The sequence below is a fragment of the Pogoniulus pusillus genome, chromosome 4 (assembly GCF_015220805.1).
Source record: "Pogoniulus pusillus isolate bPogPus1 chromosome 4, bPogPus1.pri, whole genome shotgun sequence".
In the NCBI taxonomy this organism is placed as follows: domain Eukaryota; kingdom Metazoa; phylum Chordata; class Aves; order Piciformes; family Lybiidae; genus Pogoniulus; species Pogoniulus pusillus.
The window spans coordinates 688,172-744,598 of record NC_087267.1 but is presented as its reverse complement, the minus strand read 5'-3'; the positions used below and the strand labels follow the sequence as shown (position 1 = coordinate 744,598).

General features: G+C 47.4%; 1 long non-coding RNA gene across 1 annotated transcript; it reads left to right on the top strand.

The window, feature by feature from the left end:
* The first annotated feature begins 4,609 nt into the window (after positions 1-4,609).
* LOC135175050 (uncharacterized) lies at positions 4,610-32,721 on the top strand. Its single transcript, XR_010302189.1, has 3 exons — positions 4,610-4,638; positions 28,742-28,850; positions 31,878-32,721. It is a non-coding gene; the product is annotated as an uncharacterized LOC135175050 (long non-coding RNA).
* Positions 32,722-56,427: the final 23,706 nt, after the last annotated feature.

Genomic DNA, 56,427 nt, shown 5'->3' with positions numbered 1-56,427 from the left:
TAACCCATTAACATTGTAAACCAATGCTTGGTGAGAAGAATATTTTTACCCTGGAGTAAAATCCTATCAGGACTTCCACTGCTGTAAGCTGCATAGATGTCATTTGTGTTTTCAAGATGGTCGCTCTAAAGACTACTGAATAAAGAACTCAGAATGGTTTTCATTAGTGAAAAAACCAACAAATCCTTCTCTTAGAGATTAAAAATGGTTGGGTTATTTGTTTTCCATTCTTTATTGATACCTTCATAGAAGCATAGAATGGTCTGGGCTGAAAGGGACCTCTGAAGATCATTCAGGCCACCTGCACTGCAGTCAGCAGGGACATCCTCAACTAGTTCAGGTTACCCAGAGCCCTGTCCAGCCTCACCTTGAGGAAAGGGGCCTCAACCATCTCCCTGGGCAACTTGTTGAAGTGTTCTGCCACCCTCATAGTAAAGAACTTGTTTCTAACATACAGTCTAAATCTGCTCTTCTCTAGTTTGAAGCCATTGCCCTCATCTTGCCACTGCACTTCTCTCTCCCTAACCTGCTGTCTGTGTGACTAATCCATCTGCTTCCTAACCCCCCTGGCTGTCCCTCCAAACTCACCTTGAACGTAAGGCAAAGTCTGGGCTAAGGTAGAGGGATGGGGAGAAGGTGTTAGGGTGGTTGGGAGCCCCTCCTGTGGACTCAGGTGTCTGGGAGGGCTGCTGTGTTTCTGTATTCCTCTTTAACTTGTCTGTTTCTGTCTAGCTGTAGAGATTGTCAATACCTGCTTGTGTCTTGTGCTGAGCTGTAAATACAAAGCTTCATTCAATTCCCAGCTCAGCTGGGTCAAGCCTGGGTGATTTTCTGAAGTGTGGGGGAGCAGGGAACACCCAGACCATCCCACTGATCTATGTTTAACTTACATAAGCAGTGAAGAAAAGCCTCGGAAGGATTCTGTTCAGGAAAGGAACACATTCTACTACAGCTTGTGAGACTCTTTCTAGGTATTCCAGACCAGGGAGTGAGCTCATGGGAAGCAAAACCTTCTGTTTGAAACACAAGTCCGAGGCCATTTGAAATGCAAGGCTGAGGAATGTCAGCTCAGAGTAATAAAATAGGCTTAACGGCAGATTTTTAAGGTGACATTGATAAAGATTGGCATAGAAACCTTTTAGTAAACCTGTCTGTGTGAGCACATGAAGTCTCAGACAACTGCTCATTGTGTTACATGGTGCTGAGTGGCAGATAGTAGAACCATAGAAGCAATCAGGTGGGAAGAGACCTCCAAGCTCGTCCAGTCCAACCTAGCACCCAGCCCTGGCCAATCAACCAGACCATGGCACTAAGTGCCCCAGCCAGGCTTTGCTTCAACACCTCCAGGGACAGCATCTCCACCACCTCCCTGGGCAGCCCATTCCAATGCCAATCACTCTCTCTGACAACAACTTCCTCCTAACATCCAGCCTAGACCTGTCCTGGCACAGCTTGAGATTGTGTCCCCTTGTTCTGTTGCTGGGTGCCTGGCAGCAGAGCCCAACCCCACCTGGCTACAGCCTCCCTTCAGGTAGTTGTAGCCTGCAAACAGGTCTGCCCTGAGCCTCCTCTGCTGCAGGCTGCACACCCCCAGCTCCCTCAGCCTCTCCTCATAGGACTGTGCTCCAGGCCCCTCCCCAGCCTTGCTGCCCTTCTCTGGACACCTTCCAGCACCTCAGCATCTCTCCTGAATTGAGTGGCCCAGAACTGGACACAGCACTCCAGGTGTGGCCTGAGCAGTGCTGAGCACAGGGGCAGAAGAACCTCCCTTGTCCTGCTGCCCACACTGCTCCTGAGCCAGCCCAGGATGCCATTGGCTCTGCTGCCCACCTGGGCACTGCTGCCTCATCTTCAGCTACTCTCTACCAGCACCCTCAGGGCTCTCTCTGCCTGGCTGCTCTCAGCCACTCTGGCCCCAGCCTGTAGTGCTGCTTGGGGTTGTTGTGGCCAAAGTGTAGAACCCTGCACTTGGCCTTGTTCAATCTCATCCCATTGGCCTCTGCCCACCCATCCAGCCTGGACAGGTCCCTCTGCAGGGCTCTCCTACCCTCCAGCAGCTCCACAGCTGCTCCTAGCTTGGTGTCATGAACAGCTCATGGATGTCATACAACTCATGAATCTGAGCCAGATTACCTTCTGTGGAGGTTTATTTAAAGCTAAATATTTGTGCTGAAAGACTTCTGGCTTGCTGAAAATCAGCTCCATGCAAAGTTCTCTGAGTGAGCTTTTTGCAGTTATTCAGCTTCTCATGAATATTTGAAACTGAAGCTGTTCATTTTTATATTTGGGGGGGTGTTAAAAATGTGAAAGTTATCAAGAAGCTGTGCACTTAGAGGACAAATGTCTTAGAGAAGCAGAAGGGGCAAAGTGTCAGAGAAAAAGCTTTCAAGCCTTTGTAGTTTTTGCTTGTTTATTTCTAATAAGGTGTGAAGAAGTTTTACAGGTGGCCTGGGCACAGATTTCCTGGGCATATGTAAAATAATGCTTTTATTAAGGTAATGGAAATGCAGCACGCTGCCAGAAGAAATTTCTAATGACCCTTTAATAAGCAGGTCCTTACTTCTGAGTAAGCCACAAGAAAAAGAGACAGATGGTGAGAAGTAGTTTTAAAGCTCATTAGTGAGGTTTTTCTCTCTATATTTGAATGTGGGTTTCTCTTGAGTTGTCAGGTTCTTTGATTTAAACAATGACCTAGGAAAAGGAGCCAGGCAGTGTGAGTGCTGCATTTCCAGTGGGGGAGCATTAGGGTCTGAATGAAATGAAGGCTCAGCCCTAACTATGTCCAAAGCAGTCAGAAGTTTTTCTTCTGTAGAAAAGGAGGTACATCTGGTCAGAGCAGTGGTCAGTGAGAGGCTGAGGGTGTGCAGCCTGCAGAAGAGGAGGCTCAGGGCAGAGCTCATTGCTGGCTACAACTGCCTGAAGGGAGGCTGTAGCCAGGTGGGGTTGGTCTCTTCTGCCAGACACCCAGCAACAGAACAAGGGGACACAGTCTCAAGCTGTGCCAGGGCAGGTCTAGGCTGGATGTTAGGAGGAAGTTGTTGTCAGAGAGAGTGATTGGCATTGGAATGGGCTGCCCAGGGAGGTGGTGGAGTGGCTGTGCCTGGAGGTGTTGAAGCAAAGCCTGGATGGGGCACTTAGTGCCATGGTCTGTTTGATTGGCAGGGCTGGGTGCTAGGTTGTCCTGGCTGAGCTTGGAGGTCCCTTCCAACCTGGTTGATTCTATGATTCTGTGATTACAAGATCCCTGGAACACCCAGGCTGGGAAAGACCTCTGAGATCATCAACTCCAGCCTATAACCTAACTGCACCACAGCAGCTAAATAATACCACCAAGTGCCACATCCAATCTTTTCTAAAGACCTCCAGGGGTGGTGACTCCACCACCTCCCTAAGCAATCCAATCCAGTGTCTAATCAACCTTTCCATGAGGAAGTGCTTCCTAACATCCAACCTAACCCTCCCCTGCCCTCTTCTCTTGCCACAATTGCCTGGAAGAAAAGCCTGAACACCACCTGCCTACAGCTTCCCTTCAGGTAGTTGTAGAGAGTAATAAGGTCTCTAAGTCTCCCCTTCTCCAGGCTGAACACCCCCACTCCCTCAGCCTCTCCCCATGAGACTTTCCCTCCAGCCCCCTCCCTGTCTCCTCACTTTCCTCAGGCCCCACTCCAGCCCATCAATCTCTCTCTCTTGCAGTGAAGGGTCCAGATTTGCACACAGTGCTCAAGGTAGGGCCTCACCAGTGCCAATACAGAGCACTCCCTCAGTCTGTATAATACTAGAGTAAGAATAATAGTCTGAAGTGCAAGTTAAAAAGTAGAGCTAACAATAATGCCCTTCTCACAGGCCAGTAGTGATAGAACAGGAGGGGGTGGACACAAGCTGCAACTGGGTGGGTTTAGACTGCACATTAGGAACCTTTTTTTCACAGGAGTGGTCAGGCATTGGAGTGAGCTGCCCAGGGAGACACCTTTCTTCCAGATCAGAGACTCTTCTGTCTAGCCATTGCTTTTGGGGGGCTGTGGTAGGCTGTGTGGCAGCTTTCAATTGGAGCAACAGAAGTGATGCATAGCCTGTAATTGCAGTTAACATCTGCCCAGATTGCAGAGGTCATGTCAGACAAACCTTTGTGTGTCTGCCTACCTGTATCACACAGAGGCACAGGACGTTAGGGGCTGGTAGGGACCTCCAAAGGTCATCTGGTCCCACCTCCTGCCACAGCAGGGTCACCTTTTGCTCTTAACACACTACCTTTCTTATTATTTTATCTCACCTCTCCCCCATCTCCCTTCTTTCCTTTCCATCTCCTACTGCCCCCATCTTCTTCCTTTTTTTTCATCTCCTTCCTTTCCATCTCCTTCCTTTCCTCTCCATCCTCCTCTTTCCCCCCATCTTCCTCCTTTCATCTCTATCCTTTTTCTCTTCATCTCTCTCCTTTCAGCACCACCTCCCCCTTTCCCCCACACCTGCTCCTTTCCCCTTTTTCCCCCAAACCCAGAGCACCTGAGTGCTGTTGCAGTCTCCTCCCCACCCCAGGTGTGACCAATTTGACCTCCTTGACTACTCCCCTTTATAATGGGGCCCAGGAAGGGCAGTAGCCCTAAGCTTGTCCAACTGGGCAGAGGGATCCTCTTCTCACTGGTGAGTCCCCATGGTGCATGCTGGGTGACTGGGAGGGGGATCAAAGGCCAGGGGGCCTGGTGGCCCCCCGGTCAGGCAGGCTAGAGAGTTGCTGCTCACTCTGACATTGCCCACGGGTGCTGGTTGGGTGTCCTTGCTTAGGCTGAGCTCCTCTGTGTTTAGCTGCTTCTTTCTGCTCGCTCCTTGAATCAGTCAGGGTTGGAAGGGAGCACAAGGATCATCATGTGACAGGGTAAGATAGAACAGGGCAGGATAGGACAGGATAGAACCATAGAATCAACAGCTTGGAAGAGACCAACCCAGCCCTGGCCAAGCAACCAGACCATGGCACTAAGTGCCCCAGCCAGGCTTTGCTTCAACACCTCCAGGGATGGTGATTCCACCACCTCCCTGGGCAGCCCATTCCAATGCCAACCACTCTCTCTGGCAACAACTTCCTCCTAACACCCAGCCTAGACCTGCCCTGGCACAGCTTGAGACTCTGTCCCCTTGTTCTGTTGCTGGGTGCCTGGCGGAAGTGACTGACCCCCAGCTGGCTACAGCCTCCCTTCAGGGAGTTGTAGCCTGCAAACAGGTCTGCCCTGAGCCTCTTCTTCTGCGGGCTGCACACCCCCAGCTCCCTCAGCCTCTCCCCACAGGGCTTGTGTTGATATGGGTTTATCGTAGATGTGGCTGTAACATGTCAGTCAGGCTTAATTTAGAAGTCTGTCAGGTGTAATTAATGTAGAAGTAGATGAAGGCACTCAGGAGTTAGCCTTTCTTGTTCTACTTGCAAATCTGCATGCCCAAAGACAGCAGGAGGTGATCAAGCTGTGGGTGACTGTTTGTCACAATGTGCCCTTTCCCCAGGTACTGCTCAAATACCAGTTCTCCTCTTGGCTGCTTAGCAAGGTGTGGGTAGCTGGGTTCTGATGAACTGTCTCTTTCATCTGACTTGTTTTTTGGCTGCTTCATGCTGGAGTGAGATGCGTGACTGAATGAGCAACTCCAGGGGTTGGCATCAGGACTAAGAAGGCCTCCCCATGCAGTAGATTAAGATGCATGAAGCACAGATAACATCACTCTTGAACTGACATCCAGCTGCCTGATAAATCTTGTGGAACATATCCAGGAAATGAGTGCCTATGATCAACTAGATAGTCTTGCTTCCCAGTGCTTGCTCTCTGACTGTAAAACTGGCAGAGGATCAGGAGGTCTTAATGCAGGTTTCAGGTCTGGTGCTGAGGAGTAAACGAACTGTTTTGAGTGTCTGAGTCCAAGGGTGGTATAATGGCATTTCAACAGACCTTCAGCTTCCTCCAGTCCACCCTCTGACCCAACACTGCAAGGTCACTGTGTCCCTAAGCTTCAGGTCCATACGTCTCTGAAAGGTCTCCAGGGATGGTGCCTCCACCACTGAATTGCGAGCTCAACCATGGTCACTCTGCTCAAGGTGGCCACCAGCCTTTACATCTCCCTCTAGTCCTGTTCTGTTTGCAAGCAGCAGGTCTAGTAGAGAGTCTTCCATAGCTGGCTGAACTTTACCATTTTGCTCCAGTTAGTGAAATGTTATCTTCTATCTTGAAAAGGTACAAACCAGTTTGTAGGACATTAGAGGCACAGATGTATGTATACAAGCTATTTGGGGAGTCCAGCTTGAGAGACTCAGGCACCTGAGGCTTCTGGGTCTGCTGCAAAGGAGGGGATCTAACTGATGCTCATAAATATCTGAGGGATGGAGGTCAGGAGGGAGGGGACAGCTCTTCTCAGGTGTGCCCCATGGTGGGATAAGGGGTAATGGGTGTAAACTACAGCACAGGAACATGAGCATGGGTCACAGAGCACTGAAACAGGCTGCCCAGAGAGGTTGTGGAGGCTGTTTCTGGAGGCTTCCAAGCCCTGTCTGGATGCCTCCCTGTGTGACCTGCACTAGATTAAGGTCCTGCTTTGGCAGCTGGGTTGGACTCAAGGGTCTCCAGATGTCCCTTCCAACCCCTGTCATCCTCCTAAACACAAGCACAGGTATGAGGGATTCCTCTCCACTGGTAAATTAGAGTCCAACTCCTCCGTGAAGGTCAGTCATAGCCAGCTGATAGACCTTTGAGAGCAAAAGAACTGTGGTAGTTCAACATGAAGAATGAAGAGAGTGGAGTTTGGGTGATGTTCTAAGCTGCCATCAAACTTAGCTGCTGTTAACAGTGGTGGTTCCTCTCTTCTTCCCTTATTTGCATCCTTTCCTCAGGGTATTCTGATTCTTTTCACTAGATCAGGGGTAATGTTGAAGCAGGGAGCTGAATCAGTTTGATGTTGAAGAGTCCATATTGGCTGTGTTCTGCTGTCCCTACTTCATTATGGCTTGCTTTATTGCACATTGTTTAATAACCTATTCCAAAACCAGCACAGGAGACCAACTTACTCCTAAGGACCTGTTACTTCCAGTGCTCTCACTGCACAGAGTCATAGAATCAGTCAGGGTTGGAAGGGACCACAAGGAGCAGCCAGTTCCAACCCCCCTGCCATGCCCAGGGACACCCTACCCTATAGCAGGCTGCCCACAGCCTCAGCCAGCCTGGCCTGAAACACCTCCAGCCATGGGGCCTCAACCACCTCCCTGGGCAACCCATTCCAGCCTCTCACCACTCTCCTGCTCAACAACTTCCTCCTCACCTCCAGCCTCACTCTCCTCACCTCCAGCTTTGCTCCATTACCCCCAGCTTTTTTGCAGCCCCCTTCAGATCCTGAAAGGCCACAAGAAGGTCACCTGGGAGCCTCCTCTGCTCCAGCCTGCACAGCCCCAACTCTTTCAGTCTGTGCTCACAGCAGAGCTGCTGCAGCCCTCTCAGCATCCTCCTGGCCCTGCTCTGGACACACTCCAGCATCTCCACATCCTTCTTGTACTGGGGGCTCCAGAACTGGCTGCAGCACTGCAGGTGGGGTCCCAGCAGAGCAGAGTGCCTCCAGAAAGCAGTGACTCAGGCGTTGTGCAGATAGTTAACAAAGACAGAATGTGGCAAAATTTGGAGACCATTTTCTTCCTTCCCTTTCCCCACCAAGAGTTACAGAACTGCTAGAGAAGGAGAATCCTTTCCTAACATAACAGATCAGTGCTTTTAGCATGCTACTGACCTACATTGCACTTCTTTATGTCTCCTCTGCTTGCAAAAGGACCACTCCAGGCAGGTTGCTGTCTGTTCCCAAATCCATGTGTTTCACCCTCTGATCTCAGTACTGAGTTTACCCACATGAATAAATAGCAGTTCATAGAGACATGGATTAAAACCAGATGATTCAGCTCTTTGATGCTCATCCCAACTACCAGAGCAGGCTCTTTCTCACATACTTGCTTCTTGGCACAAAGAGCATTGAAATGCTTGTGTGAGCTGGGTGGAGTTATGCTAGCATTAGGACTGGGGTAGTCAGTGTGTCAGCACTGAGACACATGTGGTCTGATCATTCTCACATACCAAGTTGAGACCAGCTACCCTCTGGGTTATGAAAGTGGTGTTCCACTGGTTAATTGCTGTAGTGGGAAATGGAGGATGTGCACACTGCTCAGGGCTGTGTGGCCCCTGGAGCTACGTTTCTAGCTCACACACAGGGGAGAGGTGAACACCCTAGGGATAGGCCATAGAATGGCAACAGTGGGTAAGTTAATACCATTTCATTGGAGCACAGGAGCTTTCTGTATGGAAGCACAGCTTGGACCTTCCCCTGCCTGCTTCTGCTGCTTCAGCTGTGCCCACTGCTGTCTTCCCCTGCTGCTATTTCGGTGGCTGCTGCTGCTTTGCTGCTTCGCCACCATTTGACCCCTTCCCCATCTTTGCTAAGGTTGTTCTAGTTCTCCAGTAGTTTCTTTCTCTTTGTGTGTTGTATTTAAACTATAAGAAATACAATTTCACTTCTCCCTCTTTCCAAAAACAAATCCCTGTTGTGGTGAGTTTATTCTACTGGGGGAGGGATCCACCCTAACCTGGGACAGGGCTGTGTAACTCAGCTCCATCCAGTAAGACAAGCAAGCCACAGCACTTCAAGTGGGAGATGAAATCTTGTTCTTACATGTACCCTCTTTGTGATCCTAACCACCAACATAGAATAGAATCATAGAATGGTCTAAGTTGGAAGGGACTTCAAGGATCAGCCAGCTCTAACCCCCCACTGCAGTCAGGGACACCTCCACTAGAGCAGGTTGCTGAAGACCTCATCCAGCCTGGCCTTGAACATCTCCAGGGAGGAGGCAGCCACAACCTCCCTGGGCAACCTGTGCCAGTGTCTCACCACCCTCACTGCAAACAACTTCTTCCTAACATCCAGTCTAAATCTCCCCTCTGCCAGTTCAAACCCAGTACTCCTCCTCCTGTCATTACCAGACCTTGTCAATAATCCCTCCCCAGCCTTCCTGTAGCCCCCTTCAGACACTGGAAGGCCACTATAAGGTCTCCTCGAATCCTTCTCTTCTCCAGGCTGCAGAGCCCCAACTCTCTCAGCCTGTCCTCACAGCAGAGCTGCTGCAGCCCTCTGAGCATCCTCGTGGCCCTCCTCTGGACTCACTACAACAGTTCCATGTCCCTCTTGTGCTGGGGGCTCCAGAACTGCCCCCAGGACTGCAGGTGGGGTCTGAGGAGAGCAGACCCAAGGGACAGAATCCCCTCCCTTGCCCTGTGCCCACACTGTTCTTGCTGCAGCTAGCACAGGGTTGTGTCTGGGCTGCACTCACACTGCAGGCTCATGTTGAGCTTTTCATCACCCCAGACCCCCAGGTCCTGTTCCGTAGAGCTGCTCTCAGCCATTCCCCACCCAGCCTGGAGCTATGCCTGGGATTGTGCTGAGCCAGGTGCAGGACCTCACACTTGGCCTCATTGAATGTGATGAGGTTGGCCTGGGCACACCTCTGCAGCCTGCCCAGGTCCCTCTGGATGCATCCCTGCCCTCCAGCAAGTCAACTGTGCCACACAGTCCCCCCCTCCCATCTTCAGCTGATGGTAATATAATCCCTGCTCTTTTCCTTCCCTGTTTCTTCTCTTTTTCCTCTATTTTTCCCTCTTCCTCTTACTTTCTGTTGCTGGGTGCCTGGCAGAAGAGCCCAATCCCACCTGGCTACAGCCTCCCTTCAGGTAACTGCAGACAGCAGTGAGCTCTGCCCTGAGCCTCCTCTGCTGCAGGCTGCACACCCCCAGCTCCCTCAGCCTCTCCTCGCAGGGCTGTGCTCCAGGCCCCTCCTCAGCCTTGCTGCCCTTCTCTGGACACCTTTCAGCACCTCAACATCTCTCTTGAACTGGGGAGCCCAGCACTGGCATGTGTGTCATATACTCCTTGCACATTAAGTGAAATACTGTGGAGTGTCAAACTTGCAGCTCTCTTGTTTGCCCCTCCTGAACTACACATGACCTGCTCACTGTTTCTGCCTTCCCATTCAGAAAATAGAAATATTGGTGATTTACAGCATCTACTTATTTATGGTCAAGGTGACACATCATAAATTATATTACATGCTGCTAAAATTCATAGAGTGCTGAAAAAATATTTTTTAGCAGAAAAAAAATTGTTTTAGTAAGAAGTGGTTCAAACTAAGGTTTATGTCAGCCACTGAGTCTGGCACCAAGCTTCACAGACTACTGCAACACCTAAGCAGCCTTACTGGTTTGACATAGTTTGACAGGTCTTGAATCCAAAAAGAATTTACTGAAAGAAACTCTTTCATGTATGCTGTAATGCCCCACACCAAAACCTCACCCATCCAATGCATTTAAACCTTCTAATGCATCCTGTTCTGGAGCCCCTGGGACAAGAGGGCTGTGGAGATGCTGGAGAGTGTCCAGAGCAGGGCCAGGAGGATGCTCAGAGGCTGCAGCAGCTCTGCTGTGAGCACAGACTGAAAGAGTTGGGGCTGTGCAGGCTGGAGCAGAGGAGGCTCCCAGGTGACCTTCTTGTGGCCTTCCAGGATCTGAAGGGGGCTGCAAAAAAGCTGGGGAGGGACTTTTCAGGCTGTCAGGGAGTGGCAGGACTGGAGGGAATGGAGCAAAGCTGGAGGTCGGGAGAGTCAGAGTGGAGGTGAGGAGGAAGTTGTTGAGCAGGAGAGTGGTGAGAGGCTGGAATGGGTTGCCCAGGGAGGTGGTTGAGGCCCCATGGCTGGAGGTGTTTGAGGCCAGGCTGGCTGAGGCTGTGTGCAGCCTGCTCTAGGGTAGGGTGTCCCTGGGCATGGCAGGGGGGTTGGAACTGGCTGATCCTTGTGGTCCCTTCCAGCCCTGACTAATTCTACGAATCAACCCTCACGTGTTTTGACTGCAGCTCAGTGTTTTAAGCACATGCTTCCACAAGCTAGGTTTGGCAGAAGTGGCTGTGGCTGTTAATGACCTGGATTTTCCCCACAGTAAATAAATAAGAAGTTGTTTTGCACAGATGGGCTTTTTCTCTATGATTATATAGACACAGGGGAAAATCTATGCTATTGAATAAATCTCCAGCTCACACTTTGACCTGTGTGCAGTGGCCTGATGGTAACACACCTGCAGGGAATGTAAAATGAAATGAGTCTGAATGGCTCTCACTGTTCTCTGTGCTAATAGATTATTTTGCTTTCTGATTAATAAATAGAACTTTAGGAAATAAATGCCAAGAACAGAACTAGTCAAGACAGACAGGGACCTGCTGAAGAGAGCCCAGTGGAGAGCCAGGAGGATGATCGAGCATCTCCCTATGGAGAGAGACTGAGAGCCCTGGGGCTGTTCAGTCTGGAGAAGAGAAGGCTGAGAGGGGATCTGGTTAGTGTTTATAAATGTCTCAGGGGTGGGTGTCAAGTAGAGGAGGTCAATCTCTTTTCAGTGGTGTAAAGTAAAAAGCCAAGGAGCAATGGATACAAATTTGAACATAGAAAGTTCCACCTCAACATGAGGAGAAACTTCTTTACCGTGAGGGAGGCAGAGCACTGGATGAGGCTGCTCAGAGAGGTTGTGTTTCAAAACCCACCTGGATGTGTTCCTGTGTGGAGTATCCCTGGGGATCCTGCCCTGGCAGGGTGGTTGGACTGGATGATCTCTGGAGCTTCCCTCCAATGATCTGTGATTCTGTAACTAGTATCAAGTAGCTTCAGTGGTCTTTGTCTTATGATATAAATGCAAGAAGAGATAGTGAACTATTATATAACAGATTTGAAAAGTCCTTGTCCAAAGCCTTCCACCAGATCTGTCCTCTATCAGTGTTGGAGTCTTTCTGTTCTTTGTAGTCGGCTTTTGTTTTGTTTAATTTTGTGTTCTGGGGAGGAGAGTGGGTGAGATGGGGAAAGGGCTAGAGAAGGTAGAGTGTAGAGCCTCGTTAAGTCATCAACTGTGTGAGCTCTGATAGAAAGCATCATCCAGCAGACAAACACAAAGCAGGAGGGCTAAGCTGGAGAGGGTCTTGAAAGACTCTCACAGAGAAGAAGAATACTGTATGCAAAGATGAGAACATTGGAGACTCCAGCAAGAATGTGACCCACAGCTGACACCAGTTGAACAAAAGGTAGAGAGGTCAGCCTGAGGGAGATGTTGGCCTTCCTCCCACAGACCCCAAAGGGCAACCACCAGGTGGCAATGAGTGTGTGTGAAGAGGTGGGACAGTGTGGAAATGAGTTCCAGGAACTGATTGCAATAACTCCACCTGTTCCCAGAACCAACTGTACTAACCCTGCCCCTGTACTGACTGTGTGATTTTGTGGCATAAACATTTCACCTGAGCCAGGTGAGGCTGTGCCAGGGCTTTGGAGGAGGACCTGCCCGTGCCACCCAGCGCTGACTAGACATGCCTCACCTGGTAACACTCTACCTGTTGTGAGGTTTTCTTCCAGAAGTTATGGCAGCTTGGTTTTGCTGCCATTTATTAGAGTGCAGCACTGCCTTTAAATATTGAGTTAGAATAAAAAATTGTACCACAGGTAACAGATTGAAAACTATGAAGTTCAGGTCCTGCAGAGGAATAAAAAAGGTCATCTTGGGTGCCATCACAAAGCACCTACAGGATAGCCAAGGGATCAGGCCCAGCCAGCATGGGTTTAGGAAGGGCAGGTCCTGCCTCACCAACCTGATCTCCTTTTATGATCAGGTTACCCGCCTGGTGAATGTGGGGCAGGCTGTGGATGTAGTCTACTTGGACTTCAGCAAAGCCTTTGACACTGTCTGCCACAAGAAGCTCCTGGCCAAGCTGGCAGATCATGGTTTGGACAGACTCACTCTGTGCTGGATCAAGAACTGGCTGGATGGCAGAGCTCAGAGAGTGGTGGTGAATGGTGCCACATCCAGTTGGCAGCCAGTCACAAGTGGTGTTCCCCAAGGATCAGTGCTGGGCCCAGTCCTGTTCAATATCTTTATTGATGATCTGGACGAGGGCATTGAGTCCAGCATCAGTAAGTTTGCAGATGACACCAAGCTAGGAGCAGGTGTTGATCTGTTGGAAGGTAGGAGAGCCCTGCAGAGGGACCTGGCCAGGCTGGATGGGTGGGCAGAGGCCAATGGGATGAGATTTAACAAGGCCAAGTGCAGGGTTCTGCACTTTGCCCACAACAACCCCAAGCAGTGCTATAGGCTGGGGACTGAGTGGCTGGAGAGCAGCCAGGAGGAAAGGGACCTGGGGGTACTGATAGAGAGTAGCTGAAGATGAGGGAGCAGTGTGCCCAGGTGGCCAAGAGAGCCAATGGCATCCTGGCCTGCATCAGGAACAGTGGCCAGTAGGACAAGGGAGGTTATTCTTCCCCTGTACTCAGCACTGGTCAGGCCACACCTTGAGTACTGTGTCCAGTTCTGGGCCCCTCAATTCAAGAAAGATGTTGAGGTGCTGGAGCATGTCCAGAGAAGGGCAACAAAGCTGGTGAGGGGCCTGGAACACAAATCCTATGAGGAGAGGCTGAGGGAGCTGGGCCTGTTTAGCCTGGAGAAGAGGAGGCTCAGGGGTGATCTTATTACTGTCTACAACTACCTGAAGGGGCACTGTAGCCAGGTGGGGGTTGGCCTCTTCTCCCAGGTAACCAGCAATAAAACAAGGGGACACAGTCTCAAGTTGTGCCAGGGTAGGTATAGGCTGGATGTTAGGAAGAAGTTTTTCACAGAGAGAGTGACTGGCATTGGAATGGGCTGCCCAGGGAGGTGGTGGAGGCACCGTCCCTGGGGGTCTTCAAGAAAAGACTGGATGAGGCACTTAGTGCCATGGTCTAGTTGACTGGCCAGGGCTGGGTGATAGGTTGGACTCGATGATCTTGGAGGTCTCTTCCAACCTGGTTGATTCTATGATTCTATGATTCTATGAATTCAAGTGTGCTAATCACAGACTCAGTCAGGGTTGGAAGGCACCACAAGGAGCAGCCAGTTCCAACCCCCCTGCCATGCCCAGGGACACTCTACCCTAGAGCAGGCTGCACACAGCCTCAGCCAGCCTGGCCTGAAACACCTCCAGCCATGGGGCCTCAACCACCTTCCTGGGCAACCTATTCCAGCCTCTCACCACTCTCATGCTCAACAGCTTCCTCCTCACCTCCAGCCCATGGCAGGGGGGTTGGCACTGGCTGATCCTTGTGGTCCCTTCCAACCCCGACTGCTTCTATGATTGCATGAACTAAACAGATCACCCTAAGAGGACTTTGAGTTCACACTGGCATTATTTCCAGTTAAAGAATCCTTTTTAATGTCTTTGATCTGGAGATCACAAAAGGTAGGTCTCAGTGCAGCAGCATTTCCCATGCTGCAGAGATGTTTTCTCAAATGATAAAGACTGTCAGTGGTATTTTTCATAAGGCCATAGAGGTAAGGATAAAAACGTTCAGTCCTTGCATTGTGGTTTTGCAGAGTACTGCTGACAGAACTCTCTATCTGCTGCTTGTTTGAAACTCCTTCCAGATTTCCAGATAAATTAGATGATTACAGAACAGACCAAGCAAATCAGTAGGACATCTCTCACATCAGGATTTAACATTAATCATTTCCCCTAGATACAGGATGATTCTAATTACCTTAACCTCCTTTGAATTACAGCTAACCAAGCACTAATCAATGCAGAGTTTTAACAGTGGCAGAAAGCTAATCTTCCAAGTGAGCATTTTATACATCCTCCATTAGAAAGAAAAAGAGGGGGAAAAATGTTTCTGACTTTATTTTCCCCTAGAAAATATTCTTACCACTTTAGAGAATCTGTACTCTTCTAGGTTGTTGTTAGAAGAACAATATTCAGTTTATTGCAGCTGTTACAAGCTGCACAGTATTCCTCATCCTTGACCAGACAGTCTTCTTTTAAAGACATTGAGATGTGTTAGAAATAAGGACACTGTGCAGGGTTAACCCTTCTGGAGGAGTTATCACAGTATCACAGTATCACCAAGGTTGGAAGAGACCTCACAGATCATCAAGTCCAACCCTTTACCACAGTGCCCAAGGCTAGACCATGGCACCAAGTGCCACATCCAACCTTGCCTTGAACTGCCCCAGGGACGACGACTCCACCACCTCCCCAGGCAGCCCATTCCAGTGCCCAATGACTCTCTCAGTGAAGAACTTTCTCCTCACCTCGAGCCGAAATTTCCCCTGGTGCAGCCTGAGGCTGTGTCCTCTTGTTCTGGTGCTGGCCACCTGAGAGAAGAGAGCAACCTCCTCCTGGCCACAACCACCCCTCAGGTAGTTGTAGACAGCAATAAGGTCACCCCTGAGCCTCCTCTTCTCCAGGCTAAACAACCCCAGCTCCCTAAGCCTCTCCTCGTAGGGCTTGTGCTCGAGGTCTCTCCCCAGCCTCGTCGCCCTTCTCTGGACACGCTCAAGCATCTCAGTGTCCTTCCTAAACTGGGGGGCCCAGAACTGAACGCAGTACTCGAGGTGTGGTCTGACCAGTGCAGAGTACAGGGGCAGAATGACCTCCCTGCTCCTGCTGACCACACCACTCCTGATGCAGGGCAGGATGCCACTGGCTCTCTTGGCCACCTGGGCACACTGCTGGCTCATGTTCAGGCGGGTATCAATCAGTACCCCCAGATCCCTCTCTGTCTGGCTGCTCTCCAGCCACTCCGACCCCAGCCTGTATCTCTGCATGGGGTTGTTGTGGCCAAAGTGCAGCACCCTGCACTTTGAGCTATTGAACCCCATCCCATTGGACTCTGCCCATCTGTACAGGCGGTCAAGGTCCCGCTGCAGAGCCCTTCTTCCCTCCAGCTCAGTCACCCTGACCCCAGGTGGTCTTCACCCCTCCCCAGGGGTGGGTCTGAACACTACTAGGTGATGGTGCTTAGCCCACTCCTCCTTCCTAAGATCCATAAAAGCAGGAGGACTTGCTGTTTGCTCTCTCTCCCTGCCTGTCTGCCAGCATCACCATTCCTGTGTCCTGCTGCTCTTTGTTTCACCACGTGGCCATCACCCACAAGGCAGACAGAACCACTGCCATCAAATCTGGGTGCATATTTACATGTTGTGTACCTTGTTTTCCCTTCCCTACACCTCTAACCTCCCTGCCTCAAATACCTTTTACTTACTGTTAAACTTTCCTTCTTTTAACTTCCAAAGTGCAGTGAGGTTATTTGGGTCTGCTTTACCTTTCCTCTCTCTCCATCTAATCCCTTTTCTTTGGGAAAGAAGGGGGAAAAGGGAAGGGCATCCTATAAATTGCTATGGGTTCTGTCAACAATATTTGAGTCTCTGGGAAATTTCAATTAGAACCAAGACAGACACCCACGAGGTGGCAGATGAAGTTGCTAAACCACTGTCCCCAACATGTAAAAGTCCTGGCAGACTGCTGAAGGTCCTGCTGACTGGAAAAGGGCAAACATAATGCCCAGCTTCAAGAAGGGAAAAAAGGATGACCCTGGGAACTGCTTACAGAGCAGTCAGTCTCACCTCTGTGCCTGGCAAGATCATGGAGCAGACCCTCCTGAAAGCTTTGTTAGGGCAAATGAAAAACGAGGATGAGGTGATTGGTTGTCACCAGCAAAGGCTTCTCCAAGGGCAAATCCTGCCTGACAAATTCAGTGGCTTTCTATGATGAAGCCACAGCAACAGTGGGCAAGGGAAGGGCAACTGACATTGTCTGCCTGGGCCTGAGTGAGGCATTTGACTCTGTCCCACATGACAGCCTGCTCACCAACCTGGAAACCCATGGATGTGATGGGTGCAGCACTGCTGGGTCAGGAATTGGCTGGGTGGTCACATGCAGAGAGTTGTGATCCAGGGCACAATGTCCACCTGGAGACCAGTGCCAAGTGGCATCCCTCAGGGGTCAGTGCTGGCACAAGTGCTGCTTATATATTCATTCCTTAACTTCCAGCTGGCTACAAGAGTTGAGACTCTTCAGTCTGGAGAAGAGAAGGTTTCAAGGAGACCTTGTAGTAACCTTCCAGTATCTGAAGGGGGCTACAGGAAGGCTGGGGAGGGACTGTTTACAAGGTCTTGTAATGACAGGGTGAGGAGTAATAGGTTTAAACTGGCAGAGGGGAGGTTCAAAGTAGATGTTAGGAAGAAGTTCTTTCCAGTGAGGGTGGTGAGACACTGGCACAGGTTGCCCAGGGAGGCTGTGGCTGCTCCCTGCCTGGAAGTGTTCAAGGCCAGGTTGGATGAGGCCTTGAGTGACCTGTTCTAGTGGGAGGTGTCCCTGCCTATGGCAGGGGGTTGGAGCTGGATGATCCTTGAGATCCCTTCCAACCTTGACCATTCTATGTGTGTAAGATAGTTACTGGGAAGCAATATCTGGCAGCAGTGAACTACCATTTCTGTCTGTTACAAAGTGCTTAGCATTACATATGCAAGTGAGGAAAGCATTATGAAATAAGGAGAGAAAGCACTAAGCATCACCAAATCTTAAAGGAATTTAGAAGTATACATAACAGGTTTTTTCCCTCCACTAATACTTCAGTAACCTTGTCCCAAACCTCCCCAAGGTCAGTGATTGTTCAACTCTCTTGCCTGCAACCAGGAGAGATAAAAAAGCCCCTCGGGTTTTCAAATGCATTTAGAGGCTTAACAGTCTGCTAAACAGCAGTGAGCTCTTGGATAATGTTGTGAATCACAGAATCAGAGTTGTCAGGGCTGGAAGGGACCTCAAAGACTACCCAGTTCCAGCCTCCGTGCTGTGGGCAGGGACACAGTGACAGAACTAAGTTATGTTCTCTTAACATTCTTCTTGCACTCATTTTACCTCATCCAATTTCAGTGTTATTTTTCATGCTCACCTGCTGTGTGCCTGCTGCATGCAGACCCTGAGACAAACACAAATGTTCTGGTGTTTGTAGAATCAGCCAGATTGGAAGAGCCCTTTTGTTCTCCCTTCCATCAAGGAAAGCAATAGAACTACCAATGGATTTGCTTTCATGAGTACCTACCAGTCTTGTGGGCTGCAGGAAGGAAATTCACTGACTTTGAAAGTGGTATCATAGAATCAACCAGGTTGGAAGAGACTTCCAAGATCACAGCTCACAGGATGTTAGGGCTTGGAAGGGCCCCAAGGAGATCATCCAGTCCAACCCCCTGCCAGAGCAGGGCAATACTATCTAACACAGATCACAGAGGAACACATCCAGACAGGCCTGGAAAGGCTCCACAGAAGGAGACTCCACAGCCTCTCTGGGCAGCCTGTGCCAGTGCTCTGGGACCCTTACAGGAAAGAAGTTCCCCCTTGTGTGGAGGCAGAACCTCCTGTGCTGCAGCTTACACCCATTGCTGCTTGTCCTATCCCAGGGAGTAGTGAGCAGAGCCTGTCCCCTCACTCCTGGCCAGCCTTCAGACAAGATCATCCAGTCCAGCCTATCACCCAGCACTGTCCAGTCACCTAGGCCATGGCACTAATTGCCCCATCCAGTCTCTTCTTGAACACCTCCAGGGACAGTGACTCCACCACCTCCCCGGGCAGCCCATTCCAATGGCTCTCCCTTAAATTATTAGCTGAGGTCACAGCTGATCAATTCCCTTGCCCATTAGGATGCCTCTGAAAAGCACAAATATGTTAATGACTGTTGCCTCTATGTGTTTGCCATCAAGATCAGGTTGACTCAGGTGGAGTCACCATCCCTGGAGGTGTTCAAGCAAAGCCTGGATGAGGCACTTAGTGCCATGGTCTGGTTGACTGGATAGGGCTGGGGGATAGGTTGGACTGGGTGATCTTGGAGGTCTCTTCCAACCTGGTTGATTCTGTAAGATGCTTCTCATCTATTGCCACATTACCTTCAGAGCTTTCTGTTTCCTTTAAACCCTCCCTTTTGTTCTGCTGCACAGTTAATTAAATGCAGCTAAAACAGCAGAATGGAGCTGATTAATTTATCAGTGCCACACAGGGGCTGGAAATAGCCTCCAGGCAATGCATTTTTACTATCTCCTTTGGATAATAAAGCATTCATACAGTGATGTATTGACTTAACCTCACACATGTCGTTGAGTAACCTCTCTTACAATATGCAAAGCCCCTTTCTGAGACACCACAGAGCATGCTTTCAGCGTGCTACACAGGAGTTTCAGCCACGTGGCTCCCATAAAGATCAGGTCTCTGAATATTCATACAAACCTTTAAGGTCTTGCCTTTATTTCAGCACTTACTGCATAACTTTATAGCCCAGGTAGCATTTTCAGCCCCCAGGATTGCTTCCTATGTGTGTAGTCTCCTGTTTGACTCTTGCTTGTATTCCTTTCCCAGAAAAGAGCAATAGTTCCCTCTGCCTGCAGGCTCCTTCTAAATCATTCCATGGTTTGAGACTGCATTCTGGAGCCACTAGTACAAGAGGGCTATGGATGTGCTGGAAGGTGTCCAAAGAAGGACCATGAGGATGACCAAAGGCTGGAGCACCTCTGCCATGAGGAAAGACTGAGGGAGTTGGGGCTGTGCAGTCTGGAGAGGAAAAGGCTCCAAGGAGACCTTACTATGACCTTTCAGTATGTTAAGGTGGCCTACAGGAAAGCTGGGGAGGGACTTTTTAGGCTGTCAGGGAGTGACAGGACTGGGGGGAATGGAACAAAGCCGGAAATGGGTAGAGTCAGACTGGGTGTTAGGAATAAGTTCTTCAGTATGAGGGTGGTAAGACTCTGGAACAGGTTGCCTAGGGAGGTGGTGGAAGCCTCATGCCTGGAGGTATTTAAGGCCAGGCTGGATGAACCTGTGGACAGCCTCATGTAGTGTGAGGCTCCTCCTCTCCAAGCTAAAGAGCCTTAGCTCCATCAGCCTTTCCTCAGCAGGAAGATGTTCCACTCCCTTCAGCATCCTTGTGGTTCTGCAGTGGATTTTTTCAAGCAGTTCCCTGAGGTCCTCACCAGGGCAGAGTAGAGGGGGAGGAGAACCTCTCTTGACATACTAACCACAGCCCTTCTAATACACACTAGAATGCCATTGGCCTTCTTGGCCACCAGACCACATTGCTTGCTCATGGTCAACCTCCCTTCCTCCCTGAGGGCCCTCTCTCCTTTACAGCTCTCCAGCAGATCAGTCCCCAGCCTATACTGATCTCTGGGGCTGTTCTTCCCGAGGTGCAAGACTCTACACTTGTCCTTGTTGAACAGTTTCTCCCTGCCCAGCTCTCCAGTCTGTCCAAGTCTCATGGAATAGCAGCACAACCCTCTGCTGGGGCAGCCACTCCACCCAGCTCTGTGCCATCAGCACCTTTGCTGACAGTGCACTCTGCCCTCAACCAGGTCACTGATGAGTATGTCAAACAGTAATGGTCCCACTACTGACCCTGAGGGACTCCAGTAACTACAGGCCTCTGGGGAGACTCTGTCCCATTGACCACAAGTCTCCTTCAGCCAGTTCCCATCCACCTCACTACCTGATCATCTAGGCTGCAGTGCCTCAGTTTAGCCCAAAGGCTGCTGTGGCAGACAGTGTCAGATGCTCTACTGAAATCAAGATAAACCACAGCTTCTGCTCTACCATCATCTCTCCACCTGCTTACATGCTTGCAAAAGGCTATCAGTTGGTCAAACAGGACTCCCCTTGGTAAAACCATGCTGGTTGCTCCTAATGACCCTCTTGTCCTTGGCACGCCTGAGGACAAGTGCCAAGAATAAGTATGCTGACATCTTTTAGGGGTATGTGTACTGAGCTGTGAAATACAAAATGGTATCCAGGGTAAGGAAAGTGATGCCAGGAATTTCTTCCTTGGCTTACATGCCAGTGGTCTGCCAGGCAGATCTACAGGCTTCTGCACTAAGTAAACAGCATCAGCAAAGCAAGTCAGTGTCTAGTTTCTACACAGCAAGGCTCATGTGATAGGCTTAAACGAGGTTTTCCTCGCATTAGGAAGGTGGCTATATTTGGGAGAGTCTCATGGAAACACAGTTTCATTTAAGGCAATTACTGCCTCAGCACTTTCTATTTCAGATGAAGGAGTCTCTGTGTGATATCTAAGAATGTGATAGTAGAGAGACTGACTTCCAGTAAAGACTGTCACTGCTGACCCACATGGCTCATAACAGCCACTAAAACCACAGAGTTTTCCACGCTGTGTTGGGAGAATTAATGTGATTAAAGACAAGGAGAATGTAGCTTCAATGTAGCTATACTTAGCTGTGATGGTTTGGGGGTTACCCCACCCCCCCACACTTTTGTATTTGCCCCAGCTAACTCAGACGGACCCTGGGAATATAGATGAAGCAATTTATTTACAGCTAGCAGAATTTACAAGCAGCTATTTACAATATATACAGTTATATACAATTATATACAGAAATATACAAAGGATAAACAATACAAAAGCACAACTCCCCTCCCAGAAACCTAAGTCCCCAGGAGGGGCTCTCAAACCACCCCAACACCTCCCCCCGGCCCCTCTCAACCTTACCCCAGTTCTCAGGAAGAAAAGAGGTGCAGCCAAGAGGTTAGGGAGCAGGGTTAGTAGGAGCAGGGTTAATGAGATGTGACCAGGTCTAAGGCAAAAGCAAGAGTGAGAAACAAAATGGAGAAAAAGTCTTCCTTCTTCCCAGAGTTCTCAGCGTGACTGTGAGAGAAGTAGACACAATTGTTTTTCATTTCACTGCCCGTTATCTAGTTCTTCTACCAAAACATTCCAGCTTGCTTCAAACTAGCACAATCCACCCCTTGTCTACTTCGCTCAGAGTATCGCTGAGAATAATCCAATCTAATCTAAACCAATATTTACAATAAAACTATATATACAAGTTCAGTTCACACTTCAATCAGATGTGGGTGATTCAAAAGCTCAGAACAGGGACTCCCAGATGATGTTGGGTTCGTGCTCACGTACTGTAGATTCTATTGTAGATTCTCTCAGTGTTGGGCGCCGATGTTACCTGGAACAGAAAACTCCTAACAGTTTGAATTTAAACTCTCTCAGCTAAGGTTAAATTTCTTTGTGGAATACACTGGATTTCACCATTCTCCTGCATTACCCAGTATGTATGACCAGGACCTTCAGCAGATACCACCCCTCGGACAGGTTTCCCTTCGCCCGAAGGAGAAAATACCCAAACAGTTTTCCCTAACAGATTCTTTTCACGTACAACAGGAACTTTATCACCGTCTACTGTTTGGACCAAATCTGATTGTGCAGGTCCTGCTCTGTTTACTGAACCTCTACTATTTACCAACCAGGTAGCTTGTGCTAAATGTTTGTCCCAGTTTTTTAGAGTTCCACCCCCCATAGCTTTTAGGGTGGTTTTCAGCAAACCATTGTAGCGTTCAATCTTCCCTGAAGCTGGTGCATAGTAGGGTATGTGATAGATCCATTCAATACCATGCTCTTTGGCCCAGTTTTTCACAAGATTGTTCTTGAAATGAGTACCATTGTCTGACTCAATTCTCTCTGGAGTTCCATGTCTCCACAAGATCTGTCTCTCCAAACCAACAATGGTGTTACGTGCAGTAGCATGTGGAACTGGATAGGTTTCCAACCATCCAGTGCTGGCTTCTACCATTGTTAGCACATACTGCTTGCCAGAACGAGATCGAGGTAAAGTGATGTAGTCAATCTGCCAGGCTTCACCATATTTGTACTTTGACCATCTCTCACCATACCATAAGGGCTTGATTCGCTTAGCCTGCTTAATAGCAGCACAAATGTCACAGTCATAGATGACTTGGGTGATAGCGTCCATGGACAAGTCAATTGACCTATCGCGAGCCCATCGGTATGTTCCATCTCTGCCTTGATGTCCAGATGAATCATGGGCCCACCGAGCTAAGAACAGCTCACCTCGGTGTTTCCAATCAAGGTCAATGTCAAGTTCAGAGTTGGTATCAGCTTGAGCAATCTTAACAGCTTGATCTGCCTTCTGATTATGTTGATGTTCCTCAGTTGCTCTGCTCTTAGGCATGTGTGCATCTACGTGCCGCACCTTCACTGGAGTTTTCTCCAGCCGTGCATCAATGTCCTGCCATAGATCAGCACACCAAATAGGCTTTCCTTTCCTCTGCCAACCATTCTTCTTCCAGTCCTTCAGCCAACCCCATAGAGCATTGGCTACCATCCACGAGTCGGTGTAGAGGTAAAGGATAGGCCAACTTTCACGTTCAGCCACATCAAGAGCAAGTTGAACAGCTTTTACCTCAGCGAACTGACTGGATTCTCCTTCTCCATCTTTCGTTTCGGTAACTCTCCTGGTTGGACTCCAAACCGCTGACTTCCATCTTCGCTTGTTCCCAACAAGACGACAGGAACCGTCTGTGAACAAAGCATAGTTCTTTTCCTGATCAGAGAGATCACCATAGGGAGGAGCTTCCTCAGCACGAGTTATTTTCTCCTCTGGAGGTTTGGAACAGTCTGTGCCTTCCGGCCAGTTGGTGATCACCTCCACCAGACCAGGTCGGTCAAGATTACCCATTCGTGCTCGTTGGGTTATCAAAGCCATCCATTTAGACCAGGTTGCATCTGTGGCATGATGTGGTGATGAACCTTTGCCCTTGAACATCCAGTTAAGAACTGGCAGTCTAGGAGCTAAAAGCAATTGTGACTCAGTTCCAATCACTTCAGAAGCTGCTTTCACTCCTTCATAGGCTGCTAGAATCTCTTTCTCTGTTGCAGTGTAATTTGTCTCTGAACCTCTGTAACAACGTCCCCAGAAACCAAGTGGACGACCACGTGTCTCATTTGGAGCTCTCTGCCAAAGACTCCAAGTTGGACCATTGTCACTGGCAGCCGTGTACAGAATGTTTTTAATGTCCGGACCAGATCTCACAGGTCCTAAGCCCACTGCATGGACTACTTCTCGCTTAATTTGATCAAAGGCTGCTTGTTGTTCAGGTCCCCACTCGAAATTGTTTCTCTTACGAGTCACATCATGCAGAGGTTTGACAATCTGACTGAAACCAGGAATGTGTAGTCTCCAAAATCCCACCACACCAAGGAAAGAAAGTGTGTCCTTCTTACTGGTGGGAACTGCCATGGTAGAGACTTTGTTGATCACATCCTGAGGAATGTAACGGCGACCATCCTGCCACCGCACTCCCAGAAACTGAATTTCTCTGGCAGGTCCTTTGACCTTGTCTCTCTTAATGGCAAAACCTGCTTGCAACAGAATGTCAATGATTTTGTTACCTTTCTCGAAGACTTCCTCAGCAGTTTGGCCCCACACAATGATGTCGTCGATGTACTGGATGTGCTCTGGAGCTTTACCTTTCTCCAGTGCATTGTGGATGACTGAGTGACAGATGGTTGAGCTGTGTTTCCACCCCTGAGGCAAACGATTGAACTGATACTGGATTCCTCTCCAGGTGAATGCAAACTGAGGCCTGCACTCCTTTGCTATGGGAATAGAGAAGAAAGCATTAGCAATGTCTATGGTTGCATACCATTTAGCCTCCTTCGATTCCAGCTCGTACTGGAGTTCCAGCATGTCCGGCACAGCTGCACTCATGGGTGGCGTCACCTCGTCGAGGGCACGAAAGTCAACTGTCAGTCTCCAGTCGCCCGTAGGTTTGCGCACAGGCCAGATGGGACTGTTGAAAGGTGAATGAGCTTTCTCGATGACAGCCTGACTCTCCAATTGACGAATCAGCTGATGAATGGGCAACAAAGAGTCACGGTTAGTTCTGTACTGCCTATGATGAACAGTTTGAGTTGCAACTGGCACTTCCAGGTCCTCTATGTTATGATGTCCCACAACTGCAGATTCATCAGAAAGTTCAGGTCTAATGGACAATTTCAATTTATCATCCTCAATCTCTACAGATGCTATTCCAAAAGCCCATTTGTGACCCTTAGGATCTTTGAAACAACCTTGTCTCAAAAAGTCAATTCCCAAAATGCAAGGCGCATCAGGACCAGTTACAATAGTATGTGTCTTCCACTCTTTACCAGTTAAACTGATCTCAGCCTGTACCTTAGTTAACTCTTGAGATCCACCAGTGATTCCAAAGATAGAAATGGACTCTGTCCCTTTACAATTTGATGGCAATAAAGTACACTGAGCACCTGTGTCAACTAAAGCCCTGTATTTCCGAACTCTTGAACTGCCAGGCCACCTAATGAATACATTCCAATAGATTCGGTTCTCTCCACTATCCCTTTCCTCCTCCTGGCTGGAGGCAGGGCACCCCTAATGCTGAACATGGCATGTGGGGTGTACACAGTGATTTGTGGTGTTGTGAGAGGAACTGCAACTGTTGGAACAATTGCAGTTGCTCTCGGGAGCTGAAGAAGTGACAGCTACTTTCCTGGCATTATTGCCTCTGTTTCTGCCACTCTGCAGTTCCCTGACTCTCTTTGAAAGAGCTGAAGTAGGTTTACCATCCCATTTGTTCATGTTCTCACCGTATGTGTCACGCAGAAGTATCCACAGTGACGCACGTGATTGCTGCTGTCTGGGTGGAATTTGTCTCCTCCTGGGCTGGAATTGCCTTGCAGGAGGTGGGCGTCTGTTCCTGACTGCAGAAACATTCACCCATTCAGATGATGCAGGAATGGTATCCTTGACCAGATTGGAAATTGAGGTTGTAAGATCCTCCTTCAGTTCTTTCATGCTCTCCTTAATGCCATCTCTAATACCATCTTTAAGCTCTGTAGTCATAGTCTTTATGGCACAGATTATACCAGAATGTGACAAGCTGTCCTCAATCTGCCTGAGCTGATCAGTGAATTCACCAACAGTGAAAGATCTTCCATTATCACTCCTTGATAGAAACTTACTGGCCATGATGTTAGCATAGGATGAAGGAGCAAGCTTAATCAGCTTCTTCATGAGACCTGTTCCCAAAGGAATATCGTCAGGCTCATGAGTGCCATGATCTCCATAAAGCACTTCCTTCACAGCAAACTCCTTCAGAAGCTTAATTCCCTGCTCAACGGTGTTCCACTTCTTGGCAGCCCATGGCAAATCATCTCGGGAAGGATATCTCATAGCCACAGCCAACAGAAGGCGTGTCCACAAGCTAACCCTACCAAGAGGACTTGCCAGGTGTTTGTCCACTCCACTCTCCTTAGTGAGTGGTCCCAGCTGCTTGGCAGACTTGTCTCCTACCTGCAGGGCATTAGCACCAATGCCACGGCATCTCACTAGCCAGCTTAGGATTGGCTCACCTGATTCCCTTGTGTATTCCTTCCTAACTTCCCTGACCTCTCTGAGTGGATCCTTGGAGCCTTGGATGTCATCTTCCTCCTCTTCCTCCTGTTGTTCTGGTGGTGCCGGGCCTAACACAATCTTCCTCATAGCATTCCTAAACTCATGGGAACCATCCTCTCTCCTGGCAGCTAACCTCACAGCACTCCTCTCACTTGAGTATTGTTGTCTCAGCACATCTACAAGGTCTCGCAGACTTACTGTCTCATCCTCCTCTTCTTGCTGATCACCAGAGGTCCCCTGTCTTACATCCTCCTGCGAACCACTCTTTGTCTTAGCTTTTGCCTTAGCAGGTGCCAGAAGGGCCTGAGCAGCAACAGACTTGGATGTGTCTGCTGGAGGGTTTGAATCTTTAGGAGTCTGACTTGGAGGGTTTGAATTGGCTGAGCTGGTGTCATTAGGATTTGGACTGACTGGGCTAGCGTTACCAGCATTAGTAGTAGTATTAGCATTAGTGGGATTATTTGCCTGTCCTCCTGGGATGCCTGCCAACCCTGATTTGTTTTCATTTTTACTAGGAACATTCTGATTTTGGGTACCTGCCTGTCCTCCTGAGGCTCCTGCTGAACTCTGTGGCTTGTTTTGGTTATCCTTATCATTGTTTACGTTATTGGCAGGAACATTGGCTGTGTTCCCAGCACTTGGAGAAGGAGGGGCAGAGGCTGGCAAGGGGGAAGCTGATAACTGTGTTCCCTTGTTTTGCTGTGAAAGAGACTGCTTCTGAGACACAGAATTTTTCCTAGCTCTTACAGAAACTGGTTTTGAATTTTTCACCAATAATGCCAAAATTAATATGAATATTAAAATCATGAGGCAAATATTAAAAATTGTGAGAAGAAAAACAGTTTTACACGAGCATGTACCTATGCAAACAGTTGGAATTCCTGTCTTTGGCTGAATAACTCTCATTAGAGCCATATTTAAAGCAGAATTTCCATTGATTGTCACATTATTGACCAGAGCTCCTGTAATGTCCTTGGTAATATTCTCAGAGATATTAAAACCAGCATAACCAAGAATAAAATCACCCCAGCTCCAGAACATGTCTGAAACCTTAGCTTTAGCCTTATTATAAGCCAGATCAATGAAATAAGCAACAATTTTACCTTTTAACCAACTAAATGCCAAGAAAACAAAACCAGACCAGAGCAATGCACCAACCAAATACAATAGCTGCTTGATTAGCTTCATCTTAATTCCCAGAGCTAATTTCCAGTCTCTCAAAAATATCTAGCCCCACGTTGGGAAAGCCAATTAAAAAATGTGATGGTTTGGGGGTTACCCCACCCCCCCACACTTTGTATTTGCCCCAGCTAACTCAGACGGACCCTGGGAATATAGATGAAGCAATTTATTTACAGCTAGCAGAATTTACAAGCAGCTATTTACAATATATACAGTTATATACAATTATATACAGAAATATACAAAGGATAAACAATACAAAAGCACAACTCCCCTCCCAGAAACCTAAGTCCCCAGGAGGGGCTCTCAAACCACCCCAACACCTCCCCCCGGCCCCTCTCAACCTTACCCCAGTTCTCAGGAAGAAAAGAGGTGCAGCCAAGAGGTTAGGGAGCAGGGTTAGTAGGAGCAGGGTTAATGAGATGTGACCAGGTCTAAGGCAAAAGCAAGAGTGAGAAACAAAATGGAGAAAAAGTCTTCCTTCTTCCCAGAGTTCTCAGCGTGACTGTGAGAGAAGTAGACACAATTGTTTTTCATTTCACTGCCCGTTATCTAGTTCTTCTACCAAAACATTCCAGCTTGCTTCAAACTAGCACATTAGCACTAGTACTTTGGCAGATAAATGAAGGATTGACCTATGCAAAGTCTTACCCTTAGCTTATCTAAAATCATGGAGTTAGGAGAAGTCCCTTCCTTAACCTTCCAGCTACACGTGGAGAGCAGCCCTGAGCAGAGGGACCTGGGGGTGCTACTGGAGAAGCTCAACAGGAGCCAGCAGTGTGCACTTGCAGCCCAGAAAGCCATGCAGAAGCTGGGCTGCAGCAGCAGAAGTGTGACCAGCTGGGCCAGGGAGGTGATTCTTCCCCTCTGCTGTGCTCTGCTGAGACCCCACCTGGAGTACTGCATCCAGCTCTGGAGCCCCCATTACAAGAAGGAGGTGGAGATGCTGGAGTGTGTCCAGAGCAGGACCAGGAGGATGCTCAGAGGCTGCAGCAGCTCTGCTGTGAGCACAGACTGAAAGAGTTGGGGCTGTGCAGGCTGGAGCAGAGGAGGCTCCCAGGTGACCTTCTTGTGGCCTTCCAGGATCTGAAGGGGGCTACAAAAAAGCTGGGGAGGGACTTTTTAGGCTGTCAGGGAGTGACAGGCTTGGGGGGGATGGAGCAAAGCTGGAGGTCGGGAGAGTGAGGCTGGAGGTGAGGAGGAAGTTGTTGAGCAGGAGAGTGGTGAGAGGCTGGAATGGGTTGCCCAGGGAGGTGGTTGAGGCCCCATGGCTGGAGGTGTTTGAGGCCAGGCTGGCTGAGGCTGTGTGCAGCCTGCTCTAGGGTAGGGTGTCCCTGGGCATGGCAGGGGAGTTGGAACTGGCTGCTCCTTGTGGTCCCTTCCAACCCTGCCTGATTCTATGACCTTGATCCTGACTGACAATCAGTAATTGGGTGGTCCTCTTTGTTACACAGATGATGTGAAATCTCTGATGACACTGGAGCTGAATAGCACAGAATATAGTGAGCATATGGGAGAGGATGCTGGAAAGCAACCTGAAATAACTAAGCCTGAGTTCAGGAGGTAAAAAAGCTGTTATGACAAGATTCAATTACTCTTTATCCCAGGTAACAGAGTTTGAGGGAATTATATAATTTGTGGTTGTGGCAATTCCTGTCTCTGGCTTTAATAGAATGTGCCTGAAAAATGGCTCTTAGCCTAACCTATTTTCTGCCATTCAACCACAGCAGAAATCAGCTCTGCCTTAGTTTGTAATGAAATTAGGTGGTGGAGGAGGGAGTCTTTTAAAATTAGTCCTGCAGCCTCCTTCCTTGCAAAACAGTGTTGGTTATTTATGCATCTTGAATACATCAAGGTGTGCTCTGCCAACTAACAGCTTTCTGGTGTCTGCACAAAGAGAGAGGCTGCATTTGCGCTGCTGAGGTTGTTTGAAGTTCAGTCAAATGCATGGATTTGAGGAGAGTGACCCAGACTTCAGATGTGAAAAGCAGCAGAACATGTACAGTTCAGCCCAGAGCATAAGGGATGGAAACATTCCCCTCCTGTTCCCACTTGCCTGAGAATATGCAGATGTAAACTACATCAAAACCAGAGGAGAAAAAAGGTTGTGGGGAGTGTGGGATAGATGGGAATCTGTAGTACTCTCAGCTAAATGGACACCCACACCTTCTGTCTTTATTTTTTAAGACAGGAAAATAGAATTTGTTTTATTTTAAAAGTGGGTCTGAGAGAGCACCTGGTGAACAAACTTCCATACATAAACAGGCACTAAAAACTTTGTTTGATCCAGCCCACACCTGCAACCTTTGAATGAAATGGAGTCAAGTTAAGTGGAGATTTTTAATTGAAGGGGAACAAACTAGTTCACTATCAGCTATGCTAATAAAACAGTAAATCAGATGAAACCAGTTAAAAGGAAGCCAGGGAGGTTCAGTGGTGATTGGTCACCTGTGAGGGTTGGGATTATGCTGGAGAAGGAAACGGAATAAGGATTTAAGTAAAAGGGGTTTGGAAAGAAGGAGCTTGCAGGCATCAGCAAAAGGAATCTCCTTTCCAAATCAAAAGCACATTTTCAGGCAAGGCTGCTATTCCTCGTGGCAGGAGTATCTCCACCCTCATTAATGGACACCTGTAGTAGTTACAGTCAATCCTTGTGCTGGTTTTTGAGGATACGTCTGTCTTAACTCAGCTCCATGCATTTATTGCTCCCAGGAGTCATTCTTTACCACTATAACAATCCCAAGGGATAGGCTGGATGTTAGGAGGAAGTTGTTGGCAGAGAGAGTGATTGGCATTGGAATGGGCTGCCCAGGGAGGTGGTGGAGTCGCTGTGCCTAGAGGTGTTCAAGCAGAGACTGGATGGGGCACTTAGTGCCATGGTCTGGTTGATTGGCCAGGGCTGGGTGCTAGGTTGGACTGTGTGATGGTTTGGGTGTTCCCTGTCCCCCCTACTCTTTGGAAAATCCCCCAGACTAGGCTCAGCTCTGGAAATGGAATGAAGCTTTATATTCACAGCTTAGCACAAGATACAAGCAGGTAGTTACAATCTCTACAGCTACAGACAGAAGTATACAAGTTAAAAGGTAATGCAGAAGCACAGCAGCCCTCCCAGAAACCTGAGTCCCCAGGAGGGGCTCCCAACCTCCCTAACACCTTTCCTCTACCTTCCCTAAAACGTTGCCTTATATTTAAGGTAGTTTGGAGGGTTGGCCAGGGGGGTTAGGAAGCAGGTGGATTAGTCACACAGACAGCAGGTTAGGTTAGACAAGTTCAGCCCAAAGCCCAGGCAGCGACTCCCTTATCTATGTTTGTGTTCTTGTTCTTATCCATCTCAGCAAGCCTATGAGTGCAGCAGCCATCACCTCTGTTTCCTTTTCACAGCCTGTCATCTAATTTCTCTCACCAAAACATCCCAGCTAGTTTCAAAGCAACACAGACTGAATGCTCTTGGAGGTCTCTTCCAGCCTGGATGTTTCTATGATTCTATGGCAGGACAGACAGGCCCAGTCACAGCAGATCTACCAGTTCAGGCTGACAGTTGCAAAGAGGAACATCCCTTTAGCATTGAAATTCAAGTCTAGACCATTTTAAAAGGGGGATGTAGCTCTTTATGAGGACTACATTTTCCATCCTGTGTTGTACAAACCTGATTCTGACCTCTGCAGTGCCAAAGCTCAACCACAAAAATAGTAGCTTGTACCTAATGTCACATTAGAAAGCATCCAGTAGCAAACATTACTAACATTACTCTTCAGGCCTCCCTGTGTTACGTGTCACTGTGTCAAAGGGTACTAAGGCTTACAACAGTAATGCAGTAGTTGCTATTCCAGTTTGCTCTAAATGGGTATGCACACAAAAGGGTTTTGTATTTTGATCATCAGAAACTTGGGTTTTGTTGGTTTGGGTTTGTTTTAACCCAAAGCAAAGCTCTTACAGCAAAGCATAAGGAATAAATTTCACAGCTCTTAGTTTTTGGTGTATTTTTCCCTGACATGTCCAGTAATTATTCCTGGATGGCAAATCACAGATTATTTATTTTTTCCATACCCTATGATTGTTGAATTATTAACATTTCTAATTGTAAATCTCCTCAAAATTAAATTTTACAGGACTGGCACCAGAAGAGTTATTACAGAATGCAAGAGATGTCTAACTTAAAATGGAAACTACATTTTTTCCCACTTTCTTTGCCTTAACTTTAAGCCAATTTCCTATGCACGTAGTTCTTCCATGACAGCAGCTCTGGGTAAGCTTTTGTCACAAATCATAGAATCGTGAATGAGCCAGGGTGGAAGAGAACTCCAAGCTCAGCCAGTCCAACCTAGGACCCAGCCCTGGCTAATCAACCAGACCATGGCACTAAGTGCCTCATCCAGGCTTTGCTTCAACACTTCCAGGGATGATGACTCCACCACCTCCCTGGGCAGCCCATTCCAATGCCAATCACTCTCTCTGACAACAACTTCCTCCTAGCATCCAGCCTGCTCAACCCTCAGCCTGTCCCAGTCTGGCTGAATGGCAGCACAGCCACTCCACCCAGTTTGGTGTCTTTAGCAAGCTTGCTAACAGTCCCTCTGTTCCTTCATCCAGGTCACTGATGAATGTATTGAACATAACTGGTCCCAGTACTGGCCCCAGTGGGACCCCACTAGTCCCAGGCCTCCAACTAGACTCCATCCCACTGACCACAACTCTCTGGCTCTTTCCTTCAACCAGTTCCCAATCTACCTCACTACCTGATCATCATACCAGAGGCCTAGTGTGTTCCTAGGCTGTTATCAGAATGATTCCTGTGGATGGATTTCTTGCTAACAGGGGACATGAATTGATAACCATGAGCAAGCTGTGCTGCGGAGTGCCCTTGAGCCCATCCCGCAGGCAGGAACTGAGGCGGTGAAGCAAACCCCCACGTCCAGCTGCAGGAGGCAGGGTCTGCTGGCCACAGGGGGCTGACCCTACAGGTTGTTTATATAAGCTCAACCTATCTGCACCTCACACATAGCCTTAAGCCTACCTGTAGCTTCCACATGTACCAATCTTGACTAAGCTAGCTCTGCACAGCTTCCCTAAGTTAGCATATAGGTCGCTGTATCACTGCAGTAAACTGCAGAACAGCAACTTAACCATACTGCTGTCACAATTGTTACTCTGGGTGCAGTGCTGGCAGACTACCATTGGGAGCTGTACTACTTCAAGAGAAACGTTCCACATTCTCTCCAAAAAGCAGTAAGAAATGAAAAGAAGACACAGCCTTCCTCTGCCTCCTACTTTTGACCAAAATTCTGTAGAACTATTACTACGTACATTATGGTTTTATATTCCAGTAGTTACTCACAGTGAGTAACAACAGAAATGAGTCATTGTAGGATTCCTGTAACAACAGAAATGAGTCATTGCAGGATTCCTATAACAACAGAAATGAGTCATTGCAGGATTCCTATAACAACAGAAATGAGTCATTATAGGATTCCTAACCTTGGCTAGAAAGTTTCTGAATTCAAGAGGACAGCTTTGCCCTCTATAAATTGTCTTCAGCGACAGCAGCGTTTGAAGTTACGTTTCCACCTTTAGACCTCCAAGAGGCTAAAACAGGAGAGAGCAGAACAGAAAAGAACCATGGAAACTTATTTTCTACAATTAATTGTAGAGTTGTTAAGGATAAGAGTTCCCAAACTCTGCTCCTGGAACTAAGCTCACAGATTACATCTCACTAGTGCAGTAGGAGAACAGTATGCATTTCTGTTCCCTAAGCAGAAATGCAATGGAAAAGGGATTAGGGCTGGTGTGACATCTACTCAACCTAAGGAAAGCAGGCAAGGGCAGGCCAAAGGGAAACTCTTAGCTCTTAAAACCCATACAGCAAATTTCCACTAATAGGGAATGCCTCAGTATGTTCACATAGTCATCATAAAGCACCAAAAAGTACTGTCTGCAATACATAAATCTTTAGTTGGGATTGCCTTTCACTCACAGGGCAAGGTGTTGCTAAAAACTCAGTCTCCACTTTAAGGAAACTCCTACACCTGGGTGAAATTAAGTCTGGGATATAAAGTTCACTGTTCTCCTTAAAGATAACTTCAAGAAATTGTTCAGTATATTCATCAGTGACCTACTACAGCTTCCAATGCTAATCATTTTGGTAACAGGCTAGGAACACACTAGGCCTCCTGTATGATGATCAGGTAGTGAGGTAGATTGGGAACTGGTTGAAGGAAAGAGCCAGAGAGTTGTGGTCAATGGGATGGAGGCCTGTGACTAGTGGGGTCCCACAGGGGCCAGTACTGGGATCGTCCAGTCCAACCTTGTTGAGAGAAGACTCTGAGGTGACCTTATTATGGCCCTTCTCAGTATCTTAAGGAGGGTATAAGAAAGCTGGAGAGGGACTTTTTAGGATGTCAGGCAGCAATAGGATTCAGGGGAAGAGAGCAAAACATAGAATCATAGAATCAACCAGGTTGGAAGCAACCTCCAAACTTGTCCAGTCCAACCTAGCACCCAGCCCTGGCCAATCAACCAGACCATGGCACTAAGTGCCCCAGCCAGGCTTTGCTTGAACACCTCCAGGGATGGCAACTCCGCCACCTCCCTGGGCAGCCCATTCCAGTGGCAGTCACTCCCTGTGAAGGCTACCATGGCTAGCATGCAGTGAGAATATTCTCCTGGCTTGGAGCACTACTCTTTATTTTTTTTGACAACTAAACACAAATATGGTCATAAATAATCAAGCCACACTATGGTACCACATTTATCTGCAACAGCAAAGTTGTATTTTGTGCAAGTATGTTATTGTGGTTTGGCCTCAGGCCTAGTTAAGTAATTGGTAAATGTGTGTCTTGGAAGCAGTTCTTGGCCCTGAATGCACATGACTTCATTCACAAAATGAAGCTGTGCTGCTGGGAGGTTGGGTAGTTTCAAACACGCCTTACCGCCTTCATGGCTATGGCCAGCTTTGACGCCGGCTCCAAGGAGAAGCAAAAGCTTCCACTATACAGTGCACTGTGTAAACACTGGAAGGCCCATATCAACCTGTAAGATTAATGCAGTTAAGCAAATGAGGAGGTTAGAGTGCTGGTGAATGCTTAACTGTTTAGGAAATAAAATCTTGGCTTTAGTAAAATCAGTATTAAGTATTCTAGATTGCTGTAGTTTGAACTATTACCCCTGGATGCTTCCATCCATTACATTTGCCATTGGAAAGGGCTGCCCAGGGAGGTGGTGGAGATGCTGTCCCTGGAGGTGTTCAAGAAAAGCCTGGATGAGGCACTCAGTGCCATGGTCTGGTTGATTGGCCAGGGCTGGGTGCTAGGCTGGACTGGCTGAGCTTGGAGGTCTCTTCCAACCTGGTTGATTCTGTGATTCTATGATTCAATTAAGAGGTGGCCTTAAAGTATCTGAAGGGGGCCTACAGGAAAGCTGATGAGGGACTTTTTAGGATGTCAGATAGTGACCAGACTAGGGAGAATGGGGCAAAAGTAGAAGTGTATAGATTCAGTTTGGCTGTTAGGATGAAATTATTCAGCATGAGGGTGGTGAGATACTGGAACAAGTTGCCCAGGGAGGTGGTGGAAGCCTCATCTCTGGAAGTCTGTGATTTTGTGATCCAGATTTAAATGTACAGTTGCATGAATTCCAGAATCATAGAATCACAGAATTATAGAATGGGCCAGGCAGGAAGGGACCTCCAAAGGTCATCCAGTCCAAACCCTCTTCCCCTGCTCCCAGCAGTCAGCAGGGACATCCTCATCTAGACCAGGTTGCCCAGAGTCCTGCCGAGCCTCACTTTGAATATCTCCAGGGAAGGGATCTCAACCACCTTCCTGTGCACCCCAAAGCTTTGATAGTGTCTCTCATATTCACTTTTCCCTGCAACTCTTGGCAAATCACTTATCCATCCAAAGGTATATTAAAAAATCTCTTTACCTATGCCATGAGGGTTGAGGCAGTTTGTCTTCTAAAGTCTTCTAACACTTAAATATAAGAAAGTGATAGCCCTGAATATAAGAAGATGTAATATAAATGCTAGCCCTGAATATAAGATGTAATATAAGTGATAGCCCTGAGATGCTTCAGTTGTAGCAAACTCTCTGCGTTTGCATTTTATAGATGACTCTTCAGGAGGCTCTAAAAATTGCTTCAGAATGATTGGTTGGTCACTTCTAAACGTTTTTTCCTGTTGTACCTTTTGCAGTCAAAATTTAATGTGGCAGGAAGGGCATGGATTTCTACTACATAAAGTATGGGCCAGCCCAGGGACATTGTAGAGGTGTGGCCATTGGAGCTAGGTTTCTAGCTCACACAGAGGGGAGAAGTGAACGTTCTAGGGATAGGCCATAGAATGGCAACAGTGGGTAAGTTAATACTATTTCATTGGAGCATCAAGAGCTTTATGTCTGGAAGCACAGCTTGGACCTTCCCCTGCCTGCTTCTGCTGCTTCAGCTGTGCCCACTGCTGTCTTCCCCTGCTGCTGTTTTGGCTGCCACTGCTTTGCTGCTTTGCTGCTGCTTGACCCTTCCCCATCCTTGTTAAGGTTATTCTATTTCTCCAGTAGTTTGTTACTCCTTATACTGCTATATTTAAACTATAAGAAATACAATTTCATCTTCCCTGACTTTCTAAAAAATCTCTGTGTTGTGGTGAGTGATGCACCCTAACCTGGGGCAAGATGCTGCTGCTGGTCTCTTCTCACAGCTCATTGGAGACAGAACAAGGGGGAATGGCATCAAGATGAGAGAGACTCTGGACATGAGCAAAACGTTTTTCATGGAGAGAGTGGTCAGGCACTGGAATGAGCTGCCCAGGGAGGTGGTTGAGTCACCCAGCCTGGATGTGTTTAAGGGTGGTTTGGATGTGGTGCTTAGGGCTATGGTTTAAGGTGAATCTTGTAGAGTAGGGTTCTAGGTTGGACTTGGTGATCCTGAGGAGCTTTGCCCACCTGCTTGTTTCTGTGATTCTGTGAATGTTTTGAGCATGAATCCATCAAAATCAGTTTTTCTTTCCCTGTGCTAGAAGCATTATTCCAATATGAAATGTTTTATTTGCCATGGTGTTTTTGGCTGAAGGTATAAAACACAACTTCCTACAAGGCATGCAGTGGTGTATTTTGCTTCAGCATCTGTTAAATGGCAGCTCAGAATTTCAAGTTGTGCAATCTTGCCTCACAGTAGATGTCTGTCATGCAAGAGTGAGACAAAGTGGAAAGTTTAGTCTTTCTTGGCTTGCCTTGTATCTAATTCAGGCATGCATGACCCCATGGCCATCACTGCTGTACTTGTGCCAGCTGGTTCCCATTATTAGGAAAAGCAGAACTGCATGCTGAAGGGATCACAATAAACTATTGTCATGTGAACAGAGTCCTTTTGCTTCTAAGGGATATAAATATACCCATAATAAAAATAAGGTGGCTCCAACTTCACATCTCATAGAGAACAAACTCTAGCGTATTGGGCATGCAAATAGGACCTGGATAGGGAAGGTTCCCTCACCGGGATCAAAGTGATTTTCTTCCCTGCTTTTTGGAAGGTGGTATGGGAGAGATAGAATCATAGAATCAGCCAGGTTGGAAGAGACCTCCAAGCTCATCCAGCCCAACCTAGCACCCAGCCCTGTCCAGTTAACTAGACCATGGCACCAAGTGCCTCATCCAGGCTTTGCTTGAACACCTCCAGGGATGGTAGAAGTTTCACACTTCTTACTCCTTTCAAGTGAAGCTAATTTCAAGAACAGATAGCCCTGAATTGTTAAGGGGAACCTTCTGTCACATGATATGTTTTCACTTTGTTTTGACACCAGACAGGCTGAGTAATACTTAATGCTAGGAGAAAATAGCATTTGATAAATAGCATTTCCTGTCTCCTTTTCACCGCTTTTAAACCAGACACCGTAAAAAACCTGGACTTGCAGCAAATAATAAACCCTTCTAATATCTCCATCAGGGAATAATAAAAGCAAGTATGTATAAAAACATACCCCTTAGCATATGAAAGCATAGAAGCATGTGAACTTCCACAGCAGATACCTCACTCTGAGTGCATTCGCATATTGACACAACAACCTGTGCCAAAGGAAACTCTCATGAAGCTTGGAATGCAGTAAGACAGTGAAGTCAAGTCTGAGAAACAACTTCCTGAAGTGGGGTTCAAAATCAACATGTTCTGTGTGGAACTGCCAGGGAAGGGTGAAGTCCTAGATAAGGTACCTAGGTAGCAAGGGAAATAGCTGAGGTCAGAGGAAATGCCATTAGGCTTATGTCTAAGTCTTACGGATTTCATAGAGTCAGTCAGGTTGGAAGAGACCTCCAAGCTCATCCAGCCCAACCTAGCACCCAGCCCTGGCCAGTCAACCAGACCATGGCACTAAGTGCCTCAGCCAGGCTTTGTTTCAACACCTCCAGGCACGGTGACTCCACCACCTCCCTGGGCAGCCCATTCCAATGCCAATCACTCTCTCTGCCAACAACTTCCTCCTGACATCCAGCCTAGACCTCCCCTGGCACAACTTAAGGCTGTGTCCCTTTGTTCTATTGCTGGGTGCCTGGGAGACCTTCCACTTTGTGTTACTGAACCTCATCAGATTCTCCTCAGTCCTCTTCTCTAGCCTCTCCAGCTCCCTGTAGAAGGCATCCAGTCCTTCAGTCTTGCCAACCACACCATTCAGCTTGGCATCATCTACAAATCTGCTGCCTCAGTCTTGCTGTCTATATCACTGATGAAGCTGTTGACTAGCACTGGTTCCAGTACTGGTCCCTGAGGGACACCACTTGCCAGCTGTGTTAATAATTACTCATTATGCACTATTTGTTATTACTGTTTATTAGTACCTGTCATATTTTGTTAATGCCTTGTTCATTTTTTTAATTAGTCACTCTTGTGAGTGCCATGAAAGGACTTTCATTTATTTTAACAGTTTATAATTAAAGTGTCCTATTGCAGTGCCTTGTCATAAGATGCCCTTCAAGACTGCAAAGTAAATTATTCTGGCTTGATCATCCCTTTAGGGTGAAATAAATCCAAAGCAGCACATCCTATGGTTATCAGTAGCTCACATACTGCAAGCTGTTGAAGGTGCCCTGTGAGGTGTCATACTGCTCTCTATTGGACAGGTGTATCTGCTCCTGTTTACCCATGATTGTCATGCTTACAGGGTGCTCAGAGAGTCACAGAATGGGTTAGGTTGGAAGTGGCCTCAAGGATCAGCCAGCTCCAACCCCCTGCCATAGGCAGGGACACCTCCTGCTAGAATAGGTCACTCAAGGCCTCATATAACTTAGCTTTGAATAGAATCACAACCTCCCTGAGCAACCTGTGCCAGTGTCTCACCACCCTCACTGCAAACAACTTTTTCCTAACATCCAGTTTGAATCTCCCCTCTGCCAGTTCAAACCCATTTCTCCTCACCTCGTCATTACAAGACCTTGTCAACAGTCCCTTCCCAGCCCTCCTGTAGGCACCCTTCACATAGTGGAAGGATACTACAAGATCTCCTCAAAGCCTTCTTTTCTCCAGGCTGCAGAGCCCCAACTCTCTCAGCCTGTCCTCACAGCAGAGCTGCTGCAGCCCTCTCAGCATATTCGTGGCCCTTCTCTGGACTCACTCCAACAGTTCCATGTCCTGCTTGTGTTGGGGGCCACAGAACTGCCCCCAGGACTGCAGGTGGGGTCTGAGGAGACCAAGTGTTGTGTGATATTTTTCAATGTTTACAAGCACACTTCCTTTATAACAGCCAATTGACTTTAACGCAGTATTGTACTTCACAAACAAGTGTTCTACACAGGTGAGGTCCCTGAGAATGGAATCTTGAATTACAAAGGTAACATTTTCATCTTGACACCTAAAACCTTATAATGAATGCCTTAAGGGTGTGTGCAGTGCATGCTTTTCATTTACGTGGGTCGTAAAAAGCAGGCAGAAAAAAACATGAAACTGTTTTAAATTGACCATTCTGTCTGGACAGAACAGTCCCTGTGCCTTGAAATGGTCTCCTTGTGCATCACAGGAAACATGACACTTGCAATCTCCAAAGGCAAGGTATTAATCCATGAGGAAACCTCAGCTGCCAGGGCTGGAAAGAGTGAACTTGTGTCTATGTGAAAGCACGCATCTTGAATGTGACCTTGGTCTAACAGAACACATTAGCTTCATTTTTTTCCCTTCCTGTCAAAGAAATGGTGACAATCTTACAGTCCTCTCATTTTGTACCATGATAAAGAATGCCTTCTGAAATTCCCTAGGCTTTCTGTGGAAAAATAACCTCACAGAATCAACCAGGTTAGAAAAGAGCTCTAGGATCATCCAGTCCGACCTACCACCTAACCCTTCTAATTAACTAAATCATGGCACTAAGTGCCTCATCTGGTCTCTTCTTAATTACCTCCAGAGCATCCTTTCTGTGCAGCACCTAGGAAACCACTTGGGCAAGCACTTCAAATACTGCACATGCTCAAAACTTAAGGTGCTGCACAGAAAGGATGAGGCACTTAGTGCCATGGTCTGGTTGACTGGCCAGGGCTGGGTGCTAGGTTGGGCTGGATGAGCTTGGAGGTCTCTTCCAACCTGGTTGAGTCTATGATTCTATGAACCCCCAAACAACAATACAGAGAGTAATGTATAATGTCACCTTAAGTATATCAAATTAATTCATGAAGTCTTAGCAAGGGAAGCAGTTGTAGGCCTGGGTACTGTTGGGGATGCATATGTGAGGGAAGAGAACACTCTGATATCTTGCTGTGTCTGTCTAGGGTATAAGAAACATATCTTATCTGGACTTTTCTCTGATCTACACACTGGCTTTCCATGGAATATGAAATCAAAGTCTTTACACCTTCCATAGCAGCTTAAAGCACCTTTTAAATGGTTTGGAAGTGAAAAATGCATTAGATGATTTGATTTCTGTGGAGCATTGGGCTGCCTATGCTATGGGTCTCAGTCATCTGTGGCAGACATCTGTTATGGGTTTAACTGAGAGTTAAGTAAATATTCTGTTCCCTCAGCTTCCCCTCTGTTCCCAGCACTGTCACACTGAGCCAATACACATACAGAGAACATCTCCTAACCCCTGTAGCAAGGGGAAGGCACAGTTCTTTACCATAAGGGTAGAGGATCAGGTTGCCCAGGGAGGTGGTTGGGACCCCATCCCTGGAGATATTCAAGGTGAGGCTCAATGGGACTTCGGGCAACCTGACCTGGTTGAGGATGTCTCTGCTTATTGCAGAGAGGTTTGGACTAGGTGACCTTTGGCAGTTCCTTCCAACCCAGGCCACTCTGTGATGCTGTGTGATTCTCCACAATCATTACAACACAACATTCAGCAGCACACATACATAAATATATTGCTTATAAAGGCTTGCAGCTGTAGACATCACTGTGTATAAAACACACAACTCATCCTTTCCTCTCTTAGGAGAAGACAAGTAACATGTGCCACATAACTAACACATGACAAGCTGTGCCAGGGCAGGTCTGGGCTGGATGTTAGGAGGGAGTTGTTGGCAGAGAGGAGGTGTTGTCCCTGGAGGTGTTGAAGCAAAGCCTGGATGAGGCACTTAGTGCCATGGTCTGGTTGACTGGCTAAGGCTGGGTGCTAGTTTGGACTGGACGATCTTGGAGGTCTTTTCCAACCTGGTTGATTCTGTGATTCTATGATTTACTAACAGTGTAACTTAGCCTGCTCTTGGAAGATGATGGTGAACACCAGCAAAGCAACATGAAAGAGATAACAAAGAGAATCTGCTTTTGGGGAAAAATTTGGAAACTCATCAGAAAAAAATGCTGAGTCCATAAAGGCTGCCAAATAATAAACCACATGGTTGTAAAGCATAAAAATGCTCCACTCAGTTTTTAGATGCTACTCAAAGGAGCAACTACTACAAACCATTTACATTGCTAGGTTTTGAGTGAAGGAATGTGCTGGCTTCTAATGGAAGCTGAAGTGCAGCACCTTTACGAGCCTTCCAACAGCTGAACTGGATGAACATCAGACAAACAGCAAACAGGAATAGTCATGTACACTCCATAGCTGTGGTTTAAAGATATTAAGACAGCTGCCAGCTGGCTGAAAAGAGATAAAAGCAAACACAGTACTGCAAAAGCTAACCACAATAACTTCATGTAAAGAAAATACATTTTAAGACGTTGAAAAGAGGAACAATGACTGTTGGGGAGCTTGAGTTTAAAACAAAAGGGGGGAAAAGAGAGAACTAAAAAGAAAAAGGATGAAGGAAAGAAGTGTGTGTGTGTGTTCTGGACTTCAGAAGAGAGGGCAGGAGGAACTAGGGATATTCATTAGATCTGAGTAAGACCAGATGAAAGAAGACATCACTGAAATAAATTACAAAGCTACTTAGCTCATGTTGACTGGGCTGACGAAGCACTAACTCAACAATTAATGCTTAGAAATAGAGGACTAAGCAAAAGCTCGGTTAACTTTCTAACTTCTGCATCTTCACAGGATGTTAGGGGTTGGAGGGACCTCCTGAGATCATCAAGTCCAACCCCCCTGCCAGAGCAGGACCATAATCTAGTGAAGGCTACACAGGAACACATCCAGACAGGGCTCGAAAATCTTCAGAGAAGGAGACTCCTGTGGGAGTCTAAATCCCCTCTCTTGTTCATCAACAAAGATAAAGATTGACATCATCTCTCCTAATCAACAAAGATAAAGATTGGCCTTGTTAAGCACAATCTCTCTGGGTAGCCCATTCCACTGCTCTGTGACCCCTACAGTCAAGAAGTTCCTCCTCATGTTGAGGTGGAACCTTCTGTGCTGTAGTTTATACCCACTGCCCCTTGTCCTATCACAGGGTGCACCTCAGAAGAGTTTGTCCCTCCCTTTTGACCCCCAGCCTTCAGATATTTATAAACATTGATTAGATCCCCTCTCAGTCTTCTCTTCTCCAGAAGGAAAAGTCCCAGGTGCCTCAGCTTCTCCTCACAGGGCAGTGCTCTAGCCCCTTCATCATCTTTGTAGCACCTCCTTGGACTCTCTCCAGTAGATCCTTGTCCCTCCTGAACTGGGGAGCTTGAAACTGAACACAATATACCATGTGGGGTCTCACCAGGGCAGAGTAGAGGAGGAGGGGGAAAAGAATCACAGAGTCACAGAATTTCTTAGACTAGAAAAGCTCTTCAAGCTGAGTCCAGTCATTAGTTTCACACTGCCAGGTCCCTGACTAACCCAAACCCCTCAGCACAACATCTCATCACTGTGAATTGCTGTGGTTGGAGAGGAGCACCAGCATCAGCCAGTCCAACCTTCATCCCAGCAGCCTTCAGCACTAGACCATAGCCTCAAGTGCCACCTCCACTCTCTTTTTAAACACCTCCAGGGATGGCAACTCCCTCAACGTAATGTACACACTCCTCTTAATGCACCCCAGGATGCCATTGGCCTTCTTGGCCACCAGGGCACACTGCTGCCCCACAGGTAGCTTCTTGTCCACCAGCGCTCCCAGATCCAGAGGGCTGCATTTCTGCTACAGTTCACCAAAGATGTGTTTGTAAAAGACGTTAGAGAATGTCTAGAGAATGTCTACCTTGTTCTGTGGGCCATATTCCACACACTTCCCACTCTGTTGTAGGAAGCGCTGGGACACTTCTATCAAGAGTGTCTGGGGTATTTCTTCATTCCCACGCAGAGTCACTCTGTACATTTCAGAACATGTCTGTCTATTTGACAGCTAAAAACTGATCAGGAAACGTGCTGCATGTCGTTCAGTGAGCACTGAATAATTTAGAGCTAGGGGGAAGAAAGCTGTGCTCCAAAAACTGCCTTTCCCTTACTCAGTTCACTTCCAGTAAGTTGGGAAATACATTACTAAAGGAAAAAATTTACTTTAAAACCAGCTTCTTCTCTCCTGCAGTATGTCAAGAGAGAGTAATCATTGAGGTGAACCAGATGTAGAATTTCACAAGACTACAATGGCTAAGCATCCTATTTACGTTATATATCTATATGAAGGAAAGTCTTCATAGATGATCTGGATGAGGGCATGGAGTCAGTCAGCAGCAGGTGTGCAGATGACACCAAGCTGGGGGCAGATGTGACTGAGTTGGAAGGCAGAAGGGCTCTGCAGCAGGACCTTGACTGCCTGCACAGATGGGCAGAGTCCAATGGGATGGGGTTCAATAGCTCCAAGTGCAGGGTGCTGCACTTTGGCCACAACAACCCCATGCAGAGATACAGGCTAGGGTCGGAGTGGCTGAGAGCAGCCAGACAGAGAGGGATCTGGGGGTGCTGATTGATACCCGCCTGAACATGAGCCAGCAGTGTGCCCAGGTGGCCAAGAGAGCCAGTGGCATCCTGGCCTGCATCAGGAATGGTGTGGCCAGCAGGAGCAGGGAGGTCATTCTGCCCCTGTACTCTGCACTGGTTAGACCACACCTTGAGTGCTGTGTTCAGTTCTGGGCCCCCCAGTTTAGGAGGGACATTGAGATGCTTGAGCGTGTCCAGAGAAGGGCGACGAGGCTGGGGAGAGGCCTTGAGCACAGCCCTACGAGGAGAGGCTTAGGGAGCTGGGGTTGGTTAGCCTGGAGAAGAGGAGACTCAGGGCAGACCTTATTGCTGTCTGCAACTACCTGAGGGGTGGTTGTGGCCAGGAGGAGGTTGCTCTCTTCTCTCAGGTGGCCAGCACCAGAACAAGAGGACACAGCCTCAGGCTACGCCAGGGGAAATTTCGGCTGGAGGAGAGGAGAAAGTTCTTCCCTGAGAGAGTCATTGGACACTGGAATGGGCTGCCCGGGGAGGTGGTGGAGTCGCCGTCCCTGGGGCTGTTCAAGGCAGGACTGGACGTGGCACTTGGTGCCATGGTCTGGCCTTGAGCTCTGCGGTAAAGGGTTGGACTTGGTGATCTGTGAGGTCTCTTCCAACCTTGGTAATACTGTGATACTATACTATATTGCTTAGGCAGAATCATAGAATCATCCAGGCTGGAAGAGAGCTCCAAGCTCAGCAGCCCAACCTAGCCCCCAGCCCTGGCCAACCAACCAGACCATGGCACTAAGTGCCCCAGTCAGGCTTGGCTTCAACACCTCCAGGCACAGCAACTCCACCACCTCCCTGGGCAGCCCATTCCAATGCCAATCACTCTCTCTGACAACAACTTCCTCCTAACATCCAGCCTAGATCTGCTCTGGCACAACTTGAGACTGTGTCCCCTTGTTCTGTTGCTGCTTGCCTGGCAGCAGAGCCCAACCCCACCTGGCTACAGCCTCCCTTCAGCAATGAGCTCTGCCCTGAGCCTCCTCTGCTGCAGGCTGCACCCCCCCAGCTCCCTCAGCCTCTCCTCACAGGGCTCTGCTCCAGGCCCCTCCTCAGCTTTGTTGCCCTTCTCTGGACACCTTCCAGCACCTCAGCATCTCTCTTGAATTGAGGAGCCCAGAACCGGACACAGGAACATGTCCGGAGAAGGGTGACAAAGCTGCTTTGGTTTGTGGTAAGCACAGGTCAGGGTCCCAGGCTGTGCAGCCTCCTTCGCTGGAGCAGGGACTCAGGATGGGCTCCAGGGCAGGTTTTCCCTGTCGCTGTTGGTCCCAGACGCTGCCCACAGTGCTTCACGCCCTGCACGCTGCTCGTGTGCTGCTGCTGCTGCTGCTTTGCTCTCTTCGCTGCCTGCGTGCACCGCTCCTGGCGCCGCGCCTAGCTGGGGGCTGCCTACCACCGGCAGCCAGGCCCTGCCCGACCGAGCCCGAGCACAGGTAACGACCCAGCACCGAGTCCCGACACCGGGGCCTGCCGGGCGCCGCTGCGGCCCCAGGGCCGCCTCCGCGCCGCGCACCGCGCTCGGTGGGGCCGCTCCGGCCGCACCCCTGCGCCCTGCCGTGCCCGGCGGCTGCTGCCCGCCCGGGGCCCCCTGAGCGCCACGGGAGACCTCTCCGTGCCCGTGGGCCTGCTCGGCGGCCTGCTGGGTCCGGGCTGAGCCAGCGGCACAGCCACACGGCCTCAGTGCCGCCTGCAGCGCACCGCCTGGCTGCGGCTGTCGGCGCTTCGCCGCTGGCGCCGCTGGCGGAGCGCAGCTGTGCAGCCTCCTGCCGGTGAGTAGCCTACGCCCGAGTCTCCTCACGCAGGTGTGCGGCAGTTAATGCTCTCAGCGGCGCTTCTGCCGCAGCCTCGCTGGCGACAGACGTTTCTAGAGGCTTCTCCCGGCTCCTTTAGCTTGGCCCTGCGCAGACACGCTCTGCAGAGCAGCTTTACCAGCCGCGTCGCAGCTTCTGCCTGTGCTAGTTGTGGGTGAGTTTGGGGGAAATGTTTTTGTGTCATTGGTGAACTGTTTCATAGTTGTACCTCGGCCTCGTTGCAGCTGGCTCCTAACCCAGACTCAGGCCCGTCCTTAACGCAGCCTCACTAAGGCATAGTAAGCCTGCGGAGTCGTTCAGGTGCTTTTGTTGTCGAGTGTCAGCTCAGAACCTAAGTTGCTGTTTCAGGAAAACTTGCACTAATTGGGACTTAGTTGCTTTTGCCAAGACTTTTTTCGACTGAAAGTCAGTTTTCAGTCCCAGCACACTGAAACAACCAAACTGTTGTTTATTTCACTGCAAACAGAGCTTGGCAATGTAAGGAAGCTGATAAGATAAAGCATTTCTCCAGATGATGCCTCCGAAGATAAACAAAACCAATAAACACCATACACAGTTCCAGGCTTGCTGAGGGATCTGCCAAAAGAGATGAGGCTACTCAAAATATACTTTCCTAAGACTGCAAAAGCAGAGCAGATAGGAAAGAATTTTTCAAAGTAATCAGTACTGGCGATCAGCTCCCAGGGGAAAAGGTGAAATGCTCCAAGATTCTGTACTGTGAAGCAAATATCTGTGGAAAAATTCAGGGAGATACCATGGTGAGCTGTCAAATGGACACTGGCAGTGACCTGCAGAGTGTGTCTCTTACAGCTGAACAGAAAATTATCAATCAAAAAGCAGAACAGAAAGCCAGAGTAAGAGACAAGGAATGGCAGAGAAGTTACAAAGGCATAGGGAAGGGAAAACAAGGTACACAACATGTAAATATACAACCAGGTTTGATGGCAGTGGTTCTGTCTGCCTCGTGGGTGCTGGCCACGCTGTGAAACAAAGAGCAGCAGGACCTCTGCAACTACCTGCAGGGAGGCTGTAGCCAGGTGGAATTGGTCTCTTCTGCTAGGCAAGCAGCAACAGAACAAGGGGGCACAGTCTCAAGCTGTGCCAGGGGAGGCCTAGGCTGGATGTTAGGAGGAAGTTGTTGTCAGAGAGAGTGATTGGCATTGGAATGGGCTGCCCAGGTTGGTGGTGGAGTTGCCATCCCTGGAGGTGTTGAAGCAAAGTCTGGCTGAGGCACTTAGTGCCATGGTCTGGTTGATTGGCCAGGGCTGGGTGCTAGGTTGGGTTGGGCTGGAGAGAGAGAGAGAGAGAGAGAGAGAGACAGAGTGAGCACTAAGCACCATACCTGGTAATCATAGAATGCCAGGTTGGAAGGGACCCCCAGGGACCATCTGGTCAAACCTTTCTAGGTGATAGAATCACTTAAATGAGATGACTCACCATCTTCTCTTAAAACTAACCAATGTAGGGGGATCCACAGTTTCTCTTGAGAGATTATTCCAATGTCTAAGTGCTCTTATGGTGGAAAGTTTTCTTCTGGATTTCAATCAGGATCTCCCCAGGAGTAACTGCTACCCAAGAGATTTCAGTATACGGAAGTGAAATGGAAGTTTTACCTCCAAAACCTGTATATTATGGATATTTTCCTCCAAAGTTGTTTTTTGACATCAGGTCAAATTCATCAGGTATTTTTTGGAGCTGGTGTGTAAAACTGCAGTCATTCTTCTGAGAACAGAGTTTGATCAGCCTAAAACCTCGCTGAATTTGGCATTCCATGACAGGAGAAGGGAAAAAAAACCCCATGGAGTCTTCTTTTAGTTTGGTTGGCTGGTTTGGTTCAGTTTGGCTTGTTTTTTTCCTAGTCTGTTTTAGATTGATGGAGAAGCTTATGGGGGTTTCAGAGGCTCAGGTGCATCTTTAGTTTTAAAGAGGTGCTTCAAGTTTAGCAATCTGCAGTCAACTCACACTTGGTGGATCGATGGCACAGCATCAGAAAAAAAAAGGTGATGGTGAAACAGACAGAATTTATATGAGCCTACAGCTCATCAACCTGGCAGTTGTGTTCTGTCTGCTTGGATGAGGCCTTGAGCAACCTGTTCTAGTGGGAAGTGTCCCTGCCTATGGCAGGGGGTTGGAACTGGGTGAGCTCTGAGGTCCCTTCCAACCTAAACTGTTCTATGATTGTATGATTCTAACTCTGGAGGTCCCTTCCAACCCCTAACATCCTGTGATCCTGTGAGGTAACACTTACAAAGCTAGAAAACCCCACAGAAAGCTGGAAAACAACACACTGCACAAGTCCAGAAAGAGAAGATAACTCTGCCAGTGGAATTACAGAAGCAGCTATGTTTCTGTCCAGAAATTTAGGTTCATGGCTCATTAAGTAGGGTGAATTAATGTAGGTAGCTATAATAATCTCACTTGGCTGTAAATCTGAGTCCTAATGATTTTGATTTTTTTTCACAGAGAGAGTGATTGGCATTGGAATGGTCTGCACAGGGAGGTGGTGGAGTTGCTGTCCCTGGAGGTGTTCAGGAAAAGACTGGATGAGGCACTTAGTGCCATGGTCTGGTTGTTTGGATAGGGCTGGGTGCTAGGTTGGACTGGCTGAGGTCTCTTCCAACCTGGTTGATTCTATGATTCTAAGCATATGGTGTGCCCTGTATCACCAGTGGGACCAGTAGCTGCTTCTTCAGAGGTCATACTAAATGGATTAATTGCTTTGACATCAAGGATGTTAGGAGGAAGTTGTTGGCAGAGAGAGTGATTGGCATTGGAATGGGCTGCCCAGGGAGGTGGTGGAGTTGCCATCCCTGGAGGTGTTGAAGCAAAGCCTGGCTGAGGCACTTAGTGCCATGGTCTGGTTGCTTGGCTATGGCTGGGTGCTAGGTTGGACTGGATGAGCTTGGAGGTCTCTTCCAACCTGGTTGATTCTATGATTCTATAATAAATAAAATGAATAAAATAATTGTATCAGTTAAAATACTGAACAAGATTGAATAAAATACTAAAATAAACAAAATTAATAAATTAGTTAAAATACTGAATAAGACCTAATACCAACTTAAATATCTCTGTCTTGAAGGATAAGTGGGAGATCAAATGGCTGAAGGGGGGGATAAACAGCTTTCTGACTTCCTTTTTATTGCACATAAAGGAGCAAAGAGTTCTTACAAACAAACTGCCATCCCTGGAGGTGTTCAGGAAAAGCCTGGATGAGACACTTAGTGCCATGGTCTGGTTGACTGGCTTGGGCTGGGTGCTGGGTTGGACTGGATGATCATGGAGGTCTCTTCCAACCTGGCACAAAAACCACACAAGCCCAAGAATTAAGGGGAGAAGGAAGTGGCATATTTCTAAATCACAGAATCAATCAGGTTGGAAGAGACCTCCAAGATCTCTTGGACGTGTATGTGTTGCAGGCATGGTGCAATTAAAATAAACCTCCCAAGAATAACACTGATCTTTTTAACTGCTTCTTCACTGGCCAGGAAGGGCTGGTTTTTTCCTGTGGTGCCAGGAAAGGAGAAACAGAATCCTTCAGCCATTAAAATGGAAGGCGTATAACGTTGTGGCTGTCTGGAGATGAAATTGGATTTCGCTGTCTGGCTTCTTCGCATTCCTTTTTTATTCCACAAAGCAAATTGCTTTGCTGTTACTTTGTATTAAACAGGAAAGGATTCAGCCAGCCCAGGTAGCGCTAAAAGCTTATTAGGAGTCACACAGTGCACTTCCCACTGAACAAAATCTATTGCAAGACCAGATCTTGTAAAATGCACAGTTCATTTTCCAAACCTTTTATGCATGTCTAAGACTGCTCTTCTACAGCTCCCTGTGTTTTCCCTGCTCTGGGATTCTTTGCACTACTTTTGGTTTTGGTTTTGTTTAAATTTCATTTTCTTTGCTGCACTTTTGTTTTAGATTTTTTATTGGCAGTTGCTGTGTTTGCATTGCAGTCAAATAATAGCTTACAAAGGCAGCAACTGCAAATGGCTGCACTCACAATAGAATTTTGCAGAGTAATTGCCACCAAAAAGAGAAAAAAGCATTTTAGATCCATCTGATTTAGGCTGTCAGGGAGCGACAGGACTAGGGGGAATGGATTTGGATTGGATGTTAGGAAGCTCTTCAGCATGAGCTTGGTGAGACACTGGAAGGAGTTGCCCAGGGAGGTGGTGGAAGCCTTATCCCTGGGAATTTTTTAAGGCCAGGCTGGATGTGGCTCTCAGCAACCTGATCCAGTGCTGAGTGTGTTGGTTCTAGTTTAAATTTTGCAGAGACTCAAAGTGTAGCTGACAGAAGCAATACAATAATAAGATACCTCTCCCTCTCCCCCTCCCCATTTTGGAAAGGAAGGAATTAGCTGTAGATAGGAACAGGGTAGAACACCCAAATAAAGTAGTCTTACTTTGCTTTGGAAGTTCAGAGTTTTCAAAACACCAACTTTAACTTCAGCAGAGATCATAGAGTCACAGAATCAAGCAGGTTGAAAGAGAGCTCCAAGCTCATCCAGTCCAACCTAGCACCCAGCCCTGGCCAATCAACCAGACCATGGCACTAAGTGCCCCATCCAAGCTTTTCCTGGACACCCCCAGGGACGGTGACTCCACCACCTCCCTGGGCAGCCCATTCCAAGGCAAATCACTCTCTCTGTGAAGAAGATGTCAATATAATGTCTGCAGGGAGTTTCCAACCCTCTGAGAAACAGCAGAGTTGCTACCAAGTGGGAACTGCAGCATGAGTGGTGTTTTCTTCTTGAGTAGGAGCCTTCTGTGCCTTTGAATGTGTCAGGAAGTGGCAAAGCTCTGCCTGTAGCATCCGTAACACATATCCTTTAGTGGAAACTGAGCAGAGGAAAAAGAACACTTAAGATTAGTGCCACCCTGATTTCATGTTGAAATAGATGTTATTGTCAAGAGTGTTACTTCACTGGTTCAAAATGCTGCCTAAGTGCCAGAAGCAACACTTCCTTTTTGTCTGAGAGCTTTGGGTTTTGGTCAGCCCCTGGCAGTGCGTAACCCATTTTGACAGTCCCTGTACGCAACCCAAGAGGCACTGCCTACCTGAAGTGTCCAAGGCAGTTTGAGAAGTAGGGAGCAGGTGTTCAATCATGGAAGAGCCCACAAAGCCTCACCTTGAATGTCTCCAGGGAAGGGCCTCTACCACCTCCCTGGGCCATGAAAATGAGCAGGGGCTTGGAGCAGCTCTGCTATGAGGACAGTCTGAGGGAGCTGGGGGGGTTCAGTCTGCAGAGGAGGCAGCTCCAGGGGAACCTAATAGCTGCCTGCCAGTACCTGAAGGGAGCCCAAAGGAAGGATGGAGAGAAGCTGTTTACAAATGCCTGCAAGGACAGGACAAGGGGCAATGGGTTCAAGCTTCAGAAGAGCAGATTTAGACTGGATGTCAGGAACATGTTCTTTACTATGAGGGTAGTGGAGCACTGGAACAGGTTGCCCAAGGAGGTGGTTGAGGCCCTTTGCTGGAGACATTGAAGGTGAGGCTTGATGGGGCCGTGGGTAACCTGGGCTAGTGGGGTTGTCCCTGCTGACTGCAGGGGGGGGCCAGACTAGATGACCTCTAGAGGACCCTTCTGGCCCAGACCATTCTATGATTCCATGAATTTTTTATTCTACCATATATTTTTAAAGATGAAATGCTGAAGCTCTCTGCAAGCAGCAATGGAGTATTTCCTTCAGTTAAAACGGTTAAGCGTTCTTCCCCTGGAACTAATTCTGCACTAGCATTTTGAGCACTGCCACTGAGCAGATGGCCAGGAACAAAAGAAGCTGAGGTGGTTTTCCTTCCCTCCCCCTTCCTATGAGCTCCAACCCAGTACTGTCTAAACTAGAGCTGACCTAATTCAGAACTCTAACGGGAAAGACTTCATCTTCTTTATCTACCATCATATCCAACCGTTATAATTTACAGCTCCACTCTATGTCACCTGCAGTCTTCATTTTCATTCCAGGGCTTCTTGCAGCATATCAGCTAAAATACTGAATAAGGCTGAATAAAACACTGAATAAAATAAATACAATGAATAAATAAAGTGTGTTAGTTAAAATAATGGATAAAACGCTGAATAAAATAAATGGCATGAATAAATTGTATTATTTCAATAGTGAATAAAATGCTGAATAAAACAAATAAAATGAATAAATAAATTGTATTAGTTAAAATATTGAATAAAATAGTGAATAAAATGAATAAGGAAATTGTATTAGTTAAAATGCTGAATAAATAGGATGAATAAATAAATAGTGTCAGTTAAAATACTGAATAAAATGCTGAATAAATAAGATGAATAGGTAAATTGTATTAGTTAAAATGCTCAATAAAAGGCTGAATAAAACAAATAATATGAATAAATAAGTTGTAGCAGTTAAAATACTGAATAAAATGCTGCATAAAATAAATAGGATGAATAAATAAATTGTATTAGTTAAAATACTGAATAAAATGCTGCATAAAATAAATTAAATGAATAAATTATATTAGCTAAAATACTGAATAAGACTGAATAAAATAAATTAAATGAATAAATTATATTAGCTAAAATACTGAATAAGACTGAATAAAATAAATGAATAAATTATATTCACTAAAATACTGAATAAGACTGAATAAAATGCTGAATAAAATAAATAAAATTAATAAATAAATTGTATCAGTCAAAATACTGAATAAGGCTGAATAAAATGCCAGATAAAATAAGTAAAATGAATAAATAATTTGCATTAGTTAAAATACTGAATAAGATTAAATAAAATACTAAAATAAATAAATTGTGATCGTTAAAATATTGACTAAGGCCAAATAAAATGAATAAATTCTATCAGTCAAAATACTGAATAAGACTGAATAAAATGCTGAATGAAATAAATAAAATGAATAAATTGTGTTAGTTAAAATACTGAATAAGGCTGAATAAAATAAGTAAAATGAATAAATAAATTGTATTAGTTAAAATACTGAATAAGGCTGAATTAAGCAGGTAAAATGTATAAATAGATTGGATTAGTTGAAATACTGATTAAGACTGAACAAAATAATGAATAAAATAAATCAAATTAATAAATAACATTAATAAATGAATAAAATCCCTAAATAAAATTAATAACATTATAAGACTGAATAAAATACTGAATAAAAACTGTTCCCCCCCAAATCCCACATAAACCCAACCCAAAAAAGTAATACCAAAAGCTCCCCCCCGCCAAAAAAAAAAAATCAACCAAACACAAAGAAACTCCCTGGGAAAAAAAAAACAACAACCAAATCACTCAACAAAACCACTCAGAACTGAACAAAACCTGAAACCAACAACAGAACCAAAATACAACAACAACAACAGAAGAACAACAGAAACAGAACGCACAAAAGAAAGCAAACAGCCAAAAAACCACCACCCAGCACAGGGGTGAAGAATGTATCTAACTGGTTGCTGCTTCCCAGTGAGCTCTTACAGTTGGTGGCCTGTCACTGTTTCAGCCTCTAATCCACTTTCAGCTGTCCCAAGATTAGTGGCTTCAGCCCTTGGTTTTCATTTTTAAGCCCAGTTATCATCCTGCAATGAATTCAGTGTCTTGGAGAAACTGAACATTGCTAGAATCATAGAATCAGCCAGGCTGGAAGAGACCTCCAAGCTCAGCCAGCCCAACCTAGCACCCAGCCCTGGCCAATCAACCAGACCATGGCACTAAGTGCCCCAGCCAGGCTTGGCTTCAACACCTCCAGGCACGGCGACTCCACCACCTCCCTGGGCAGCCCATTCCAATGCCAATCACTCTCTCTGCCAACAACTTCCTCCTAACACCCAGCCTAGACCTCCCCTGGCACAACTTGAGGCTGTGTCCCCTTGTTCTGTTGCTGGGTGCCTGGCAGCAGAGTCCAACCCCACCTGGCTACAGCCTCCCTGCAGGTAGTTGATGGGTTTTTTTGTTCATGTGGTTTGGTTTTTTTGGTGGTGTTGTTATTGGATTTTTTTGTTGTTTGGGGTTTTTGTTGGTTGGTTGGTTGGTTTTGGGGGTTTTTTCTTGTTGCTGTTGTTGAGGTTTTTTTTGGTGGGGTTGTTTTGGTTTTGGGGGGCTTGGTTTGGTGAGGTTTTTTCCTTAACACACCAAAAAATACACAAAAAATATTTTTTCAAATGTGGAGCATTTAGAATCACAGAATCAGTCAGGGTTGGAAGGGACCACAAGGATCAGCCAGTTCAAACCCCCTGCCATGCCCAGGGACACCCTACCCTATAGCAGGCTGCCCACAGCCTCAGCCAGCCTGGCCTCAAACACCTCCAGCCATGGGGCCTCAACCACCTCCCTGGGCAACCCATTCCAGCCTCTCACCACTCTCCTGCTCAACAACTTCTTCCTCACGTCCAGCCTGAACCTACCCACCTCCAGCTTTGCTCCATTCCCCCCAGTCCTGCCACTCCCTCACAGCCTCAGAAGTCCCTCCCCAGCTTTTTTGTAGCCCCCTTCAGATCCTGGAAGGCCTCAAGAAGGTCACCTGGGAGCCTCCTCTTCTGCAGCCTGCACAGCCCCAACTCTTTCAGTCTGTGCTCACAGCAGAGCTGCTGCAGCCCTCTGAGCATCCTCCTGGCCCTGCTCTGGACACACTCCAGCATCTCCACATCCGTTTTGTCCCAGGGGCTCCAGAACTGGATTCAGTACTCCAGGTGGGGTTTCAGCAGAGTGGAGTAGAAGGGGAGAATCCCCTCCCTGGCGCTGCTGGCCACAGTTCTGCTGCTGCAGCCCAGGCTCTGGTTGTCCCTCCGGGCTGCAAGTGCACATTGAGTAAGAGCTGAATGCACCACTGGCAGAGCAGTTCATGATTCTTTATTTTGTGTTTTCCTTTTTGCAAAATAGCTATATCAGAAAACCTTAACCTTTAATGGCATTTGTCACCTGCTGACAGAAGTGGGATGCTTGTAAAAGGATGATGAACCATCGGTCAAACAGAACTTCCTGGTATGCAGATGAGTATGAATATGAATGTCAGAAATAAGCTTTGTGATAAGAAAAATAGTCAGCAACATTTTTAGCTGGTTAAGATCTGAAAGAACAATGAGCTGAATTCAATTTATCTTGGTAATTTGAACTTCAGACAACTTAGAGTGAGCAAGAAGAGTTTTCTGGCCTACTAATTGTCAAGAAATGAGAATTAAAATATATCATCCTTGTCAGAATAGCCCTTGTGGGCAATATGCAATTAGCTAAGCCTTGCAAAGATGCTTTTCTAATTGATAGTGGATAGACTGAATCTTGTATGAGGCATTATTTTTAGCTGGTGTTACGGAGTGCTCCACAGAAATGCTGAGAGCATGCCTCTTGCACAGGGGAACGCGTCCAGAGACAAAGCTACCTAATTTGGCTGGAGTTTTTAGAGCATGGCTTAATGAAATATTTAAACCAGCTATAATTTAGATAGCATTTGAGCTACCCAGAAAATCTGAAAGAACAAAATTTGCAAGGTCCATGTCCTGGCAGGGCATAAATCCTGCCGGACTAGTTTGGCCACTGCTCCTCCTTCACCCGTGGTAGGGTCCCAGATCAGGAAGGGAGGTTCTTCTGCCCCTGTACTCGGCACTGCTCAGGCCACACCTTGAGTGCTGTGTCCAGTTCTGGGCTCCTCAATTCAAGAGAGATGTTGAGGTGCTGGAAGGTGTCCAGAGAAGGGCAGCAAGGCTGGGGAGGGGCCTGGAACACAAACCCTATGAGGAGAGGCTGAGGGAGCTGGGGGGGTGCAGCCTGCAGCAGAGAAGGCTCAGGGCAGAGCTCATTGCTGTCTGCAGCTACCTGAAGGGAGGCTGTAGCCAGGTGGGGTTGGGCTCTGCTGCCAGGCACCCAGCAACAGAACAAGGGCACACAATCTGAAGCTGTGCCAGAGGAGGTCAAGGCTGGATGTTAGGAGGAAGTTGTTGGCAGAGAGAGTGATTGGCATTGGAATGGGCTGCCCAGGGAGGTGGTGGAGTCACTGTGGCTGGAGGTGTTGAAGCCAAGCCTGGCTGGGGCACTTAGTGCCATGGTCTGGTTGATTGGCCAGGGCTGGGTGCTAGGTTGGGCTGGATGAGCTTGGAGGTCTCTTCCAGCCTGGCTGATTCTATGGTTCTATGATTATATGATTCTATGATAAGATTTTCAAGAACTAGGGGAATCATTTGAAATCCCCCCCTTTCTCCAAGCCTTTCTGCCTTTCTCCAGGGCTTTGTCCAGCCTTTCTTCAGACTGGAATGTTAGGGTGATTCCCTCAGTGGCTTTTCCCATTTTCAGCTTACCAACTGTTTTGGAATTACCCACTTCTCTCCATGGTTAGGAATTCATCCAGGCTAGGCTCAGTTGGCTGGAAGGTAAGCAGTGAAGCTGCATTTATAGCTTAGCACAATTTACAAGCATATGTATGCACAGATATTTACAATTATATACAAGTTAAAAGTAATACAGAAACACAAAATCCCTCCTCAGACAGTCAGACTGCCCAGAAGGCTCCCAAACCAACCCCTCCCCCTCCTTCTTTCCCTCCCATCAGAAATAACCAGATCAATTTCCATATAGCTCATGTGATAAAACTACAGAGATCTGAGGTGAGATGTGAAAGGACAGCAAGGAGGTTAGAGGGAAAGGTTAGGTTGGATTGCATAGATCTCATGCAAAGGAGTTAAAGCAAGATGCAACCAGACACACAGATTGACAGAGAAAAAGTAGTGAGAACTGAGAAGTCAGTGAGAAGTGAGTGCCTTATCTGTGTTTTGACTACTTAACATCTCTCAGCAGAAGAATGAGTGATACAGGTGTCACTGTTACTTTTTTCTCACAGCCAAGGCTTCAGTTTCTCTCATTAAAATATTCCAGTTAACCTCAAACCAGCACAGCTTGGATCCTGCCTGCAGCAAAGCTGTTCTCAGCAGCCACAGGTGTTTGTATCAGCAGCAGCTTACAGCAACTCAATTTCCTCTCCTTCCCTCTAACTTAGAATGTTTTGTGTTTTTCCCTCAGGATCATAACCATGGGTTGTGGAGGCATCTTTATACAGGATACATACCTGGGAAGACAGCACATTGTGAGTATTTGGGCTGATT